The sequence below is a fragment of the Zingiber officinale genome, chromosome 6A (genome assembly GCF_018446385.1).
Source record: "Zingiber officinale cultivar Zhangliang chromosome 6A, Zo_v1.1, whole genome shotgun sequence".
In the NCBI taxonomy this organism is placed as follows: Eukaryota; Viridiplantae; Streptophyta; class Magnoliopsida; order Zingiberales; family Zingiberaceae; genus Zingiber; species Zingiber officinale.
Window position 1 is genome coordinate 122,681,975 of NC_055997.1, and position 71,566 is coordinate 122,753,540.

At 41.1% G+C, this 71,566-nt stretch overlaps 5 protein-coding genes across 11 annotated transcripts; 3 read left to right on the plus strand and 2 right to left on the minus strand.

Moving 5' to 3' along the window:
- The first annotated feature begins 4,437 nt into the window (after positions 1-4,437).
- Positions 4,438-24,120, plus strand: LOC121997845 (peroxisomal acyl-coenzyme A oxidase 1-like). Its single transcript, XM_042552490.1, has 14 exons — positions 4,438-4,669; positions 7,393-7,501; positions 9,277-9,338; positions 9,681-9,890; positions 10,103-10,190; positions 10,265-10,427; positions 11,372-11,570; positions 17,043-17,240; positions 20,059-20,190; positions 21,488-21,608; positions 21,951-22,061; positions 23,174-23,243; positions 23,479-23,662; positions 23,757-24,120. The coding sequence occupies exons 1-14, from the start codon at positions 4,526-4,528 to the stop codon at positions 23,964-23,966; spliced, it is 2,001 nt and encodes a 666-aa protein (XP_042408424.1). The 5' UTR covers positions 4,438-4,525; the 3' UTR covers positions 23,967-24,120.
- Positions 24,121-24,561: 441 nt separating this feature from the next.
- On the minus strand, positions 24,562-28,992 carry LOC121997846. 2 transcript variants are annotated; one of them, XM_042552492.1, is made up of 4 exons: positions 28,828-28,992; positions 27,359-27,460; positions 25,812-25,923; positions 24,562-24,943 (listed from the first exon to the last, which is right to left on the minus strand). In XM_042552492.1, exons 1-4 carry the CDS (start codon positions 28,954-28,956, stop codon positions 24,660-24,662), a joined length of 627 nt encoding a protein of 208 aa, XP_042408426.1. In that variant the 5' UTR covers positions 28,957-28,992; the 3' UTR covers positions 24,562-24,659. The 2 variants fall into 2 exon arrangements, with proteins under 2 accessions (XP_042408426.1, XP_042408425.1); XM_042552491.1 differs by having other exon boundaries at positions 27,359-27,443; positions 28,805-28,992.
- Positions 28,993-30,961: 1,969 nt separating this feature from the next.
- Positions 30,962-58,795, plus strand: LOC121997848 (ribosome-recycling factor, chloroplastic-like). 5 transcript variants are annotated; one of them, XM_042552499.1, is made up of 12 exons: positions 30,963-31,169; positions 32,022-32,154; positions 32,230-32,299; positions 32,381-32,476; positions 32,925-33,022; positions 35,166-35,277; positions 36,879-36,920; positions 57,059-57,115; positions 57,208-57,258; positions 57,411-57,467; positions 58,328-58,395; positions 58,505-58,795. In XM_042552499.1, the coding sequence occupies exons 1-11, from the start codon at positions 31,073-31,075 to the stop codon at positions 58,343-58,345; spliced, it is 831 nt and encodes a 276-aa protein (XP_042408433.1). In that variant the 5' UTR covers positions 30,963-31,072; the 3' UTR covers positions 58,346-58,395; positions 58,505-58,795. The 5 variants fall into 5 exon arrangements, with proteins under 5 accessions (XP_042408434.1, XP_042408435.1, XP_042408433.1 ...); XM_042552497.1 differs by having other exon boundaries at positions 30,964-31,169; positions 58,487-58,795; XM_042552498.1 differs by having other exon boundaries at positions 30,964-31,169; positions 58,496-58,795.
- Positions 58,796-61,411: 2,616 nt separating this feature from the next.
- LOC121997847 lies at positions 61,412-62,902 on the plus strand. 2 transcript variants are annotated; one of them, XM_042552493.1, is made up of 2 exons: positions 61,412-61,660; positions 62,016-62,902. In XM_042552493.1, the coding sequence occupies exons 1-2, from the start codon at positions 61,644-61,646 to the stop codon at positions 62,842-62,844; spliced, it is 846 nt and encodes a 281-aa protein (XP_042408427.1). In that variant the 5' UTR covers positions 61,412-61,643; the 3' UTR covers positions 62,845-62,902. The 2 variants fall into 2 exon arrangements, with proteins under 2 accessions (XP_042408427.1, XP_042408430.1); XM_042552496.1 differs by having other exon boundaries at positions 61,413-61,660; positions 61,741-62,902.
- A 132-nt stretch (positions 62,903-63,034) lies between these two features.
- Positions 63,035-63,574, minus strand: LOC121995254 (probable leucine-rich repeat receptor-like protein kinase At1g68400). Its single transcript, XM_042549038.1, has one exon. The coding sequence runs from the start codon at positions 63,572-63,574 to the stop codon at positions 63,035-63,037; it is 540 nt and encodes a 179-aa protein (XP_042404972.1).
- Between the last annotated feature and the right edge of the window lie 7,992 nt (positions 63,575-71,566).

Consider the following 71,566-nt stretch of genomic DNA (forward strand, 5'->3'; position numbering starts at 1 on the left):
AGCGAGTGGCGGGCCGACCGAGCACTGGCCGACCGGACATCCGGCCAAGGGTCTCCCGGACCGGACAAAAGACAGCCCGACCAGGGGTCAGGTTTCCAATGTTCAAGGAGAAAGAGTCTATGGGTCGGGCGGAGGACAAGCCGCTCAGCCGAGCCACAGGACAATAAGGCGCAATTTCATTCGAGCACATGAGCAGGGCTTCCCCACCTGGGCCGAGGTATGCGCATTCCCGGAGGCCATGAGCCCGAGTGGCTGGTCCGCTCGGCCCGGGAACAGGTAAGAGCGCAAAGAGACAAAAAGGACAGCTGGTAACTTCATCCTCGAGACACTTGCCGTCGACAAACAGCATGGTCGGCAACCGGAGCGGACAGAGTATCATACGGTGGAAGCTTCCACCGTCACATCCGGGATATGCTCGGACGATTGCGGAATGGCGTCAGACATGCTTTTCTGACACAACCTACTGAGGTATGTTTGGGGAAGCGTGCACGCATCAAGAAGCGTGCCCGCGCCTCCCCGGGGTCCTATATAAGGACCCCCAGACTTCGACGGAGAGAGGTGAATCTTGATCACTATAGCCACAGTAGCGTTACTTTGCTTTTCTTCTTCTCCGCCTGACTTGAGCGTCGGAGGGTCATCGCCGGGAAGCCCCTCCCGGCTCGGCTTCTTTGTAGGTTCGCCGGAGATCCATATCACCACTCGGAGACAGCGGAGAGCGCCACGCCCCCAGTGTCCATCGACTCAGCGCTCGGACAGGATCAACAATATTATATAGGTCATTGTTATTCCCATTATGATAGACACTAGTACAATATTAATCAACACAAATTTTATCTTTCTATTCTCAACTGTAGCAGTGATCTCAAGTAGGATGGCATCAAAATTTACTTTAGAATTCTCATTTGAATCCTCTTATGAATCCTCCTCAATCTCACTAGGATTCTCTCGAGGAGGTGATGCATCATCCTCTGCTTGGTCTATATAATGAATTAGCTCATTGACCAACTCCACATATGTGATGCATCCTTCATAGCATTCTCATATGTGGTGTGCTACTTCATCGAAGTGTATTGGTAGTGATCGCACCAATGCCCAGCTCCGACAATTGTCTAGTATGAGAAAATTCTATTGCTCGAAACTCCAAAATAACCTATCTAACCTTTTAATATGTCCTCTGACTCCATTAGCACGATAATAAACTATCTCCTAGAAGCCTCCCTCAAATAATTTTGTAACTCATTACATCGAGTAATAATATGTATAAGCCATGCCATCTGAAATTGAAATAAATAAAGTCAGTATAAAATTGTCAAACCAATAACAAAATCGATTTAATTCAATTCAAGACCTGCATAGAATCAACACACTAAAGAACTAAAGAACATAAGCAAGCAATAGGTATATAAAAAAATTGAGACTCCAATAATAATGTTTCCTTATTTAAACTTTAATTTTCTCAAAGAAAATTAATAAGAAAAATATTCTAAAAACATTAAACAATAAAAAAATTTAATCTGAATTAATCCATGACCTTTACACGCTCACATGCACTGTCACACCCTCATATACGCGATGCATATGCCGGTTGAACCTTATCTATGCCCATGTTTTCCATGTCTATGTCATGCACACTTGGGGTGATTATTAGGGATATCATGGGCTTCTTTTATATCAATCTGATAATATTCTACCAATAAAGAGGTTAAATAATCACTGCCTTGAGAAATTAGCTTGGTCCAATGTCCTTAAGAACTAATCTAATTAGACCTTTGCCCAAACCTAATTTTCCAACCCAATTGGACCTATGGCCAAGCCCAATTAATTGAAGCCCTCAGTGAAGCATGAGAAAAAACATGATTTCATCATGCATTAATAAAAAAAATATTCATCTTCTCCGTGCGCCGCCATCAGCCCCGTGCGTCCCCCTTTGGGCTCACTAGCCAGAATCAAAGGAAATTTCTATGGCAGTGACCTCTGTCTTCGGGGCCGATGATGGCTGCAGATCGTGATACAATCACGATTTCGCCCGACAACAATAGAAAGTAACAGAGCAAATTTCGTTGGCGATCCCTCCGACCTTAAACAGGTGTCTTGAGGCATCTGATTCTAATTTCAACATTGTTTAATAGCATGCAAAAGAATTTCATCGCAAAGGGATGTTCATGCATTTAAAGCTATAGCTTATGCCATTATTAAATCATATGCATGAAAAACAAAAAAACTGCAAATACTTACAGTGATTTTTTTTTGCCGATCTTGTTCTTTGTTCTTGTTGTCTAAAGAGCAATAAAAAAAATCAAACAACCTTTTCAATCCATGAACCAAATCTTCTTTGGAGTAAAAAAAAACAGAAAAAACTATTATTTTCTTTGGACGGACGTAATATATCATAGAGTAAATGTGGGGTAAGTGAGTAGTTTTAGTAACTGCCCACATCTCCCACTACCAACACTATGAGCTCACGATTGGAGTCATCTTTCTTGTCTTTGTTAGTGACAATACTATTGGGAGAAATTCAAGTGAGACATTGAATTATCCATATCAGTTTCCCTATCCGAAATATATAATTTAGGGTAAAAAAATTAATTTATTAAATTTAGATATTCACTTTTTAATACATCATATATTAGTTTCCATATTTCTTCTCTCTCCACTATAATGTTTAGGGAATGAAATTCATTTCCTAAATTTAGAAAAGTACTGTTCATAAATACATAATTTAGAAAATCGATAGAATAGCTAATGTAAAGAAGTTTTAGTTACCCTATCCAAAATTTAAAATAAAATTTTTGAATAGGGTATCTGATGTGGATGCTCTTAGTTTGACGATGAAAATAAGAAAAACTTATTAGCTAAAAATCAAAAGGGCTTTGTAAATTTATCAAATCTTTATATGAGCATCTTAAAAAAAATAATTAAAAGAGTATTATACTTTTTGAGAATGTTTTTACTTTCATCGTTGTTATGAGTAACTGTTACACGTTATAATAGTTAGTCATGTCTATATCCAAAATATAAAAAATTGATTATTTTAATCAAAATTATTATACATAAATTATTATTATATCAAAATACTTTTTTTTATCAATTTGGCTTAAATTGTTTAAACTTTATCAATTAAATTAGTTAAAATCACTTTAAAACCATGGTAGAAGTTCCTAGCTTGCTATACAATTATAACTAAATCTTAAACTCTAAATACTATTATATCAAAATGTTTTTATCTATAAAATTATTAAAACCTTATCAAAATTATTTTAAATTAATCAAAATTACTATAAGTCATAAAACTATAATGTAGATGCTATACAATTATAGATAAATCTTAAATCATAAATCAAAATTCCTAAAATATTGAATATTAAATTTAAAATCTTAAATACTATTATATTAAAATAATCTATAACAACTTGATTAAAATTATTTTAAATCGATCGAAATAACTTTAAAATAATTATAAAAACAACTAAATAACTACCCGGAGTTACTAAATAATTATTAGTAGTGTTGATTTTTTTCAAAGACGTTCATTTGATAATTTGATAAATTTGAGACATTCGATTTATTTTTTATCCAAGTTTATTCTATTAAATTAAAAAAAAATAAAAAATATTTTAAAAATAATCCATAAATATTTTTTTATTTAATCTATTCATAATTTTATAATAAATAAATATATAAAAAAACAGAATCACGGAGCTCTCCGCCACAGATCTCTTGAGCATTAGAAGTGCTGCTGTGGGTTCTTTCATTTCTCGCCTCTTTATCTTCCCTAAGGATTAATTCATTTTCCCTTCTTTTCCTGCAAATATATTTTTCCATAATTAATTTCTTTCCCTCACTCATCGGTCCATCCAAATAAACTGAGCATTAAATAACAAGACATAATATGAATTTTATTTTATCTCGTTAAGTAAGGTGTGTTCTCAGTTCTCACGACACTGAACTGGACAATTCACAATTTAATAGAGAAGCAATGAGATTGCCTTTTTTACAATAATATTATCATATGCATTTGAATTAATTAATGGTTTTCATATTATTATTAGATCCAAGTTATTTCATGAGAGTAAATTAAAAATATTTAAGAAAAAATAAGGGGAACAATTTTACTCTTTTGAATAAGATTGACAATTTTTAAAATGTTGACATCCCAACGATATTAAGCGCATACCATGTTAATCACGTGCTTTGCGTTCTCAGATTTTTTTTTGGAATCCAATAATATTTTTTAATATCGTTCTTTCTTTTATCGATTTGTCCAAAAAAGAAATAAAATAACACATCAACGTCAATAAAATTGGAATTTCGACATCACTTCGGACTGCGTTACCCCTAATATACCTGGTTGTAATTGGCGATATTGCGGAGCGCACGTGGGCTCCAGTATGTTTCGCGTGTATTAAGTGTTTGCAGGTCGGCGGGGCGTGGAAATAAATGCCTATCTACATTTCCACCCAAGGAGAGGGGGATTGCTGAGAGTTCTTTGCTACCTTGTTTGGCGAGTGGCGGAGTGAGGAAGAGAATGGAGGCACCGGCGGTGGATCATCTAGCAGCCGAGCGGAAGAAAGCCCAATTCGATGTCGAGGCGATGAAGATCGTATGGGCCGGCTCCAAGCACGCGTTTGACGTCTCCGACCGCATGGCACGCATCGTGGCAAGCGATCCGGTCTTTCTCTCTCCTTTCTCTTTTTTTTTTTCGCCTCTTCTTTTTTGTTCCAGATTCGCTCCCGATTTGTCCGTTATTGGTTTTTTTTCCCGTTTTTCTTTGAAAGTTTTTTTTTTTTAAAAAAAGGCATTCTTATATTTAGAGTTTCTTAGTAGATTTATTGCGAACTTTAAGGAATCGCAAGAATGTGAGACTGGTCCCTTCTAGCTTCGCACAAATTGCTTTAACTCCAGTATGTTGAAGGATGCAAGCGTAATTGATCTATACTTCGATTGCGAAGTTCCAAGTTTTGTCGTAAGAGTGCTTACTATGAAATTCATAAGATGGTCGTAATAAGCACAATTTCATATCCCAGCTCCTTGTTTATTCTGGTTGACCGTGGCTAATAGAAGCTGATCCCATCCGGAAGCAATGAGCTGTGGACTGCCAGTGAGCTGGTTGGGAGTTTAACGGGAAGAAGACTTTGACAGGGAGCGTTGGCGAACACTTGCAGACACCAACAGAAGGAGGAAGAAAACTGTTAGTAAGCAGACACAGCTATTCCGACAATTAAGTCAGGATCAAGGAAGAAAGAAGAACAGTGGCGTAACGAATATGGACTTGCATTTCTGCGCAAGCGGAGAAGGACCCCTTTTATAATACCTCATGTGATCTCCGCACTTAATGAGACATCATATCACTGTGTGATAACCTGTTTAATCACCGTGTTTCCACTGTATCTTGCAGTCACATCGTAGGTATGAGGGAGTATTACATATGTAAGGATATAATCTTTTGACTTTCGGACAAACCCACGTGCTACATTAATGGGGAGATGAGCTCATGGGCTGGGAGGCCTATTGGGCTGCTAATCAGATGATGGGCTAGGTACAGGGAGCCCAATTTCCCGTGGGGTGTGAATGAGCTATGATAATATCCAAAGGGGGAGTTGAGCCTTATAGGCAACTGACAAATTGAAGTGTTGGGTGCTTGAGAGCTTACTTGATTGGGAGATGATGGGGAGGGAGGCCCTGTAAGTGTCTGATAGAGTCGGGGAGTTGGGCGTCGAGAGCCTATCTGATCGGCCTTAGCCGATCGAGAGATGATGGGGAGCAGGGCCCCGTAGGCATCCAACAAAGCCGGAGAGCTGGCCCCTGAGGGCCTATCCGATTGGCTTTAGCCGATTGGGAGATGATGGGGAGCTAGGCCCGTAAGCATCCGATCGGCAGAGTCGGGCCTGTAGGCATCCTGCAGAGCCGGGGAGCTGGGCCCTTGAGGACCTGTCCGATTGGCCTTAGCCGATCGGAAGATGATAGAGAGCAGAGCCCTATAGGCATCCAACATAACTGGGGAGTTGGAGGCCTGTTTGATCGGTTAGCCGATCGAGAGATGATTGGAGCAGGGCCCGTAGGTGTCCAACAGAGCTGGGGAGTTGGTCCCCTAAAGGTCTGTCCGATTGGACTTAGCCGATTGAGAGATGATGATGAGTAGGGCCTCGTAGGCGTCTGACAAAGTTGGGGAGCTGGGCCTTTGAGGGTCTGTCCGATCAACCTTAGCCGATCGGGAGATGATGGAGAGCAGGGCCCTGTAGGCGTCCGACAGAATCGGGGAGTTGACCCTGAGGGTCTGTCCGATCAGCCTTAGCCAATCAGGAGAAGGAGATCCCGTCATGCCAGCCACTCGACTTTTGACCTACCTTGGACTTTTGACTGCCCCTCACACCGGCTCGTTGACCCGTGGACCCCGCTTAGGGGCTTCCCTATTCATTGCATTATAAGCCAAGGTTCTTGTTGGATCATTATTTGGCACTGTGATTACGGAAGTAAAAAAATGTTAGTAAATGCCACATTTTAGCTACGTGATAATGAACATTATATGTGAATCAAAGGTATATTTATTCCATTACTCGCCTATACCATAGATTTTTCCTTTTCCAGAAATGATTTAGGCGTCAGTCACTTGGATTGGAAACCCATCATAAGTTTTGACATTGATGAACTCAATCTCTTACATGTCAGTTTCTAAATGAGAATATGAGAAACTGTACATTTGCAGCTGGTTTGGAAGCAATTTCTGTTGGAGAATAATTCCAATTTGATACTAGAAGAGAGTTTATAAGAATTCTAATTTCAATTTATGAGAAAAAAATAGAATTGGAATTCCATTTCTCTTTTTGGAAATAATTTACTATCATAATGTAAAGCTCTTTGGTTTCATAAATTATCAGGAATTCTCAAACACAAATCTGAAGAATTTTAAGTTAATTTTTCAAAATCCCAAATTTTCGGGACAATAGATTCTATTCTTATCTTTTTTGTTTACCAAATGACTTGAGTGAAGCACTAATTATGCTATTTGCATCTTTAGGAGTACCATTGTAACAATAGTCATTTCTATGATTTTTGCAATGGTTCATAATGGATTGAAGTAGAACTATGACCATGTTTATAAAACTAAAGGATAAAACATGTTGACTAGTATGGCTTAACTTGTGTGCAGCTATTAAGTGGATCATGATTTTCAAATAAAGGTTATAAGTTCATGTGTATGTGTGTGCATTGTTGTTGCTTTTCCAAATAATTGTTCCGTCGAGTATCCAGTTTACTTGAACTACACTTACATTACAATATGTATAGCTCCTCACTATTTACCAAGGTAGTTTTGGGTTTCTGATCCCATTTATTTATATCTAACCTACTTTTATGTTTGAAATATTTACCTCGTTTCACTTGAGTTTTGTCTAGGTCTTTCGCAAAGATAATAGAACGACGCTTGGCCGTAAGGAATTGTTTAACAACACACTCAAAAAATCAGCTCATGCTTGGAAGCGAATATATGAGCTACACCTTACAGGTATATTTTCTTTTATTCTAAACTTTATCTGTGATGATTTCTTACACATTACTTTGGGCATGATACAAACATGCATAACCATTCCCTCGCTCTTTTCATGAAAGTTCTAGCAAGTCTTAACAATGATAACGTCACAGTCAGATACATCAGTCGGTACATGGACCAGGCTGTAATGATTCGACACAGTAAAATGAATTTGTATTATTTGTATTTTTTCCCTTGATTTTTTTTCTCTCTCTCTCCCTCTTTTTTTTCATCTTTATTGTCATCTCTTCTCTTCCTTGTCTTTTCTCAACTGCATTCCTATTTTGTATTCTATCTTTTTCATGGTAATCACTCCTCCAACTTTGATTGATACCAATCCCTACCATGTACTTTATGTTTGTCTGCATGGATATTGGTATATGGCTTGGATTTCTTGATGGACAATACACTCAAACTTTCAATTGGGACATTTAATGGAACCTATATCCATGATCAAGCTGGATGTATATGCTTTAACTGTGTCAAGTATAACTTCTTATAATTCTAATGATCTTTTGTTATTTGGCATTTGGTGGCAAGTGAGCTTGACAATATTTTTCCAAGGTTGTAGTTGACACACTCTCTCTCTATACTTTTTATTAGTTTTGACTGGCAAAAGAAAAAACTTGGCCCAATATTGATTGACAAGCTAATAAGTAGCATTTGGGTACTGTATTATTTGATCCATGTTGTGTGTAATGACATCCCTGATCATTTTAGTCTTCCTCACCAGACACATCATAACTAAGGTGAATTAGTTGGCTACTTGACTTTGGTTAGTTCAGCAATCATTGACCCTTCTTCTAGGGTCATCATTGGAACTTGGATGAACAACTAAATTTTTGATATTGACCCTAAAAAGGAAATTGTAGGTACTTACAATCCGTGAACAGCCAACAATGGGATTGTGAAAATGGGATAGGTGGTTCTATGATCATTAGGGTACCTCCTTTGAGTTGTCCCATGGAATCCCTTGTTGATTATTTGTGATGGAATCCGTTGTTGTCTCTCTTTGAAATACTCATTGGTCAAGGATTTCCAAATGTCATAAGCTAAAATATGTTCTTACTGTAACTGACCAAATTGTTTTTTTAATCAATGAATAGTCAATAATTGGAAGTGAATGAAAAAGGTGAAGTAAGATGAAAGATTATGAGAAACTATTTTATGAAGTTTTATAAAAGAGCTGTGAAGTACGTAAGCCTTGAAATTTGCAATTTAAATTTAATCAGTAATCTCTGTGAGATGTTCATCAGCAAGTATTCTCTCAAATGGCAGTAGATTGGATGTTATTCTGATCAATCATCACACAAGAAGTCATAATATACATGTTGCTTATTGTGCACGTCAATAAGTTATTAGCATCATAGGTTACTTTAATCCTCTGATGTTTATACCAAACAACTATCTTATCCTTTGAATACCCTGAAACAAAATCAGCCTACTGACGGGCCAAGCCACACCCTCTATTTCTTTTGATTTTCATTGGAGTGTCTTGATCAGGTAGACACACCCATTGACAAAACTAATCACCCTGCCTATCTGATCTGCCCATTTTAATGTGGTATTATTTTAGGCATATCTAGCTATTGAAAAAACCATTTCTTACTAGAACATAAAAAAATTAAGTAACACAAACATGCTTTCTTAAAGTAAGACCTTTGGCATGCGTACAGTTTAAAGGATCCTGTCATATTTTCTCTGCCTTCCTTTCAGTTTGCTGATAATCATCCAATTTTCTGATGTTGCAGAAGAAGAAGCTTCTCTGTTCCGGATCTTCATAGATGAACCTGGATATGGGGATCTCCACTGGGTGAGGACCTCTTCTACTATTTCTCATATGTTGGATGGTAGGGATTTTACTCAAATTATCTGGAAGAGATGAATCTGGCATATATTGTTTCATATTTTTGCTAATATCAGTTTTTCCCACTTAACAAACTTTAATGCAGATGATACTATCTACCATTTGGCCACTTTTATTTGTTAATCTACAGTATGCACTATTAAGTAGCATTTGAATAGCATGTTGGTGATGATTTCATGTTTCAAATTGCCAAAAATGTTTCTCTATACCTTTCCTGAAAGGTATAGTTTTCACCTTTCCTGTTATTTGTTTGTTTGCTTCCTCTGCTTAAAGTACTTTGCTTAATAGGGAATGTTTATTCCTGCTATAAAAGGACAAGGAACTGAGGAACAACAGAAGAAGTGGTTACCATTGGCTTATAAGATGCTGATAATTGGATGCTATGCTCAAACAGAACTTGGTCATGGTTCAAATGTTCAGGGTCTTGAAACAACAGCGACATTTGATCCCAAAACCGATGAATTTGTTATTCACAGCCCTACACTTACCTCAAGCAAAGTAAGTGACAGTATCAATCTCTATGTTCTGAGGTCAACCTAGATTCACTGATAGATTTGTTAAAACTATAGTAACTTTTTATAATCATCTAGTTTCACATATTGTTCAACAATAATTTTCTCCTCATTGCCAATTTATTTAGAAAAAAAAATTGAAAAGGAAAATGTCCCTAAATCTTTCAGTGATTATATGTCCATTTCTTTCATGTGCAGTGGTGGCCTGGTGGTCTTGGCAAAGTATCCACTCATGCAGTTGTTTATGCCCGTCTGATAATTGATGGAAAAGACCATGGAATTAATGGTAAACACTTATGTGTTTGGAGGATTATTTTAGGGGTTTTCTATAGCTGTTCTCTGAAGTATATTGCTTTCCAGGTTTCATTGTCCAGTTACGAAGTTTGGATGATCACTCACCTCTTCCTGGAATTGTTGTTGGTGATATCGGGATGAAATTCGGCAATGGTGCTTACAACACAATGGATAATGGTGTTTTGCGGTTTGATCATGTGCGCATTCCACGAGATCAAATGTTGATGCGGTTAGTTAATACCTTTATTTGCATTTAATATGTACAACATAGCCTTAGTTGCTCAAGCTTGATATTTTTGTTTTCATTCCCACAATCATAACTGACTCAGTAGTGTGGTTGTTTTGAAACCTAATACTATCATACCTTACTCAAGGTTGGTCTGCTAAACAATAGAATCCCCTTGGTATGTGTTTGATCTAGAACCATGCCAGTGTAAAAAATCTATACCTTGATCATGAAGCAGCATCTAGCGCAATCAATTCGAAAGGTAACCTGAAAATAATGGAGGCAACATAGGGAAAGTGAGCAAAATGAATATAGGGATAACATAAGGCTAATCAATAACAAAGTCTACGGTAGTGCATCATAAGCATGATAAATTGAAACTAAGTAAAAATGCAAAATTCAATCATCACGAATACCACACACTGACTACCATACAAACCACTTAACAAGCATACAATCCAAAAATAATAAACAATGTAGTGATTCACTCAAAGAACTCTTTTATCTGCTTACTGCAATCCGCCAATCAGTGAGTGTGTAGTTAACCCCCAAAACTAAATTAAAACAACTAAATCAGCTTTTTAACTATTCGTTTTAGATGTAAAAATTATAATCTAAACCCACCAAATTCTAATTTACCATTAATTATATTTATTTAAAACAACATAATTTTGGTACATGGCAAATCCATGTAGTTTCATTTTTCTCCATGCAGTCCTATACTCATATTGACTCTAGAATGGAGTAGCGTAATAGTTCAAATTCTCATAGCTAGTACTTTGCTTACTTTAGCTTTGACTGTGCAGAGGGAAGTTACTTCGTATTCTATCAAGTGTTTACCATTACTGAAGTGATTGTATAAGTAGTGGTTTTGACAGATATTGTAGATGTGATTTCTGCATTACTTAGCAATTATATTGACGATTTTTATTTTGAAAATCATCCAGGGTTTCACAAGTTACAAGGGAAGGGAAGTATGTGCAATCTGATGTTCCAAAGCAACTTTTATATGGGACAATGGTTTTTGTTCGTCAAACAATTGTCTCTGATGCTTCCAAGGCTTTATCTCGAGCTGTCTGTATTGCTGCAAGATATAGTTCTGTACGTAGACAATTTGGATCACAAGATGGTTCTCCTGAGACTCAGGTACAGCATTGGTACTCTATGCTACGCTGAGAAAATATCCTATGACAGACATAAATCTATTACAACTGTGTTTCCCAACTTTTTGGAATTGTCTTATCCTGCCATTGAGCTCTGCTATCTTTTATTGCTACTTAGGGCTGTAAATGAACCAAACGTTCGTGAACAAACTTGGTGTTCGGCTTGGTAAAAGCTTGTTTATGTTCGTTCAATATGCACAAGATTAACTAAACAAACAAGCTTGAACAGCTCGTTAAGCTAAACAAACAAGTTTGAACACATATGTGTTAAGCTCGTTTACGTTCGTGAACAACGTTCGTGAACAACGTTCGTGAACAATGTTCGTGAACAACGTTCATGAACCATATTCAGTAATAAAATTCTTTTCAATATACTAAATAAATAATAAAATAAAATAAATAAATTTAAATTATCAAGCTCAATAACCAATCAAACAACTGAAAGTTTTAAACAATCAAACAAGCTTAAATTGAGAGCTCGATAACATCTAAACAAACCAAGCTCGAACCAAGCTCGAACCAAGCTCAAGTCAAGCTTGAATTAAGAGCTCGATAACATTTAAACGAACCAAGCTCAAGCCAAGTTTCAAACAAACTCAAGCTCATCAAAAATAAACCAAGCCAAGCTTGAACACTCATTTCAAAAGCTTGATTCATTTTAAGCTCGGCTCGGCTCGGCTCGGTTACCTTATCAAACAAGCTTGAACACCTCAAAGTTCGGCTCGGCTCGGCTCGTTTACAGCCCTATTGCTACTGTATCTCGCCTGACAACAATTATGGTGATGGATACATATGGTCAAGTGTCCATAGTCAAGACTCAAAATCAATGATATGAAGTTTTAATAATTATGTTGGTTAGTAAGGTCTACAACATTCTGCCTTTTCTTCCTTGTGCTTGGTCTAGCATTGTCAGTGTTACGTATATAATTGTTATACTAAGAATTCATTGTTAGATTTAATATGTACGTGCTATTTTTATTATTATTATTGTTATTATTATTATTATTATTATTATTATTATTATTATATAAAATATATATCCCATATCATAACTCCACCCATAACGACCGGTCATGACCGGTCCCAAGCCCATATAAAGGAGGAGGGTTGCGTTAGGTTGCCAACCAACGTCAAAACTATGACAAATATTTAATGAATGGATCCATTAAACTATTGTGCTAATGCTAGGTTGTTCCTCGGAAAAAACGCGTTGCAGGGTCCGACTGTAACGTCTCGGTAAGGACCGCTACATCTCTAGAACTCAGATGTAGTGCTAAATATGCAAGAGTTCGCGTTACAGGGTCTGACTATAATGTCTCAGCAAGGACCGCTACATTTCCATGAGAACTTGAGTGTAGTGTTAAATAGGCAAGAGTTTTCACACCATAGGTTGGATAAGAACAAATATGATAGGAAAACTAATAATCTAAGATTTGGAACATGGAACATAGGAACTCTCACTGGTAAATCAATGGAGGTAGTAGATATGATGATTAGGAGAAGAATTAGTATTTTGTGTGTACAAGAGACAAAATAGACAGGCGAGAAGGCAAAGATGATAGAGAACTCGGGTTTTAAGTTATGGTACACTGGAAAGAGTAAAGCAAGAAATGGAGTGGGTGTTATTGTAGATAGTTTGTTATAAAGGATGAAGTTGTAGGAGTAGTTAGAAAAGGGGATAGAATTATAGCCCTTAAGATAATAGTGACGAAAGCAACTATGAATATAATTAGCGTATATGCACCACAGGTAGGATTAGATGAAGCTATCAAATCAAGGTTTTGGGAGGACTTAGATGAAATATTACAAAATATTCCACCAAATGAAATGATTTTAATAAGAGGTGATCTAAATGGGCATGTCGGAGTGAAAAATGAGGAATATGAGAGAGTACATGGGAGTTATGAGTTTGGAACGAGGAATGAGGAAGGGAAAACTATATTAGATTTTGCGATAGCATATGACCTTATATTAGCTAATCCGTTTTTTAAGAAAAGAGAAGAACACTTAGTCACATTCAAAAGTGGGAATAATAAATCGTAAATTGACTTTCTTATAACTAGGAAGAAGGATAGAAAAATTTGTAAAGATTGCAAAGTCATCCCTGAAAAAAGCTTAACTACCCAACATAGGTTAGTAGTGTTGGATATACGCCTCAAACATAGTATCAATAGAAAGAAAATATATACAATTCCTAGAATTAAGTGGTGGAAGTTAAAGGATGCGAAGCAAAATATATTTAAGGAGAAGGTAGAAGTACAAGCATTAGGTGAAATATACGATGACTCTAATACAACATGGGATAAGATGGTATCAAAGTTGAAAATAGTAGCTAAGAGTGTACTCGGTGAGTCAAAGGGACATGCACCACTAAGTAAAGAATCTTGGTGGTGGAATGAGAAAGTACAAGAGAAAGTGAAGGAAAAACGAATAGCTTACAAGGAATTATATATTTGTAAGAATGAGGAAAACTTAAAAAAATATATAATAGCCAATAAAGAAACTAAGAAAGTAGTGAGTGAAGCAAAAAATGAAACTTTTGAACGATTATATCAAAAATTGGATACAAAAGAAGGGGAAAGAAATATTTATAGAATAACTAAAGTGAGAGAAAGGAAAACAAGAGATCTTAGCCAAATAAAATGTATTAAAGATGAATGTAATAGGGTATTAGTAAATGATGGAGAAATAAAAGAGCGGTGGAAGAGGTATTTTTATCAACTTTTTAATGAAGGGTTGGTGGCCAACTTAACTTAGGTAATTTAAGTAGGTCAAATGAGCATAGAAATTTTAATTTTTATCGTAGAATCTAAATTTTAGAAGTAAAACAAACTTTAAATGAGATGCACAATGGAAAAGTCGTTGGACCAGATGATATTCCGATAGATGTATGGAAGTGTTTAGGGAAACAAAGTATTGAATGACTTACAAAATTATTTAACATGATATTGAAAATGAAAAAAATGTCTGATCAATGGAGGATAAGTACTCTAGTTCCCTTATATAAGAACAAGGGAGACGTACAAAATTATACAAACTATAGGGGTATTAAACTAATGAGTCATACTATGAAACTTTGAGAAAAAGTAATAAAAAAAAGATTAAGGAAGGAGACCACAATGACAGAAAATCAATTTGGGTTACATGGTATTCAAAAATAAGATCTACACATGGTATTCATTGACTTAGAAAAAGTTTATGATAGAGTCCCAAAGAAATTATATGGAGAATTTTAGAAAAGAGAGATGTTAGCGTAACATATATTGAACTAATTAAGGATATATATGAGGATGTAACGACCAAAGTAAAGACTTCATGCGGAGTAACTGAAGCATTTCTAATAAAGGTAGGGTTACATCAATGATAAACTCTAAGTCCCTATCGTTTTACACTAATTATGGACGAACTCACTACGCACATTCAAGACAGTATTGTGGTGCATGTTGTTTGCAGATGATATTATCTTGGTAGATGAAACACGTGTAGGAGTAAATACTAAACTAGAATCTTGGAGGGAAACACTAGAAGGGAAAGGTTTTAAGCTTAGTAGATTAAAGACAGAATATATGGAATTTAAGTTTAGCAATATTAGAAGTAATGAAACAATTGTTAAGATATGAGAGAACGAGTTGCCCGGAATCAAGAGATTTAAATATTTAGGATCATTTTTGCAAAATGATAGTGGGATTGAGAGAGATGTCTTACATATAATACAAGCAGGATGGGTGAAATAGAGGGGAGCGTCGAGTGTTTTATGTGACCATAAAGTACCTCTTAAACTTAAAGGTAAGTTCTATAAAACTGCAGCTAGACCTGCTATGTTATATGAAGCTGAATGTTGGGCTATGACTCGAGCACATGAGCAAAAGATGAGAGTTGCAGAGATGAGGATGTTAAGGTGGATGTGTGGACATACGAGGATAGATAAAATAAGAAATGAGAGCATTAGAGAGAAAGTCCGAGTTGCATCTATTGAGGAAAAACTCCGAGAGACACGTTTAAGATGGTACGGACATGTACTTAGACGGCCAATAAATGCTCCAGTTAGGCGATGTGAAACCATGATAAACATGCATATCAAACGAGGAAAAGGAAGACCAAAAAAGACTTGATTAGCAATAATAAAACAAGATAAAATTTATTTAAATATAGATGATATAATAGGAGATAGAGCTCAATGGCGTAAAAAGATTCATACAGCCGACCCCACATAGTGGGAAAGGTTGGGTTGTTGTTATTGTTGTTGTATATATCCTATATCATGGCTTCCTAGATGGTTGTACTTGTTACCACAAACATAAGCTAAAGAAGGCCTTTGGCTACCATATGTAGACCCTAAATACTGTTGAAAAGTGGACTTGATGGTTATTTCCTCTGCTTGAAGCATAGAATGTCTCAGTTGCATCCTAGATGTGATGTTAAGATCTTCCTAGAGAGGCCTTCAGCATTGTGCACTGTTCTTTTTGCTAGACTATCTTAATTCACATATCCCGTGTTTTCACACTTGTTCCATATCTTTAAAGAGAAGAGTAGAAACGGCATTGAAAAAAAAAAAATTGAAATGAAGGTTGCTCATTGATCCCATCTTTTATGATATTTCAAGTGCTTTCCACAAGAAAGGAATTTGTAATTTACTCATGGTTGCTTTTCCTCTATATCCTTTACATTCTTTTTTTTTAAGTATGTAGGTATTCTTTTGATGCAAGTACCTTGGACTGAGAAAATTTGGGTACCTAGTTAAAGTTCTAAGATGAAAAATTTATAGCCCCCGAGCAATGGTGCAACGGCAAGGCGCCTTTTCAGTTTCCCATGCATCTAAAGATTGAGTCCAGCTGGGCTGATAGGCCGTCCGCTTTGAGCGCCACCCGATTTATCCTAGTGGCATGTGAGAAACTTTCGTGGGGCCGAATCGTTCACCCGGGGTGCCAACTAAAAAAAAAATTATATAGTAAAGATCTTTTTCTTATCATTTTATTCAATGTTTAGATTTGTTGTTTGATGTCCATCCTTGTTTTTTCTACATTGCTGAATACTGAGAAATGACTGTCATTTATATGCATGAATTTGCAATAATAACGTAAATCACAGTTGCTGGTGTTAGTCACGGCTGAGCCCGGTTATATTTTACTCCTATGAATATACACTGCATTAGTTTTAAATTATCAATATTGTACATTACTACCAAACCATACATATATATATTACACGTACTGTTTTCCACTTTCCGTGGGTCCCAATAGGTATTGTTGACTAATGAAATATCTAGTTAGCTACTGAAATATTGATACCACACAGTTACACAATCACATCTTGGTTCAAATTTCTATTTGATACTTCTGTGCTCCCTTCTTCTCTCTTATTTATCCACTCAAGTAAGCAAACTATAAATGGAGTTTTTTATTCCCCTGGAATGGTGTTCGAGCAATTGTAAATTGTTATACTATCTGTTTCATAGGTCATTGATTACAAAACTCAGCAAAGCAGGCTCTTTCCATTGATGGCCTCAGCATATGCTTTTAGGTTTGTCGGTGAATGGCTGAAGTGGCTATATAATGACGTGACAGATAGACTACGAGCCAATGATTTTTCAACATTGCCTGAGGCACATGCATGCACTGCTGGTTTGAAATCTTTGACAACCTCTGTGACAGCAGTACGTAATCTAACGTAGTTTTCCTGCTTTACATTCTTTTTCAATTCATTCTATTCTCAAACTCTTTAATTCTGAACCAGAGTGTCATGAAGGTTGCTTTCTGTCTGTTGATTAGTGTTTTGCTTTCTTTGTTTCTTGAAATTTTCATTAGTATCCAATTTCTCTGGTTTATAATAATTGACCGAGGATAAATAGTCATTACATGCATTTCCACCCAAATTAGTGACAGCTAGTTGCCACATCTTTTTCTATTTGTTTGTATTGAATCTAAGATACTTCATACCAATTAGTCCTACATTGACAAGTGTGATAATCCATGATCTCCATCCCAATTCAATATAGAATCAGGGCTAGGCTTCTCTACCTCAGTGTCATGATAGACATATGCGCACTGAAGTTGGACAAGTGCAATGGTTCATTATATGTATATATTATCCCTTCTCAAATGACTAGTCATTTGTGATACAATGGGATCCACCCTAATTCATTAGTTGTTTGCTATTAGCTTCTATGAGATTAGAAATGGGTCTGATATTGTATATTTGGATGGATGGCACTTCAATTCTTGTTTGATGTTAAACAAACGTTGATCTTGAAGCATATTTATTGAGGTTTTACATGTTGTGCAATGACGACTAGTCATTGTATACTTTGTAACATTCCTCTATATCTTAGTAATAACTCATATACGTATGTCCATATTTAATTATTTCACATTTGTTTTACGCAAGTAAATTATTAAAGCTAGCTCCTCAAAGTATAACTAGTATTATCTGACATGTGGGCTGAAGCACCAGTGATAGGTAGCAATTAGCGTAACACGTAAATTTTGGCTGCACATGACAGATGCTATAACATAGTTCATCTGAGGCCAACAATTTCAATTTTGTGTCCAGACTCAAACTTTTCACTTTGTAGCATTTATTTCTCTCCTTATAATAGCCACTTATTTGCTTTAAGATTACACACCATATATTATACAACTTCTAAGATTATGCAATTATAAAGCAATTCACATATTCAATGAGTGGTTAATTTTAAGGGACTAATTTATGTCACAGTTTATTATGCATTACACTAATTTAGTAATGATTTTTTGGATGACTTTCATATAGGGTTATAGCACATTAGAAGTATACAATATCAACATAAAAATCAGTATAATGGTTTTAAAATTAAAAACATTAGCTCAGTAAATTTGATCCCACAAGATGCCTCATGACATAAGAAAGGGAAATTTAGCATTTTATAAGTACCCATGTTCTGTCCCATTCGTCAGTTTATTTACAACCCGTTTTAATATTTATACAGCACATTTCAAAGAACATGAATAACAATAATTATTCACAAATTAAATGTTATTTTCACATGAGCAAAGGGAAAGGAAGGCTTAATAAGAAACCAAAGAGAGGACTTACAACCAAATAGAGGACTTACCCACCTAACGTACAGGGTGGAAGAACCAAAAGTGGTCTGTCTGTGTTCCTCCTGGATGAGCCTCTATACAAACAAATAAATACACAACTTATAAAGGGTTCAAGATAATGCTAAACACAATAATACTGCTAAATGTAAGGATCAACCAACACTCAAGATCAATTAATCTAATCTTGATTCATCTACCACGCTGCAACTCTACTTAATTAGCAAAACACCCTACACGAATACATGACCCTAAATCCTTAAATTATCCAGCCGCCAACAGCATTAGCACCAATCTAATCCTTAAATAGAGGCAATAAAAAAAAGGAAGTAATAGAAGGGGGTTTCAATAATGGGGAAAATTTTGAATCAATCTGATCTGGAAATATAACATGTATTGGGTCTGAAATAGATAGCCAATCAACAACGCAAGCAAGAAAAATATCCAAGGGAACTTTATCCGAGGTTGAATAATTGCAGATCAAGAAACCTATTCAAGTGGCTAGGAATTAGAGTAGGGAGGAAACCCTACCACTAGTGTTGTCACAAGGTGGACGATTGTTGTGTTTGAAGGAGGAGGCAGTGGTTGTAGGGTCACAGTGAAAGAGGGACCAAAGATGGGCTCGGGAGAAAGAGCAGCTCGGGCCAAAAATGGAGGAGATTAGGAGAGGGAAGAGCGGCTGCTGAAGGAAGGGAAGACCACCGCTCGTAGGAGGCTCTGCATCCTGCTACAAGTGGGCAACATGGCTCACATGGCTCTGAGAGCTAGTGCAAGAGAGAGATTAGGAGAGGAGAAAGTGACCAATGAGGACTTTGATGGGCGCTCCATATGTGAGGGTCGAGATGGTGTCATGAACGGGAAGCATGGAGAAGTGTGTGGTTACATGCGAAGAGAAATAGGGGTTTTAATAATCTTAAAACCCAACAAAATATGAGCATAAAATTTATTTAGCCTTATCAAAATAAGTTCAAATTGAGCCCTCTTTGAACCCAGTCGATCCTAATTACCACACATGTTTGCTAAACTCAACCAAATCCTAATCCTACCTCAATTGGGTTCTTGAAAGGCAATAAATTAGTTTGGCTCAACTGAATTGGTAATTAAAGTTCAAATTACGACTAGAAAATTTAATTGGATGAAAAAATTGATATATAACAGAAGTTATGTTAACTGAATTACAATAATGTTTGTGTCACAGGAGTTGTGAATTTTTACTGATTTTTGAATTTATCATTCTTATAAATCATGAATTTATCTAGCAAGCATGTTTGCCTTTTTCTTATGTCCGTGCATCCTTCATATGAACAAATGTTATTTTTCTAAAAACATACCTTCAGATGTTTTTATCCTTGCCCATCATACCCTTTAATTGATATCAGTTTTTCTAATTATTAGGATGGAATTGAAGAATGTCGGAAACTGTGCGGTGGCCATGGTTATCTATGCAGCAGTGGGCTCCCTGAGTTATTTGCTGCATTTGTTCCTACCTGTACGTATGAAGGAGATAACATTGTTCTGCTTTTGCAGGTTAGTTCCTTTATAGTTTCTCTTTATGAATTTGAAGGTTTCATGAGGTTCAAGAATATGGTTTTGCCTGTGCTTGATAGTTGCCTTGCCTTTAGATATGGATTTTTCTACTTCTATTGAATAATAACTCACTGTTTAGACAATTTGAATAATAAAAAATGATGTATTTCTAGTTAACATTTTTATAGAGAAAGGAGTGAACTCTGTTAGGGAAATGGTTATCTTATGGTGGATGAATGTTGAATTATCACTTGCTTCAGTTTCATAGAATTTTATGTTGTTTTCCTTTTGCATCAATTATTCTTGGTAGGAATTTAGTTAGGACATAGGAGTAGTGTCCTGAGTGCATAATCTTGAGTTAGGCATATCACTATTCTGCCTTAGTATTGTGGGCTAATCAAGTAGGTTTCTTAGGCTTTACATGAGTTTATTGTTATTCACTTAGTTAATATTAAGTAGTATGGTCTAATGGGTGATGCCTATTATGATAATGGGCTATAGTTGTCTCATTCAAGCTAGCCATAACAAATGGTATTGAGGCAGACTCAGCTGATGGTTTGTCGGATGATCAACTTAAACAGGGAAATCGAATTGAAAGTGATGCTTGTGTTGATGGTCATCCTTAGCTTAGCATGCTGTTAGCTAGGGATAATTTAGGCTAATTTACACTTTCTGCTTTAAGATCTTTAACCCTTAAGTGGTTTCTCATACTTCAGTTTAGTTACTGGATTAAAGGTGGGAAAAAACCCTAAAATTTGATATATCATACCGTATCAAAATATACCGAACCATACCTATTTAATGATATATCGAAAATTGCAATATAGTATTCTACCATATCAAATTTTTCGATATCGATATGAGATTTATATAAAAAAAAATTTAGTATACCGTATCGATACTGAAATTTTACTATAGAACCAGTATAGAATTCATTTCATACTGAAAATTCTGAAATTTATGTACGGTATCAGTATAAGAAAAAATTTTATACCAAACTTTTCAATACGGTATGCGGTCTAAGGTTTGGTATATCATACCGAACCACCCCTATATTGGAAGGTGTTAACTGATTAAGGAGGTCCATTAGGCATAAAGCGTATTAAGTTTACCATTAATTACTTAAAGCATTTTTGCTCATGATTTGTGCCTATCTAGTTAATGGGCATTTATCTCAAAGGTCTAGTCACTTCCACCAGCATATCAATATCTTTTTGTGGCTCTTTTTACATATGATCTCACATTCCAGGACATGCAAAACCTAATAACCTTACAAGAAGTACTTGTCTATTGTCAGGTAGCAAGGTTCCTTATGAAGACTATTTCTCGACTAGGTTCAGGAAAACAACCTGTTGGTATAACGGCCTATATGGGAAAAATACAACATTTGATGCAGAGCAAATGTGACGTTCTCACAGGTAAACATCCAACATTTTTTTTTAGAAGTAGAGTTTAGCATATGAAACAACATAATGCAACCTCGGATGCTATATAGTTCAATGGCTTTTGGTAAACTATTTAAAAAATGTGTTGGATTTGGTGTGTTTTGCTTAGTAATTGAGTTGATGTGTTAGAAGAAGTGAAAGATGAGTAGTTGTAGCTACATACTCAAAATAAAAATGGCTCAGCCATGATTTACAAATGTCTCATCACACTGACTTTTAGGAAAATACATTGATTGATTGTAGTTTAGGATATTTCACCGGCTTTTAATTTTTCTTTTGATCAGTTGTAACTTACACCCATACTTTCATTTGCAGCTGAAGACTGGTTGAAACCTTCAGTTATACTGGAAGCATTTGAAGCTAGAGCTATTAGAATGGTTGTCAACTGTGCCAAAAACATTAGTCAGTTCCCAAGCCAAGAAGAAGGTTATTTAATTTTTTTTGCATTTGATCTTCTTTATTTATAGTGTTTTAACTCTCATACAAATACAAACCTGAAGATGTTAAATGCCTCTACATATATGGCTCTGTTCTTGAAACATCGTATGCACTATAATGAAGGGGTGAATTTTATTGTATGCAGTTACTTATCTTTCCTTGGTAGAAATCTTTTAAATTCTTGCTTTTGTTTAAGTTAGATTGGATGTATCTTTCCTTGGGGAAAATCTTTTATATTCTTGCTTTTGTTTCAGTTAGATTAGATGTTAACCTTTTTATAGGAATTCACCGTACAGAAAGAAGATAACTCATGAACTAATGATCTTAGGCCAGTTAGAGAAAACTTAAAAGAAGTTGTAAATTATAAGGTTAGCATATTCATTCCAATTTGGTTAGGCCAATTATAGAGGTTGTCTTGTAAAATAGAATATTCCTAAAGGTCTCATAGAGCTAATCAAGCTAATTCTCAATAACCAAGTCGTCTACTTATCAACATAGACTAAGTCAAGGTCTCTAACTTACACAAGGTATTAGCATAAAGTCTACTGAATTTAAAAACCTAACTTTACATTAATGAAAGAGTTAGCTGTAATTAGAGGTGGAAAAAAATATTGAAAATTTGATATATTGTACATACCGTATCAAAATATACCGAATTATACCAATTTAACGATATACTGACGGTATTATATCACATTGAATTTTTCGGTATTGGTATGAGATTTATATAGAAATTTTTGATATGTGATACCGATACTGAAATTTTACTGTAACTGGTATGAAATTTATACCATACCCCGAATTTTCAATATACCAAAATTTTGGTATGGTATCGGTTTAAATTTTTTTATACCGAATTTTTGGATATAGTATACATGTGATTTAAGGTTCAATATACCGTACTAAACCACCCATAGCTGGAATTACTTGCAAGCTACTAGGAGATGTGATCATTTCCCTTTTGTTTCTTAAAAATATTGCTTCAAATGTATCAAATATATATTGTCGGGAATGTAGAAAAAAACTGCTAACTAGATTTTGCTCCAAATTTAGTGTTGGTTCTTCTTCTTTTTGACAGTTCACTCTGATCTCTCCTTCAGGTTTTCTTGAACTTTCTGCTGATTTATTGGATGCGGCAATTGCTCATTGTCAACTAATCATTGTATCCAAGTAATAATCCTACCTACTTTTCCAGTACAACTTAATAAATTCTGTTTCTTTGAACGTTTATATCATGGCTCTGGCATATTAAAATCCAAAGAAAAAATGTCACTGTGACATAAAATTTCAGCCACATTTGCACCATCAAAGATATACCAAAACTGAGTACTGATCTTTTAATGGTTCTCTCAAATCGCATTAAGCAATATAACCAAGTGACTCCATTCCATATTATCATGTTCAGATTCATTGACAAGGTGCAAGAAGACATGCAAGGACGTGGAGTTAAAGAAATACTCCAGATTCTCTGCAGTGTCTATGCTCTCTCTTTGGTTCATAAGCACCTTGGTGATTTCATCGCGACAGGGTACATTACACCCAAGCAAGGCGCACTAGCCAATGAGAAACTTCGATCTCTATATTCCCAGGTGTGTAAAATAATCTCTCCCATTCCATCGTATTCTTTTCTCCTATTTGAAGTTACTTTCCAGCTTCATTGAAATGGACTAATGATCTTTGCAGCTTCGTCCAAATGCGGTTGCACTGGTTGATGCTTTTAACTATACTGATCACTACTTGGGTTCAATCCTTGGTCGCTATGATGGAAATGTGTACCCCAAACTTTATGAGGCGGCATGGAATGATCCACTAAATGATTCGGTTGTGCCCGATGGATACCACGAGTACATCAAGCCCTTGCTCCAGCAGAAGGTTGCAGCGGCAAGGCTCTAAACTACAATTCAAATAAACTTTTAGAATTCATTTTTTCTTCCTATATTTTGGTTTGATGTCAATATACTTGACATAACCTAGCTATCTATGCTTAAAAACCGAGTCCGACGGTAATTTAATACTAATAAGAGTCCTTGTCTGACGAATTTGCCCACTTCTAAAATAAGCTCACATCAGTAGATAATTCAAGCTCAATCTACACTAAGTTCAGAGAAAAGAATCATTGCTCAATAATAAAATGAAATTTCCATCAATACGGGATCTCAGAGAAGATTGTACATAGAAATTATTTCCTAAACTCAAACCCATGACTTCTAATCATATGATAGCAAATTTAATGTTGCGCCAAGGCTCACATCACCATTGCTCATTTTTAAATTGTGCTATAAGATTTCAAAATGATCAAAATCCCTATTAGTGCTTTTAACTGTTTTCATCACTTCACTCTCCAACCATTTCATTACTTTAGTTGATATGAAATAATATAGCTTATCTGTGACATTCACCATGTCATCAATTTAAAAGAAACCCATGGTAAACATCAGCCTTAACCAATAAATCCAAACATTTTCAACAACCACTTCTTCAACAGTCATTTCATCAAACGATTCAGGGCCTTAAATTATTATAGTGCCCAATTGGCAAACAATGGTGGCATGATTAAGTTCGAACAATCCACAAACTATGACCAGCTCAACGAGCCGGACCATATTTCTGCTGGATACGAATAATGATAACAATACTAATTACCATGAGCGACAACATAAACATAGATCTCAGTATGCCGTCCAAGCCACCCATGCTTGTTCCTGGTTCTACAACATGAAAGAGCTCATCGACAAGCTGGGAAATCAGAAGCAAAAGTGCATGAACTTTTGTTTTGAGATTTTCCAAGATCCATCTGAGAATTATTATGGCAATGTCACGACCTGCATTCCAGAATTCAGACAGGATGCTTCCAGTTTCTCCTTGACAACCTGAAAGACAACTTGAGTTGAACATTGCTAAGATAAATTTTGAAAATTACTATGTGGCTGGTGTTATGTCAAACAAAGTTGACATGACCTGCTTTCCAATGTTTACGCACAAGCTGTCACTATCAGTCTTAGATAATCATTAAAGACACAATTGCATAATGTTGTACTGGCTAATTATCCATCAGTATAACCAACTCTTTTCAGATACACAAACAATCAACTGAACTCATCAATTTGCATTAACGTGACAAAATCACAAGGTAAACATGTCGATTAACACATAACAAGATTGGTTTAAAAATGTGGATTAGCATGTAGTCAAGTGTGTTAATCCCAATTGCATAATGTTGTACTGGCTAATTATCCATCAGTATAACCAACTCTTTTCACATACACGAACAATCAACTGAACTCATCAATTTGCATTAACGTGACAAAATCACAAGGTAAACATGTCGATTAACACATAACAAGATTGGTTTAAAAATGTGGATTAGCATGTAGTCAAGTGTGTTAATCCCATAATGCTTAAGTCAAATAGTTGCTCCTTGTCTAAACTTGAAATTTCTCTTCATTAGCTCAACTTTCCATGTGAGCCTCACACCTAGGATGTCACGTGAGCCTTTGACAATTTCAATTGGTTTTGTTTGGCTTTAATAGAGTTTAATTCAGATCGGTTGGTAATGCTTTAATAAAACTTCTCAATTTAATTTGGTTGAAACCAAATGAATACCCTATCTCACGTTGCAAGCTACAATAGATTAAGCTTCAAATTTGCAAACAATGCAGGCACCACTATTGTTCAAAAACATCATATGATTGTTCTACACCACTCAGGTTAGAGAAGATCAGACAGTTGCCATCAAACCTGAAGGTAGCATAAGACCAGTTATACAAGATTCTCTGAGTTCTTGAACTGCTTCATTTTTCAAAATCGCATCCCAGATGGCTTTATCAGATGCCAATGATACAACCATTCGCTGCATAAGCACAATGAGAATTTTCAGGAACTTTATCAGTTGAAGCTGCTTGATCAACAACTAGGGAAAGCGACAACCTTAGGTTTCAATTACAAGTTACAATCATCATAATATGTAACATTATTTATAAATTGATGTGCCCATAAAAACATATGATTTTAAATAAATGAAAATGGAAGAAGAAGCTAATGCATCATAAAACATCAAATGCTCTTTAAGTTTTAGAGGTTTTATCAGAAATTTGTCCATTCTTTACCCTTAACTGCATGTTTGTCATGATTACTGACTAGATTAGTGCTAAATTTATGTATGCAAATCATAGTTGGAAAAATCTGACAATCTTTCAATCGAGATAGATGGAATTCAATCAGGATTGGCCAAAGTTGATCCAAGATTTGCTGAGATATCAATCAAAGAAGCACAAAATCAAGAAATCTTGCAGAAACAACTAAGGAGACATTTTAAATTGACAACAATCATCAAATATCAGTGGAAAATTAGATATATGCCATTGGAATCATAGAACCCAAAAAATTGGCCAAGATCTCAACTTACATATTCATGGCCAGAGAATCAATGAGGTGGAAAAGCAACAAACAAGTCCAAAAGAAGTGCACATTCAAATGGAAAATTGACAAAGCGTAGATGAAGACTGCAAGGAAAATGTGGAGTAATATGGATGACCTAGTAAGAAGTTGAAGTGCAAGTTTTGTGCCGATGAGAAAGGCTTTTTGCCATAGACCAAGGTATTAAGGAGTGTTTGGTAGGGTGGACTAGAATAGAATGGAAATGGTTCATTCCTCTATGATTCCACTCCAATTTTTGGATTGAAGCTGAATGTTCCAAAGAGAGAGAGATACTCATTTCATTCCATAATTTTCATACTTTTACATAGCAAATTGTTAATTTACAATGATTGTCAAGAAATTGAAGTAACAATTAACTAGTAAATAAACAAAGTGTTTGAGGAGCAATTAGTTAATAAGCATTTAGATATAAAAGAAAAAACAATTGTTTTCCTATTAATAGATTCATTACTTATACATTATCTAGTTTCTGTAGCCAAAGGATATTCTAGTCTAGGGATCTTAACTAAGGACTCAATTGATGGAAACCTACCTTGTGGTAATGACCTGTTCATTTGATTGAGTTTCATGATTAGATTTTTTTTTCAAGTGAATAGTTCTCCAAATCCTAATTCACACATCACAACAACCCCTTAGGATTGTAAAGCTCAAATAACCTCAGTAACTTATTTGTGATGCTCTCTTTTTCTATGTCTGTATCACATTATCTCTGATATATAACTGCAATGCATCTACGGTGCATCAGTTAAAATGAATACATAAAGGACAAACATGTGGTAACAAATAGACTGGCAACCAGAAGCAAATTGTAAATTGCAGATATAAATGAAAGGGATTTTGCTTGTTACCTTAAGAGAAGGATTTAAGCATAATAAATTGAACAGATAGAGAATCTTTGGTGGTCCTTGAACGTGTGTTTCTGAAAAACATATCCTGCGAAAAACATGTAACTGAAACTAAGTCAAAACTTATTCATACAGAACACCTTTGTGCCTTCTGCTCAAACATAACAGTAACATACAGGGTTCATTACAATTCTCCATAGCCAACTGAAGATCAATGAGGCAAAACTATGACAGCTTTCTGTTAGTCATAGATGAAACTGTTGCAATTTCAGTTAAGTCCTGCTGCTACTTTCGCTAATTTGGCGTTTTGTTCATTCACCAAGACAACTGCAAAACATTCCCTAGATTCTAGGCCTTTGCTTGACAATACAACCTTAGAGTTAAAATAAAAAAAGAAATACCTGACACATGCCCATTGATTTATGTTACTTAGAATAAGCTATGGTTATCCAACATAGGTGTGAACGTAAGTGTTTCATCTCATTTCTAAAATTTTTACATGATCAATAGGGATGCCAGTGTCTCACTCATATTCTTTGGGTATCCAACATGGGTATGAGGAATTAGATGAAAAGTTAGCACCCTTAGAATCCCTGCTAAATCCCCTTTTTCATTTCATCGGATAAAGTTAGTTATCAAAAAGTTAGTTTTTGATTTCATTAGAATCCAAGGGGCTTGGCTAATTCCTTGATATAATTTGTTTGAAATTTAGTAGAGCAAGTAACTCCAACTAGATGATGGTTACTAGGTGTTTTCCTTGTAGTAAGATAGATGGATAGAACTATGCACAAAATAGTAACGTTATGGGAAAACAAATAAATAAAAAGACTAGTACTTGTTTTTTTTTTCTTTCTTTGATTAAGAAAATCCACAAGTGGTCTTTAACTTGGTTTTACTTTTATTATCAGAAAAATTGAACAACTAGTGTTTGAGTACTACTTAATGCAACTAAGAGTGATTTCAAAAATCTGAGTGTCACCATAGCCTTACAAAATGGACAGAAAAGATCTGCCCACTACTCTAGTTGGACCTCATGGTTTGGTAGTGGTTGCTTCTATTACCTTGTCAAAAAAACTATGAAGCTTACTGCAGTTACTAACCATACAACAACTGCAAGATTAACAAAAGTCTAATTTGTAAAAACCGTAAGTTCCTAATAGACTTGATTGTACGCCTCATCAATCATCATCATACTGGTAGACCCAACTATTTCGTTGTGCAACTAAGACAACAAATCAGTTAGGCTTCAATTTTTGTGTGGAAGAGCAAAAGAATGCCCAAGAAACGCAAGGGAACAAAAACATGCACACCAAATTCGGAAAAAAAAAAACTCGCTTTTAGTCTGCCGCGTTTTTTTTTTTTTTTTGCCTACATATGAATTCTTACTAAGAAAGGGCACAATCAACAAAACGCAAGTCAGACTAAGAAAGCGAAATAAGCCATGCTCACTGCTTCAATACGGAGATGCCCACCTCAGCCTCCTCCTCGGAAGGGGGCAGCTGGAAAGCAGATTGCATAGAGGAGCGGGTGAGCGGTTGCGCAGATTTTCCGACGGAGCGGCTCATGGTTGTCCTCGGATTGGGCGGTGCCTGCGAAGGCATCCGATTCCTTCACCTTTCTTTCTAGTTCTACGAGTAAATTGCACGTTCATCTCTAAAATTTTCAAATTTATAGACCGATGAGATATTTAGTTTATCTTGCAGCTAGGGGCTCGAATTTTGTCAAAATTCAATTTAGCCGCTCATTTTTATGAGTGCCCTGTGCCCGTCATCTCCGGACGAGAAAATTGTCTTAAAGGAATAAATAATTCAAAATTCTTTTCCAGGTATCAATTAATCCGGATAAATTTTTTATCAGCCACTAAATAAATTACAAAAAGAAGCATATCCCTTTACTATCGCATCGTAGTCCTAGGCTGAAAATTTATTTTTCTATTTTTCAATAAATAAATATATATTAAATTCAATTGAATTAGGTAAGCTTAATTATCAACTGTATGGGAAGTCATCGTACATTCATCCTGATCCGACGGTAAGAACAAGGAACTCCATCTTGAAGAGTCAACGGCACATAAAAATCAAAGGGCCGATCGGAGAATGGTGGATCGATCGCCCGGCCGGCCGACCGGTGTCCAACTGATGGCAAAAGGCGTCCCGGAGGGAGTCGGGGCTCCGGCGCTCTTTGAATAGGATCGTAAGGCTGAGCGGATGGTACGCTCGGTCGAAGACATAAGGTAACATACTGCTAACAGTTTCCATAAAGCACATTACCGAATATCTCCCAAGTAGATCACTATATATGGCCGGCTGGACGTAAGGCAAGTGCTGGTCGACCGGACGTCCGACAGGGAGTAAGGAGAAAAGGACAAAGGACATATTCTGACAGCGGGCATGCTTTATAATCCGGCCATATTCCAAATCTGACGACAAGGGGTTCCGTTGTCCCATCGAAGACATGTTTGGACTGTAGCAGTATGGTGTCAGGTAAGTTTGCTGACAGGTCCTTACTGGGGTATGGGCTGAGGACACGTGTTTGCCTAGGTATGTGTGCTTGAGCTCCTCCCCAGCTCTATATAAGGAGCTTTGCACTTCACCAGAAGTACGCATTCTACGATTTTTGGAGCCACTGCTTTGTTGCCTGCTTACCTGACTTGAGCGTCGGAGGGTCATCGCCGGGAACCCCTTCCCGGCCCGACTTCTTTGCAGGTTCGCCGAAGCACCGTACGATCGGCCAGAGATCCACGTCATCAACAAGGAGAGAGCCACGTGCCTAGCGTCCATTGATTCAACGATTCGGACAGAATCACATCCCATCCAAATTATTAATTTCTACGAAGTATATATGTGTAACGCAAAGTCAAATTGATTATACTCAGAAGATTAATATATATGAGTTTACACACTCCTAACCATCTTCTTAACGTCACTCTCCAAAAAAATCTATTACATTTTACTCGCCAAATACAATGAATCACGGAAGTTAGATCACAAAGCCTTTGTTAACATCCTCCAAAGTTTACAGCTCGGATCCTCGTGATTACTTTTTATAATCTAGAGATGATCTCTTGATGTAGATTGATAGGGATGAATGATCGCCATCTATTTTATAAATGAGAATCATTTATTTCATCAATTCATACTAAGAGATCATCTCCTGACCGTAAAAAATGATGCAAAAGATTTACTCTCCAAAATTTGACAAGAGAAAAAAAAAATGATTAATCAGATAAGATTGATTTCACGGAAACTAAAGCTTGACAAGAGAGAGTACTTAAGAAGATGCTTTTGACTTTAACAGCTATCTACCGAGTCTCCTATGCGCTTATTAATTTGTCTCTAAATTAATATATAAATGACTATTAATCATTAAGTACATATAGCGAAGACATAATTTTTTTTTTCTTGTAATGGAAGCATGTTGCTGTAATTGTATAGCTAGATTGAATATTTCCATAATTTTCGGATCATGGTGAGGACTAGGGTGTTATATTTTTCTAATATTTACGTAACGTTTGTTATATTTAAGGAGGTAAACTAAATTAATTAATTAACCTAAAAAAATAATTTCAGAAAACAGATCCTGAAACACAAATCCAGAAGGCTGAAAACCGACCCGATCCGATAGAGTGACGGCCGCGTGGCCGCTCTGCCCCCTTATCCCCTGCCTTGTCGTATCTCCAGACTCCATAGTTCGCTCCCTCCTCGCCATTAGCCTCCGATGGCTCTTCGATCCCTGTCTTCCTCCCGGTTCGTCTATCCAAGCCTCAGAGCTCCTGGTCTCTCGCCATCGCGAACCCTTTGCGTCAGAATACCAGGTTCTTCCGCTTTCCTCACTGTCGCTTTCTAATTTCGTAGCACTACCTATAGTTTTTCGGTGAAACGGATGCATAAAGAATCGAAAAAGATATTATTTAAGTCAAGAAAACTTGACACAAAAAAGCGAATTGGCAGAGATAGCGGTCTATGGGTAGTACATAACATTAGTGTAGCTTCTCAGTTCAGCGACGAAGCAGAAGAATGAGTTATAATTAGAAACACGAGTGAAAAAAATGGAATTTTGTATTTGCATTTATTATGGACACATCTGATGACTTATCAAATCCTTCTGTCCTTGTTCTTCTACTAAGATAACCTCAAAACCAGAGAACCATACAACAACAACAACAACAACCAAGCCTTATCCCACTAGGTGGGGTCGGCTATATGAATTTTTTTTCGCCATTGAGCCGTAGAGAACCATGACCTTTAAAATAAAAAATCCCCGTACATTTGGAATTATTACATCATTATATAGTGGAACTTTTGCATTTCTTCACTTTGATTAGATTGATATTGTTTCTTTCTGTAGCTCTTGTATATGTTTTTATTACGTATCAGCGAAACTTCTTAAGGGAATTGCTTGCATAAGTAGTGAGTTGCTATGTGAAAATGAGTAATATATTTTGTTGTAAGAGGTACAACCATAAGTAGGGAGTTCTTCACAATGCGACTACTAAATTGTATGATGTCCTAATACAAGTGTATTGGGGGGAAAGGAATTTGCATGAGTGAATTCTTGCATCCATAAGCTTGAGTTTAGATTTTTCATCCCCATAGCACTTCTTTGTTTTTCAGGTTCAATTTTAGTGTAACAGAATCAGTTCATTCTATGTTTCTTCCTTGTGCAGAAAATGCCCATAATGGAAATATGTACACGCATTTGTCCTCGTGGAGCTCATCTTTTACCTATTCAATTTTAAAGGAGGGAACAACTGCATTCTTTTGCAAGAAATTGGGCAATAATAAACACTTAAAGAGAAGGTTAGTCTCTTTCATATGCAGCATTAAAGTTGCTGGAAGTTATCATTTCCATTGACTTATTTTGCATATTCTCAGAAAAGGAATCATCAAGTGCGCAACCATTGAAGAAATCGAGGCTGAGAAATCGGTGATTGAGAAGGATGCTGTAAGTTGTTGTGATTATTTGGATGTAAGGCTGATATTGAAATGATTATATCAAATCTCCATAAGTTCAATGATCTTTCAGAGAGATAGGATGGAGAGGACTATTGAAACTGTCCGGACAAGTTTTAATGCAGTGAGAACAGGAAGAGCAAATCCTTCCATGCTTGATCGTGTTGAGGTTTCTACTTATCTTGCTCAAGGCTATTTCTGACACAATATACTTGTTTTTGTTGATGTTTTGGTGGTAGTAGTAGTAGATAACAGAGATGATAGTTCTTGAGATAGTGTATGTTTCTTATGTCCTAAATAAAATGAACAGCAGTTTCTATGTCTTCATTTTGAATTTTCCATTTTACAACCAATCCTATTTCACTTTCTAAGAAAAATACCTCTACAAGATGTAACTGAGGACTTTTCATTTCTTCTCTTCCACCAAGCAATCTTAAAAGATATTTCAGCAGTTCTACTTCATGCCTTTTGTACTTCTGGGTAGTATTGAATTCTTTTTCCCAATAACACCGACCCTTTTTGATGAGAGAAGACCAAAATTGCTCTTGATTCTGTTTTCAGTCTATTTTCTGACTTGTTGATATATTTTGTTATCATGAGAATTCATTTTCTTCCAGGTTGAGTACTATGGAACTCCTGTCAGCTTGAAGAGCATTGCACAAATCAGTACACCAGATGGAAGCACTCTTCTTGTGCAGCCGTATGACAAATCTAGGTATATTAGTCAGTTAATAAGGATATCCTCTTTTTTTTTTTCTTTTTTTTTTGATGATGGTTGGGTTTAGAAAAAAAAAAATTCTATTAGTCTATAGTTCAATGTTATCTAGAAGATATAATTTACTGCATAGAATGCTGTTTGATAAGTGTCATGTTATGGTCCTATATACTGGTGTCATGTTATGGTCCTATATACTGGTGTCATGTTCTCTTTCTAATAGAATGATATGGTTCAGTTTCTTTTAACTTTCTATCAACAGTTTCCTGATAAAGTTAGAGTTTCATTTTTTTCCCCTCTTCCTCTGCTCTTGGGCACAACCTTCCTTTTCCACTCTCATTATAGAAGCCTTTCTCCTTAAAGATGTTACTTTTCCCCACATGACTTTCAATAATGCCAATGCATACCACCTTCACATAGCCATTGTTGCACAATGGGACTTTTGTGGTTTCGTGTGCAAGTCTTTGCAGCACATAATCTTCTAGTCACCCATGCCTCCATCAGCTACCACCTGCTCTTTAATGGAGTGTGCTCTCTCACAATACTACCTGCCTATGTGATGCCAACAAATCCAAGCTACCTTACAGATTCTCAAGAACATCATATGTGCAATCCCTCCATGGTAATTATTCTCAGTGTGATCTTCTCACCATCTCTGGTGAGACACCCTGTGAGTCTCCTTTGCCACCCTACCCAGACTATCATTGCTCCATGTCCTCCTGATCTGGTGCACTTTCTAGCATGGCCCAGGCAACTATAAGAGATTGCTAGCACCTCTAGGTTGCATCTTTCATAACTTATGTATCCCAGGTACATGCAAGTATCCAAGCTTTCTCATAAGATAATAAGAATCAGCATTAACTGACCCAAGCCCAGAGCTAGTCTAGCAGGCCTTGAACTAAATACTTTGGGAAGAAGAAAGGTGTAACATAAAGGCTTAATCCTATTTTGGGAAGAAGAAAAGTGTAAAAAAGGCTTCATCATTAGTGTGATTGGGAAGAAGAAAGGTGTAATAAATATACTGACATGTAAAAGAATGTAAGAGTAGTTCATTATAAAATCACTGATCCTTAAGTCTTCATCATCATCTTTAAGTCGTGTCTCTCATAACTATTTGGGTTTAGTACATGATCTCATTCCTCTTTTGAAGTGTATGCAGGGTTGCATCACTAGTTGTCTTCTTATCAATTCATTTTTTTTTAAATAAAATACTAAACTTAAAGTAAAAGAAAACATATTTTTGCAAACCAAGAGTGATTCTTCCCTCTATTTCAAAGTTGATGTACCATTAAATTCATAATTTATTCATCTTTTTCCCCCTTCTGCAGCCATCTTTTATCTATTAATTATAAAATGGGATTAATCATTTTCTTTCTCTTCTATCATCTCTCTTTGCTCGAGGTCAATTTTAAACTTTTACAGTTTTACTTTCTTTGCATTGGTATCTTCCATCTCCTTTTAGAATAAAATAATCTAAAGTTTGTCTATTGACAGTTATTCTTTCTCAGAATAGATGCTGGAATCCTATACATTTTTTCTGCAGCACTCCCATACATTTTCTCCCTTGATTGCAACCTTAAAAGAGAATAGTTATTTCTCTCTTCTAACATCGTCTTCTCTTAAGTAGATGCAAGAACTTTTGTCATTCTTTTTTGTAAGCATCTTCCACTGCCCTTCCATAATATTAGACTTCTTTCTTCTAATATTTCCTCATCTGTTTAATTCTTTTATAAGTATATATTGGAATTCTAATCTCTGTTCTTCCTGAACTTTTGGATTTGGCAAACTGTGTACTCCTTTGGTACTTTAGTTTGAGGGGAAATTAAAGAAAAAGCCCTTTGAAGCACAATCCAAGTCATTGACTTCAATATCACATCTCTAAATCTCTCAACCATTGCATCAATATAAAGTCTTCTCCATGATATCTCTGTCGGATTTTTTTTCCGCAATCTGTGGGTTTTTAGTATTTTGTGTAACAGACTAGACAGTTATCAGCATTCAGACTCCAAGTTAAGTGGATATATTAAAGTGGAATGAATAGTTTAGTCTCTAATACAGTGGTTATGATATATAAATTGTGTGGATGTATTTTCTAATTTTCTTTTCTTTTTTTAAACTATCATTTTTTTTTTTAAACTTTCAGCTTAAAAACTATTGAGAAGGCAATAGTAAGTTCTGACATCGGTTTAACACCAAACAATGATGGAGAGGTGATACGACTAAGCATCCCTCAATTGACATCTGAGCGAAGAAAGGTTTGATAGTTTTCTTTATTTTTTACGGAGCAATGACTGAATGTTTCACATAATTTATATTTAGAATGACTCATGAGAAGATTACTTGGGAACAAATATTCTTCAGAGATGCTTCATTGTAATGTTTGCACCTATGTTTCTACATCCCCTCTTCTACCTGGTTATAGAGTTATCAAATGTTTATCATGTTTCTCTTTGCACAATATTTTCATGAATTTATTTTCACATTACTAGATTTGTTGGAAAACAATTCCTCTTGTGGTCAGTGGTTAAATTTTACCATAGTGTTTTGATTGTTCGACAATATGTCTCAAGTTAGGTGTCTATTTGATACTGGTGCATCTCGTGTGCAACACTTGTTATGCCAAACTGTAGATTGAGGTAATTGAGCTTAGCGGCAGGTAATCTGGATGGATTGAACCTGAGGACAAATAACTTGAATTGGAAGAATTGGGCTCAAGGGAAAATATATTGTATCATAATCAGTCACTACACCAAGTGTGACTCTATATAGCTCTATGAAATATGACATGTTATAAATGAGGAAATTCTGATATTCTTTGTGTCAAAATCATCCAACTACATATCAGCATGACTCTGTATAGCTCTGGTTGTTGCTTGAGTGACTCGATCAATATTAACCTGTATGTTTGTTCACTCAGTTGAGAGAAAATTGTCATAGTATCAGGACTCAATCAATATATTTGTTTGATTTTTGATGTCCAATGGCTATAATTATAGCCATTTGGAAGGCATATATTGCTTAGTATGGGCAGTATATCAGGCATAAGAAAACCTGTACCACCTTCACCATGATATGCATCATCGGTACCAGGTGGTACCGTGGTACACATTATTCACAATAGAACCATGAATTGTGTGCTCCTTAGCCTGCCCAGATCAGTGAATTCCACAAGTACATCTTGGTACGGCATGAATTTTAAGAACATTGTGGCAAAAGGCGAATACGCTCGCCTCCAGCGCCCCCGCCAACCCGTTATGCTCATTAGGAACCTGGAACCCTGTAAGCATTTTTTTCTTCCAAAGATTTTCACAACCCTTTTCCTCGAATTTGATTGATAAGATGTAAAAAATCCTAATTACTTGTTGACTCAACATTCAAAATTTTACAGTAGACTATCAGCCTCATGGTTGCCAAGATCCTGAAGTTCTGTTCAGATCATTAATTTCCTCAAGGAACCATTAATTGGATTGAGTGCACAGTCACAATAAATAATATTTGTTGGCTATCTTTCAATTTATGGTTCACTTTTGCTGTTCAATATCAAACATGTTTTTCTAATTCATTTCTCGACCTCATCATCATCGTTAAGCTATGTTTTATCACAACTATTTTAGGTCGGCCATATGAATATTATCTATTTCTCCATTGAAATTGAGTATGTAGCTAGTAAATTCATTTTGCAACCTAAATCTATTTATATGATCACGTATATATAGTTTTCGTTTTGTTAATGTGAGATGCATATCATACATCAGAAAATCAAAATACCTTTGTGCTTCATTCTTGCTCTGCTTTTAAGTTCTTCTTTTGAATTATGCTGATCTGATTTATATCTGCTGCTTTGATGTTGCTGCAGGAGTTATCCAAAGTTGTTGCAAAACTCGCCGAGGAAGGAAAGGTAAACTAGAGTTTCTTTTCCTGTCATATCTCACTGATAGAGGTGTACCAAGTGTTTTATTTTTCAATGACAACTTCTTGTAAATTTAATTTCCCAATATCTCTATTTGGTAAATTTAGGTAATCTCGTTGGATTTATCTGTTTACTTCACTGATCCGGTAGTAAGAGCGGGCCCCCCCCCCTCTTGCAAAGTCAACGCCAAGTGAAAGTCACCGGAGCAGCCGCCCCTCCGAGGAGAGTGTGGTCCGACCGGACAGACGACCGTAGACGGCCGGCCCGACCGGACTGCTGGCCGGCCGATGGAATCGAATACCCGGATGGGTCCGGCCGGCTCGCACTTATGGTTGGAAGACACCCTGTCAAATTGGGGTTCCGACGCTCAGTTAAAAAGGTCACGGACCGAGCTGACCTTTTGATCGGCCACAGTCATAAAGCGCCCCTGTTTATTAGTCTCCACAAAGCACAGGTAAACCACTGCGTATGTCCGGTCGGATGTTGAGGGAGCTCTCCGCTCGGACGACAAGTTTGGAGCAAGGAAAAAGACCCGAGGATTTCTCCTCTGACAACCCATCAAGTGTGTCACGCCCAAATCTGTGATGGATTCTGCCGTCCCATCGAGGGCATGCTTTGATCGTAGCGATACGGGTCGTAAGTTTTCGACAGCCACATACCTAGGAAAGGATGACAGCCGCATACCTAGGAAAGGACAGAGGACACGACGCACTAGGTACGCACGCCTGCACCCTTCATACTATATAAAGAACCCCGTGCTCACGTGAGGTACGATTCGAGATTTAAGCCACTTGCTCATCGTAGCCACCCGACTCAAGGCCGGAGGGCCGCCGCCGACACCCTCCCTACTTGGCTACCGCAGTTCACCGAGCACTCGAGGATCCAAGAGGGAGCGCCGCATCCCCGCTCGCGACTCTTGGTTCGAACAGATCAATTGCTACCGTGGGAACGCCCCGCATTCGAACAAGAACAACGGACGAGGTCGACGACAACACACGTGGCGCTTTCAGTAAGAACTCGACGCCTGGTCGAGACGAGGGCCGCCAAACTCAGGAGCAAAACAGAAGCCGCGCCGAGCTACCGAGCAACAGCAACATCTGCTGTGGTCGAGCTGAAGCACCTCGTGCCACCGCCGATTCCACTGGCCTTATTTCGCACTCAAGCCATACCACCCAAGAGATAGAGGATCTTCTTCGTATGAAATGCCAAGGCGGACGATGAAGGAGGAGCCCGAGCGGACTCCTCCCCGAGCGGATCAATCGCCAATTTTCTGAGGCTATTCTACAAGACCTCTACCCAAGCACTACGTGGCTCCGACGATCGGCGAAAACAATGGAACAACTGACCCATGATCATCCGGTAAGTTCGATAACACACCTACGCTCCATCAGATACGTACGGAGTAAAGTGCCGAGTCTTTCTTACGACCTCTCTGGATCGGCTCAACGGTGGTTGGAGGTCCGGACGGATCCATCACTAGCTTCAAGGACTCCGAACGGCCTTCCTCCACCACTTCGCCAGCAATTCGTAGACAAGTGTCACTGTTTGCCATCAAGCAAGAACCGAGAGAATCGCTCGAGCTTACATCCAACGATTCAACCAAGTGGCGATGGATATCCCAACGGCCACATCGGAGACGATGACGAATGCCTTCACACAAGGCCTCGTCGCCGGTCGCTCATCCGAAAGCCGCCCGAGATTACGATCACACGGGCCAACGAATACATAAACGCGAAGAAGCGCAAGCCGCCGGAAATGGAAACTCCAACCGAGCGCAGACTGCTCACGCCGAGCGGAAACAAGACGCTGCTCGCCAGCCCACCCAAAGGACCGAGAGCCGAAGCACCGATCCCAGGTCGCACGTGCAAGAAGTAGCTGCCGCCGCCCAAGCCAAAGAAGAGGTGGACCCATGCTCTGCACCTTCCACCGCATGGACACGCACAACACGAGGGATCGTCAAGTCTTCCTTCGTGGTTAACCCTGCTCCTGTGAAAGTCGAACGACGGCCTCCCATCGATGGAGACAAAGGACTAAGCCGACCTGACCCGCACCGAAGGAGACATCAATGACACCCGACGGCATGATCTCCGAGACAGAGAATCGCCGGGCCCTGAGAACTGGCCGATCCACTCCTGAAGAGGAAAACAGAGCAATACTTCCCGGCGAGATTAACGTTATCATGGAGGGCCGACCGGAGGAGACTCCAACCGAGCCGTAGGCGCCTCAGCACCGCAGATCCACGCATGGTCAGAGCCAAGAGCGCAAGTGGACCGAAATCACTTTCGGTCCCGAGACTGGAAGGAGTGGTGTTCCACGACGACGCTCGCTTCATTAAAGCGGTAATAGCAAATTATACTATTCACCGATATTTGTTGACAGGGAGCTCTACCAACATCATATTCAAGAAGGCGCTCGATCACCAGAATCGATCGCGCCGAGTCACGCCTACGACGACCCCGCCTACGGATTTACGGCAACGAAGTTCACCGTCCGACAGATTCTACGGCTACCCCACCGAGAGGAGCCGCCAGAGGACCAGACAATAAACTTCGTGGTGGTCGACTCTCCTCGCCCCACAACGCCATTTTGGGAGGCGGCGAATTCCGAGCGGTTGTCTCAACCTTCCACCGTAAGATAAAGTTCCCCGGAGGACAAAGTAGAGAAGTACGGGAGATCGCCTAGCAGCTATATAGAGACGGTCCGAGCAGAGGCTTGTTCCGCTCTAAGGCGCCTCAATCGAGGTACACGCCATAACCGAGAAACCTCCCGCTTAATTTACGATTAAAAGGAGGAAGTTCAGATCCATCCGACCCGATCGGAGGCCACGACTTTTATCGCTCGATCCGGAGGAGGAGCGTATGAGGAGTCGATCCAACGCCCAACGAAATCACGATGTTTTCGCCCTGGTCGATACACGAGTCACCGAATTTCGCCGAGCCTAGCGAAGATGAGTCAGACGTCCGACCGGACGCCGCCAACAAGCGTAGAAAAAGGATTTCACGAGCGTAATGCCATCATCCGGCGGAAGTAGAGAAACTCGAGGCCACCACATACGAGAAGTGCGCTCCCGATGGGTCTAACGAGTATTAGTCTCTGCCGGCAAGTGCGTATACGCCCAAGGACTTCTATCCTCCGCCACAGATCAACTGATGGACTTACAAATTTGAATCGATTCAGACGCCGACGATACCAAGGCTATCATCGTAATGCCGCCGCCAAGATCAAGAAAGGTTAGTTAGCGATCGCCGACGACGATCGCTACAATGCGACGCCGCTCGGATTAAAGAACGGGCCACCTATCAACGCCACGAACAAAGTGTTCAGAGCAAATGCGGAATCTGGAAGTCTACGCGACATTCTTATTAAATCCGCCCGAGCTACCGATCTTTTCAAGGATACGGAAGAAACCTTCCGAACGCGCAAATACGGAATCAAGCTAAATCCCTGAAGTGCCTGCTCGCAAAGGGCGGCTTGGGGTACATAGTGACCGAGCGGGAATCAAGCAAATCCCAGAAGGTAGCTCTGCAAGACACGCCGCCCCCAAGAAATACAAGAGAAGTGCAAAGGTCGATCGGTCTGATAACCGCTTCGTTCAGATTCATCTCCGCCGACCGGAGCTTTCCATTCTTCAAGGTTCTCAAGGCTACTAAGTTCCAGGGATTAAGACTGTTGGTCGCTACTCTGAAAACCTATAGGTTCCACTGTACAGACAAAGGTCCGAACCTTTTCCTAGCTACCACGTGTTCTTTTAAATTAAATTTGATCTCCTTAACACGTTCGATCCAAAACTTAATCTATTTGTTTTTAGGTTTCGACTTGGATCTCCTCGCGAACTTAACACGACCCAAGTCTCCTTGTTATTAATTCCATTAAATATTAATTTCACAAAGGTTCCAAGATCGACGTCGCGAGGCACAGGCCTTCTTGGATACGGGAGCAACCACCACCGACTGACAAAACCTTTTATGTAAAGCTAATATTTAATTTCCTAAAATAACTTTAGGTTAACCAAAGAGAACAATCAAATCACAAGGAAAAGAAAGAAACAAAAGAACACAACTTCAAAAACATATTCAAATACTAGAACGTAGCCTCTCAGATTTGGTATTATTTCCATAAATAACTAGATGACGCTGAAATAAATTACTAGTTATACTCAGAGAAAAACCCTCGATCTTCTACCGTATTCTCTTCTAACCCTGACGTCAGGCAACGATCTTCCAAGACGAGAAACCACCAACCACCTTCTTCTCCTCCAAGCAAGGTTCGCCACAAAAGAAAAGCTTTACCAAGGAGAAAACCAAAATACTAACCAAGCTCCAAGAGACGCTAGCTTTCTCCTTCTTCTTCTTCTTCTCCGAGTAGTATCCCGCCACCACAAGAACTCCAAGGGAGAGGAGAGGTTCGCCACCACAAGAGGAAGAGAAGGAGACGATGGCCGCCACACCAAGGAACAAAAGAGGGAGAGGAATAATAGATGTCAGGTCTCAAGGGCACCCCTCCTCTTTTATATTCCTTCGCCTAGGTAAATTAGGAAATTTAATTACAATAAATTTTCCTTAATTTCGCTCGTTTAATCGAGAAAATAAAATAATATTTCCCAATTAAACAACGATGGCCTGCCAAATCAATAGAAGCAAATCGACAAGTTTCAATCAACAATTAAAACTTTCCTTATTTGTTTCCTAAATTTTAAAAATAAAATTTCTTTAAAATCTCTTCATGGTTAATAAAGGGAATATCTATAATTTTAATTTTATTAACACGTGAATAATTTTAAAGAGAAAATAAAACATCTCTCCAATCTATAAATAAGGAAAGAGATCTAATCTCTTTCTTTAATCTTTGTAAATCTTTACAAGAGAGATATTTTAATTTTAATTTCTTTAAATTAAATCTTCCACATAATAATAAACATTAAAATTAAATTTTCTTTAATTAATTACGACGCCCTACTAGCTGGGTCTGCTGGCCTACCACCTTAAACCAGCTAGCCTACCTAGCTGTTCCCAAGCTAGCTCGGGCCCCTTTAGGTGGGTATAGATGTGGGTAGGTATAAGACTTTATAAATAAGAGGCTACGATAGTGACCGAGGAGGAATTGGTTTTGGTCTCCCGATAAAATTACATCCCATGTTCGCCCTTAACACACAACTTAATTTTATCAACGATAATTCATTCCACTGTAGAACTATCATCAACTACCGCACCAATCCCAAATTACATTTTGGCTCCTTCTTATTACGAGTGTGTTAGTCTCCCCTGTTTAAGATATCGAATGTCCACCAATTAAGGAGTTATCGACAACTCATTTAATTAATATCTAAGTCCAAGAGTAGACCACTCAACCTTATTATCACGTCTGACTAAGTCCACCTGCAAGGTTTAACACGACAATCTTTATGAGCTCCTCTCGAGGACATTATCAACCTAGTATCACTAGACACCTTTCTTCTATAATCAACACACACACTATGAGTGATACCATTTCCCAATTTATCAAGTTTATCGATTCATCGAACCAAATCTCACCCATCGATAAATTAAAGAAATAAATATCAAACATACGTGCTTTATTATATTAGGATTAAGAGCACACACTTCCATAATAATCGAGGTCTTGCTCCTTTATAAAGTCAAGATAAAAGGAACGACCTCAAACGGTCCTACTCAATACACTGTGCATTAGTGTAATTATATAGTCAAGATAAACTAATACCCAATTACACTACGACCTTCTAATGGTTCGTTCCTTTCCATTCTGGTCGTGACTGCTTATAATTTATAAAGCATCGATAACATCATCTTCTGTGTGACACCACACCACATGTTATCTACAATATAAATTAAACGAACAACTACAAACAAACGTAGATAATTAGACATGTGATTCTTTATTCATAACGAATGTTTACAAAGCTTAGACTTTCAAGATACACCCTACAATCTCCCACTTATACTAACGACTAAGCTGCCATATCTTCTACCATACATCCGATTCCCATTCCTCCACATGCCGATCGGCTTAAGGGCCTTAGTGAAAGGATCTCGCCAGTTATCCACGATGCAATTTTAGCGATGACAACTTCTCCTCGCTCACGATATCTCGTATCGTGGTACTTACGCTTATATGTTTACTCGCCTTACGAGCTCGTGGTTCCTTCGAGTTTAGAATCGCATCGCTATTATCACAATAAATCTGATGATGATCTTGGGCAAACCAGAATCACATCTAAGTCCATTAGAAAGTTCCCGAATATATCGCTTCTTTAAGCCTCAGAGGTCGCTACATACTCACTTCCACGGTTGAGTCCAAACGCATTTCGCTAACACCTCCATAAATGGCTCCACCTCCCAAAGTAAACACATAAACGATGTAGACTTACTATCGTCCCTATCCGATCGAAAATCAATCCGTAACCCATGTGAGCAAATCATCCGGTAAACTAGCATATAATCCCTAGTCCTTCTCGTGTACTTTAATATACGCCATCAAGCACCAATGTCTCGTCAGGTTACTCCGATATCTCACAATTACGCCACCAGAAATGTATATCGTGTCTCGTATAAGATCGTGATACATTAGCTTCCTACACCAAGCATAAGGAACTACTTTCATGTCCTCTATCTCTTTCGATGTCTTCGAGACATCTCTTTAGACAGAGCTACTCCATGCCTAAAAGGTAAGAAACCTTTCGAGTCTGCACGCTAAAACGAGCAAGGATCAGATCATATACGGTCGATGATACAACATTCTTTTCGCGATCCCTTATAACTCGATCCCAAGAATGCGCACATTCTCCTAAGTCCTTCATATCAAATTGTTTGGACAACCATACCCTTACGCCATATTCGACATGTTACAATTAACAAAATATCATCTACGATAGTACAAGAAATACCACCACGCTTCCGTTACACTCTTTATATACACAAGACTCATCCTGACTTTCAATAAATCCATACGACTCGATTACTTCATTAAACCGGATGTTCCAAGACTGGTTGCTTTCCCATAAACGACCGATCGAGTCAGATACTAGACGCTTTTTTTTCAATAAATCCTTCTCGTTGCTCATACGGATGTTCTCTTCAAGACTTCCATTAAAGAAAGTTGTCTTGACATCCATTCGCAAATCTCATAATCCATATGAGCAAAGAATGGATAAGAGTATCCTGACAGACTTAAGCACGGCTACCGTGAAAAGTTTCATAATCGATTCCCCTTTCTCGAGTGTACCTTTCGCAACAAGCCTAGCCAAGGTTTCTACCTTCCCGCCCATCCCTCTTTTCCTTTTAGATCCACTTGCATCCAACCGCTTTTACACCATCAGTGGTTCTACAAGCTCCCGCACCTTATTAGAGTACATAGACTTATTTCGTAATTCATCGATTTGCCAAGACGCCGATCTATATCTCGAGTGCTCATTATACGATCGGATCGTGTTCATGTTTTCCGGATCAAGTCCCAAGACTCTCCCAAAACACGAATCTTTCAGTTGCTTCACAACCCTCCCACTACGACGAGGCACTATCTCGTGGTCGGTATCACGCACGACACGCATGCCTCACGGTACTTTATCTGATTGGTATCAAGTATATTCCTCTCTAAGTTCTTCTAAAACGACTTTACTACGGGTCATCCATTATATAGTCTTCTTCTAAAACCGGCATTGGTGCTAACGATCTTCTGGTCTTTAGACTATAAAATAAACCACCTTTGTTCCTTGGGATATCCTACAAACACGCGAACTTCAGACGAGATTCTAACTTATCAAGATCTCGTTTCAAAGACACGTGCTGGACTACCCCAACCGAATATGTCTTAGACTGGGTTTCGCCCATTCCACAATTCTACGGGAGTAAGAAACTGATGAAGGTACTAAGTTCGAACGTACACTGCGTTTCCAGAGCATATCCCCAAAACGAATTCAGTCTCAATAACTCATCATCGATCTAACCATCTCCATAAGAGTCCTATTCCTCGCTCTGCCACACCATTTTGCTGGGGTGTTCCAGGTGCGATTCAATCCAACCTCCGATAAGTAATTCCTAAACTCTCCTAAGAGGTATTCGCCACCACGATCCGATCATAGTGTCTTGATACTTTTACCTAATCGCTTCTCCACATCACCTTAGATTCTTCGAACTTATCAAAGCACTCTGACTCTGGCGCATTAGGTAAATGTATCCATATCTCAATAATCGCCTATGAAAGAGACAAAATATTCAAACCTCTCGCCTCGATGCACATAGACCACACAAATCGAGTGAACCAACTCTAACACTTCTTCGGCTCTATACCCGCCTTGAAACCTCTGGTCATTTTACCTTCCAAGCAAGATTCACAAGTTGAAAAATTTTCCAACTCTAACGAACTCAAAGTCCATCGCTATAAGCCTCGAATCCTACTTTGTTAATATGACCAAGCCTTAGATGCCAAAGATATGCTTGGTTTTTCAAGGTTCTTTCTCTTATTAGAATTAAGATGAGTTATAAATTTCCATGTTTTGCTGGAAGAAATTGATTTAAAGTATACAAATCGCCAACTAATGCACCAGAATGTATAATCACTTTATTTCTTTTAATAACTACATCACATCGAAAGAAACCGAATATCCATCTAAAAATAGTTTAGAAACCAAATTAAATTCTTTCTAAAACTGGGTACATAAAGACAATTTCTTAAAACCAAATTTTATTTCTACTAAAAGATAAGTAGACGCTCCCATCGCAATACCGCCACCTTAGAACATCGCCATGTACGTAGACTGTAATCTCCCTTCGATAGTCGCTTGTTTCTCGAACCCCGCAGGAATCAGACATGATCATGGCTCCCGTGATTCACACACCAGTGCCGTAGATAACACCGCTAAACATGTTTCAACAACTGTAGTAATAGATATAACCTTGTTTGTTCTTACGAGGACACCGCCTTCCAATGTCCCCGCCGTCATAGATGAAGCACTTGCCTTCCTGCTTTCATTCCAACTTTAAACTCAGACTGAGATTTATTCACTTTCACGAACCATTGCTTCTTCTTCTTCTTTCTGCTTGTAAGGTAACCATTTTCAAGATAAGTGAATTCGAGCATCAGCGACGAATAATCCTTCACGTCAAGTTCACAAGAGTTCCGCCAATGAATAAACCCTCTTATTCATATTATAGTTCAGCGAAACCGCTCAAAACTTTAGGGCGTTTGGAGGATCATATCGATCCGGGTTTCCATCAATTTCTCCTCCAAGGATCTGTATCTCGCTCTGATAAGCCATCATCTTTAGATACGATCCTCATGTGAGTACCCTCAGACGGTGGTCGCCATTATCTTTTCACGGCTTTCGCTTGAAGCCCCATCTCACGACCAAAGAGTTCTCGAGATTGTTTCATAATATCATAGTCATTGGTAAATCTCGACCGATGTTGCAATACATTCGACATCAAGCAAAATGTAACACCGCCGCCATCTCATCCGCTTACCCATTTCCCGATATTCAATCTCCTCTCGGTAGATTCACCAAGAGTGCATGCAGCATCGCCAACAAGACATATTTATAAGCTTTCAAAGAAGAAGAACAATGTCCGTGTTTCTTTTCCAATCTATGTAGTTCGTCCAAGAAGTCTATTCTGTCAAGTACGACGGATGACAAATGGTTGAAAGACATCCTAAGAATCACAAATAACTTTCGGTGAACTCTAAATTTAGAATAATATCGATTCCTCAAACAATACTATTTTAAATTAACCAACACCTCATCACACCGTGAATTTCAGATGCCACGTTAGTGGACGATACAAATTCAACATTTGGAAAAGGAGGGTTTTAACCCATTAATTTTATTATCTCGTCAACCTAACTTTTCGACAAATAAAATTAAATATTATTCGTCACACAAATAATAATAGTGACTCCGTTGGGAGGATACTATTAGATGTGTTCAAAGTATACCATTACTGACACTAAGTCCATTAATAAGATTACGCCCCGGGGAAGATCACACGCCTAATTAATTTCCTATATCATCCAAAATGGAAGTCTGCTCTAGTGATCCACAAACAAGCTCATCCGCTATGGAGGAAGGCACTCAGCCAACGCGCAAGCGTTGCATCACTTACAAACCAAGAATGGAGACCATGGGATTTATTTAAAAATCCTCTCCCACTTAGTTATTTATAAACGAGGAATTTTAACTGCTAGCCTACTAAAACTGAGAACTAACATGCACACACAAGATAATATAAAAGCAATAAATAGAAAATCTAATTTTCAACTATTATGGCTTTTATCTTTAATCGTTCTCCTCTGTTGTCATCCAAGCCGCCATATTCGCCACCGCCATCGGTCTAACTGTCGATCCATCTTGCTCCGAGTTCCACTGCGCCCCTAGAAGGTTCCACGCTTGCAAGATTCGATCCATGACATAAATAATTTTACATTTTGATCCTATATTCCATAAAAGGAACGTACATGATCTAGATCAAAATAAAATCCTAATAAACTAAATACAGCCTCGTCAGATTTTAATACAATCACGCACACATATATAAATGCCCTTGATACGTCCAAGGGTCCAATCACACACATAATTAACTAAAAGCCATAATAGTTGGATCCTGATCCACAAAGTTAGCACATCCTACTATTATCCTGCCTAAATTATGTATTACACGTGCATAATTAAACTAAATACCAAATACACAGAGGCAAAACCCTAGCTCGATACCAATTGTTGGTCACAGGAAACCTATAGGTTCCATCGATAAAAATTTTGTATAAAGGTCCGAACCTTTTCCTAGCTACCACGTGTTCTTTTAAATTAAATTGGATCGTCCTGAACTTAACACGCTTGATTCAAAACTTAATCTATTTGTTCTTTTAGGTTTCGACTTGGATTTCGCGAACTTAACACGCTCGACCCAAGTCTCCTTAAGTTATTAATTCCATTAAATATTAATTTCATAAAAGGTTCCCAAGATCGACGTGGCGAGGCACATGGCCTTCTGGATATGGGAGCAACCACCACCGACTAGACAAAACCTTTAATAAAAGCTAATATTTAATTTCCTAAAATAACTTTAGGTTAACCAAAGAGAACAATCAAATCACAAGGAAAAGAAAGAAACAAAAGAACACAACTTCAAAAACATATTTCAAATACTACGTAAGCCTCTTGTATTGGTATTATTTCCATAAATAACTAGCATGACGCGGAAATAAATTACTAGTTATACTCGTAGAAAAACCCTCGATCTTCAGTATTCCTCTTCTAACCCCTGACGTCATGGGCAACGATCTTCCAAGACGAGAAACCACCAACCACCTTCTTCTCCTCCAAGCAAGGTTCGGCCACAAAAGAAAAGCTTTACCAAGGAGAAAAAACAAAATACTAACCAAGCTCCAAGAGATGCTAGCTTTCTCCTTCTTCTTCTTCTTCTCCGAGTAGTATCCCGCCACCACAAGAACTCCAAGGGAGAGGGAGAGGTTCGCCACCACAAGAGGAAGAGAAGGAGACGATGGCTGCCACACCAAGGAACAAAAGAGGAGAGGAATAATAGATGTGTTGTCTCATAAGGCACCCTCACCCCTTCTTTTATATTCTCGCCTAGGTAAATTAGGAAATTTAATTACAATAAATTTTCCTTAATTTCGCTCATGATTTAAGAGAAAAATAAAATAATATTTCCCAATTAAACAACGATGGCCGCTAAATCATGAAGAACAAATTCGACAAGTTTCAATCAACAATTAAAACTTTCCTTATTTGTTTCCGGAAATTTTAAAATAAAATTTCTCTTTAAAATCTCTTCATGGTTAATAAAAGGAAATATCTATAATTTTAATTTTATTAACATGTGAATAATTTTAAAGAGAAAATAAAACATCTCTCCAATCTATAAATAAGGAAAGAGATCTAATCTCTTTCTTTAATCTTTTGTAAATCTTTTACAAGAGAGATATTTTAATTTTAATTCTCTTTAAATTAAATCTTCCACATAATAATAAGCATTAAAATTAAATTTTCTTTTTAATTAATTATGGCCCTACTAGCTGGGTTGCTAGGCCTACCACCTTAAACTCAGCTTAGCCTAGCTCGTTCCCAAGCTGTCACGGCCCCTTTAGGTGGGTATAGGTGGGTATAGTACGTAATAATTTATAAATAAGAGGCTACGATAGGGACCCAGAGGAGGAATTGGTTTTGGTCTCCGATAAAATTAAGCATCCCATTTGCCCTTAACACACAACTTAATTTTATCAACGATAATTCATTCCACTAGAGAACTATCATCAACTACCACACCAATCCCAAATTACATTTTGGGCTCCTTCTTATTAAGTGTGTTAGTCTCCCGTGTTTAAGATATCGAATGTCCACTAATTAAGTGAGTTAACGACAACTCATTTAATTAATATCTAAGTCCAAGAGTAGTACCACTCAACCTTATTATCACGTCGGACTAAGTCCACCGCAGGGTTTAATACGACAATCTTTACGAGCTCCTCTCGAGGACATTATCAACCTAGTATCACTAGGACACGCTTCCTTCTATAATCAACAACACACACTACATAAGTGATACCATTCCCAATTTATCGGGTTTATTGATTCATCGAACTAAATCTCACCCATTGATAAATTAAAGAAATAAATATCAAACATATGTGTTATTATATTAGGATTAAGAGCACACACTTCCATAATAATCGAGGTCTTTGCTCCTTTATAAAGTCAAGATAAAAGGAACGACCTCAAACGGTCCTACTCAATACACTCGAGTGTACTAGTGTAATTATATAGTCAAGATAAACTAATACCCAATTACACCACGACCTTCTAATGGTTTGTCCTTTCCATTCCGGTCGTGAGCTCCGCTTATAATTTATAAAGCATCGATAACATCATCTTCTTCAGATGCGACACCACATACTATGTTATCTACAATATAAATTAAATGAACAACTACAAACAAACGTAGATAATTGACTAAATGTGATTCTTTATTCATAATGAATGTTTACAAAGCTTAGGCCAGATACATTTCCCACTGTTGGTTGAGAGTCAGAGACATATCTTAATTCTCTGCCAGTGATAGCCAAGCCGTCTGGGGTGAGTCACTTTATACGATTCCGTCATTAATCGAGCACGTAGGCTCAAGACTCATGAGGGCGGAGCTGAAGAGCTTGTATTTTCTAAGCCACATTTTAAAGACGTCGAATCTCTACACCGCCCGAGAAGTGGCCTTTCGCTTTGGTTCCCCGCTGGCGCCTTCGACCGTATTTCTTGGCTCACACCATCATCGTCCTGACGAACCCACCTCGGAAGAGTATCTTGTTAAATCCGTCGTCCGGACGGCTCATCAGTGGGACGATTAAGTGAATTTGACATCCAATAGATCAGCCCCGCTCGGCGATCAAAGCCCAATCCTTGGTTGTGATCAAGTGCAAAGGCCGAGCCTAAGCTATGTGGAGAATATATGTGGACGGGTCCTCCACTCGGCTCGGGATCGAATATTGCGCCTCACCTCAAGAAGAGAAGACGCATCCGTCCTACCGGATTACAAAGCTACCAACAACGAAGCGAATACGAGGCCCTCATAGCCGGATTGCAGGCAGCCATGTTGGTGCCGGTCGGTGACTCTACTCGGATTCACATGGCCGCTCGAACTTCTCGTACCTTTCAAATTAATACTCGGCTTAAGCTCTTTGAAGCCTTTCAAAACTCAAAGCCACTTTCCGAGAGGTCCTTATTCAAAAATTCTAACGGAGAACCAGCAAAGGATGACTCGCTAGCAAGTTCTATATGCTTGGTCACCATTCAAGAACCTATTGAAAAGCATCTGCGCGACGTCGACCTGGATGGAAAGCCTTACGCTTCCCAAATGATCGGAGAACCCCATCATGTAGTTCCTTCACGGAGTCACACCTACCGATCGGATGGCCCACCGCCAGAGGAGGGCCTTCGGTTCACACTTATCGCGATCAGCTCTACAAGAAGGCTTTCTCGCCCATTGTTGAAATGCGTGAGCTCGAAGATTCGGCTTACATCCTCCGTGAGGTACATCAAGGATCGTGTGGAGGACATCCGGGCGGACGATCACTAGCCAAGAAGATTTTGCTATCGGATACTTTGGCCGACCTTACAAAGACGCCGCTCGGACAGTTCCACGTGCCTTTCATGCCGTAGTATCACAACTTCTCTCACCGACCAGAGGAGATGAAAGCATCAACCGCTTCACGTCCGCTCGATCAACGGGAATGGATATCAGTAGGTCCATTTCAATGGCGACCGGGCAGAGGAAATTACCGGTAGTCGATTATTTCTCCAAATGGGTAGGCCGAGCCACCAGCCTGATCACCGAGCGATGGTCAAAAATTCATACGGCAACACATCATCTGTAGGTTCAGATGTCGATTGGTTACCGACAATGGGCGGCGATTCACAGGGAAGGTGCTGGAAGATTCGTGCAAAAGCTACGGACGATCGAGCAACACTTCACGTCCGTGGCTTATCCCAAAGCAACGAGCCGTCAAGTAGCCAATCGGAAATTCTCCAGATTCGCGCTACCGCTCGACCACGTGGGAGGAAGTTGGCCGGATGAAGTGCGGGTGTTTTATGGGCCATCCGGACGACTCTAAGGAAGGAAGGCGTTACACCTTTCATCCGGTGTACGGCGTGAAACGGTCATTCCAAATAAGTCAGAGTCCGTCCGTCCAATGATGAAGTCAATGCCGAGCGGAGGAATATGGAGTCGATATGGTTGACGAAGAGCGTGCAAAAGCATCCGTTCGGCTCCGGCAACTGATGAAGCAAAACTACAACCGGCGTCGTTCCCGATCATTCCAGGTCGGTGACCTTGTCTGGAAGAAAGGCGGCGACGTCGGCAAGCTTGAGCTCCGTGGGCGGGTCCTTCAAAATCATCGAAAAGCTCACGCGATTATTTGGAAGACGAGGACTACGGCGACTAGATAGACGCGTGGAGCTTAAACCACCTCCAAATTTACCCAAGGGTGAAAGGTGTGCTATGAATCATCCTCTCAGACGTCTTTCGATCAATACTGGAATCAGAAATGAAAAGTCAAAAGAACGAATATAAGGCATCGCCATCGAGTAAGGCCCTCACGCTCTACCGGAGGTAAAGGGTCGAACCAGCGCGAGTATCAAGGCCCTGCAGTCGGACGGAGGGAAATTATCCGAGCCAAAGTGCTCGACGGCAGATCCCGAGCTGCTTCGGCTAAGCGACGTTCTCAAGTCGCGAAGGTCGCTAAATACAAATTTATATACTTTTGGTCGCCTATGTACGATGCAGAAGTAGAAAGAGGAAAGCACATCGAGTATTCTCGGAAGGAAGGCCAAGGTCGCCGACCGCAAAGAGTTAGCCTTAAAGCCGTCTAGCCCAGACGTTAGACCGCGCCGACCGCTATTAAGATCCGCGCCGACGAGCTCCGTCGTTAAAGATCAAGAGACGAGCCGACGCCTATAAACCCTCCGAGCGAAGACCGCCGATCTGTTAAAGATCAAGAGACGAGCCGGCCTATAAACCCTCCGAACGGAAGACCGACGAGCTCCGTCGTTAAAGATCGAGAGGCCGACCGGCTATAAATATCCGCGCCGACGAGCTCCGTCGTTAAAGATCGAGAGCCGTGCCGACCGGCTATAAATATCCGCGCCGACGAGCTCCGTCGTTAAAGATCAAGAGACGAGCCGGCGTCTATAAACCCTCCGAGCGGAAGACCGACGAGCTCCGTCGTTAAAGATCGAGAGCCGCGCCGACCGGCTATAAATATCCGCGCCGACGAGCTCCGTCGTTAAAGATCAAGAGCCGCGCCGACCGGCTATAAATATCCGCGCCGACGAGCTCCGTCGTTAAAGATCGAGAGCCGCGCCGACCGGCTATAAATATCCGCGCCGACGAGCTCCGTCATTAAAGATCAAGAGACGAGTCGGCGTCTATGAACCCTCCGAGCGGAAGACCGACGAGCTCCGTCGTTAAAGATCAAGAGACGCGTCGGCGTCTAAAAATAATCCGAGAGGAGTATCGTCGACACGGCAATTACCCGCAGCCGATATTGTTAGACCGACGCTAAGTTCCGCTCAGACTCGAGGTATAAAAGGTTCTGGTCGGCCTATAACGAGCGAGTCTTGCCAGCAACACAGAATGATATTCGGCCGCACGGAAGGGCTGGGGAAAACACTTGCAAGAATGCACCTCGAATGCCAAAGGGGTGATAGCGGACAAACGGACAGCACAGGTATTAGCAAGTGGACAGTGCAATAAGATAGAGTACACGAAAGGAAAACATTTCATTAAAATTAAAAACCTTAGCCCGAGTGGCCTAAGTACAAAAAGATTCATGTTCAGCCGAGCGGCGAAATTACAAGAATTACTCGATGTAGTCGTAGAGGTCCCTCGGAATGTTGCTCAAGAGCTCCACTTGATCGCCGGCCGGAATATTGGTAGACTCCGGAAGAAGGCCCTTCGACTTCAGATAGGTCATAGTAGCCGTAATGGCCAAGTCGAAAGCCGAGTACATCCGCTCGCAAATTTTCTCCAAGAACTCGGGCGATCGGATGTGGCTTTGTCGGAGAGCGGCGACTCGGCTCGGCTCAGCATCCTGGTATTCTTTGAAGGTCGCCTGGGAGCTTGTGAGGGCCTCATTCAGACTTTCAATCTTCTCCGCATCGGCCGAGCGGCCTGCCTTCTCCCGGTCGAGCTGCTCCGTCAGCTCCTTAACCCCCGGCTCCACGTTTCTTCTCCGGATCGGAGATGGCCGTGTTCTTCCGAGTGGTGGCCGAGTTATCTTCGTGTCAAGCGACTTGACTTGTCGCTCGGACTCGGCCAAGGCGTGGGCCTGATTCTGTTTTCTTCTGCTCAGCAGAGTTGAGTTTCTCTTTTTGCAGTTCGAGTAGGAAGGGCCTTGGGAGCCGCTCGGACCGCCCGCCCTCAGTTGCCTTATCTCCTCGTCCGCCATAGCCAGGCAAACCGCTATCTCTTCCACCCATCTCTCAAGCAAGGCGATTTGTTAAAAGTCATGGAAATATCCGATAAAACTTAAAAGCAACAAACTTACCCCGTAGCCAGATACGATTGGCTAAGTTCGGAGAGGATCATTCACTCGCCGAGCCGCCCACATCTCGGCGAGGGCCCTTTCAGTAATGGTGTGCTCGGGCGCGGTGGGCCGGTCGGCTGGCAACTCTTCATTGGAAGATGAAGAGTAACTCGTATTGTGCGGCCATGACCCGGGATCGAAGCTGGCGCAGAAAATCGCGAATGGATGGTCGAGCGTTGGACCGAACTGAGCAGGGGGAGAGTGTCGACCGGAGTGGCCTCAACCGGAGTAGGCAGCTCGTCCCAGTCAGAAGGCGTCCGATCGGACGAGATGGTCTCGAACACTGGCGCCTTGCCTTTAGCAGTCGCGGCGGCCCGGTCGGAGGGTTGGACCGCGGAGGTAGCCGAGCGCAGCGGAGTCTCCACCCGGCGCCTCTTTTGCACTGGTTGTTCCTCCTCCCGAACGGATCCTTCCTCGGGGGCCGTTGGTTCTCTGGAGGGGGCAGCTCCGCTGGCCGCCTGCTGTTGAGAGGTCGGAGCGGCCGATTCAGCCTGGGTGCCGCTCTCTCCTTCGTGTCAGCGCAGCTGCCTTTCTCTTTAGAACGCCAGCCATCACCGAGTCCATGACGATGTCAGCTGCATGAAGAGAAGAAGAAATCAGTTAGCAATTAAAGCAAGTGCCCAAGCAAAATTCTTACCGAAGCCGGTCGGAAGTGGGGTCCGTATAGGACTCAGCCCAAAAATGTACATCACTCCCTCGTGAAGAAGTTTGTTGATGTCGAGCCGCAGACCGGCTAGTACATTTGCGGCGTGAAGATAATCCGGTCGGGTCGGAAAGTTTGGCTGACTGGGCATGCGGATGTAGAAATAATAGTCCTTCCAATGTTTATTGGAAGTGGGTAGTTTATTGAAGAAGACCAGACCGGGCCGAGCTTGGAACATAAAGGTGCCCGGCTCGGCTTGCTTAGGATAATAGAAATAAAAGAAGACCTCCGGTCGGAGGGGAATGTTGTGAATCTTAAACAAAACGACAACGCCGCAGAGGAGACGGAAGGTATTTGGTACTAAACTTCCGAGCGGCACGCCAAAATAATTACAGACGTCTGCTATAAAGGGATGCACGGGAAACCGCAGACCGGCGGTAAATTGGTCGCGGAAGACACAGAAACCACCGCGCGGCGGTCTGTGTGGCCGAGCGGCGGGACCAGCTAGACGAACTTCGATATCCTCGGGTATTTCGAAATTGTCAGCCAAAATATCAAAATCCCGTTGTTCGAAACGGGACCGCATGGTAGTATACCATGGGCCTAGGGATTGTTCTTCGGGATGATAGGAACTGGCCATGATCCGGATAGGAGAAATCACAAAAGGAAGTTCCAAAGACGAAGAAATGGAATTTCAAAGACCGGAGCTAGGGGAAGAAAGGCGAATTCGATACCGAAAAGGAAGGAGGAAAGCTCTAAAACCTTACTGAAGGGAGATGGATCGAGGAGAGGCGCCGGAGAGCGTCAGAGGGCAGCAACAAGATCGCCGGAGCTCCAAAGCGCAGAGAGCAGCAGTAGAGGTAATGGAGGCGTGTGAAGGTGAAAAGGAAACGAAGAATTTATAGGGTGAGGGCCGGGCGGCCTCCACCGTCGGATCCAGGTCACGGGAATCAAAGCACACATCTAGCCGTTTATTTCGAATTGCTTCGATCACATCACAATATCATGCAACCGCCTCCGTACTCTGGTGGCCTTGCTCCACGTGGCAGTCAATCATTCGGAGCATTTAATGAAGGTATGATCGGCCTTGATGGTGAAGATTGGCGCAGAACGCGAGGAGATCCGTTGAAGGCCATCGTTGATTCATTCAAGGATATTTCTACGGCTGACCGAGCGTAGAGTATTAGCATTGAGGAGCCGTTCGGCTAGACTCACAATCCAGTCAGTCGGACTATTCGCCTCCTTCGACTAGACTTGAAGGGGAGGCAAGTGATCCGGTAGTAAGAGCGGGCCCCCCCCCCTTCTTGCAAAGTCAACGCCAAGTGAAAGTCACCGGAGCAGCCGCCCCTCCGAGGAGAGTGTGGTCCGACCGGACGGACGACCGTAGACGGCCGGCCCGACCGGACTGCTGGCCGGCCGATGAAATCGAATACCCGGATGGGTCCGGCCGGCTCGCACTTATGGTTGGAAGACACCCTGTCAAATCGGGGTTCCGACGCTCAGTTAAAAAGGTCACGGACCGAGCTGACCTTTTGACCGGCCACAGTCATAAAGCGCCCCTGTTTATTAGTCTCCACAAAGCACAGGTAAACCACTGCGTATGTCCGGTCGGATGTTGAGGGAGCTCTCCGCTCGGACGACAAGTTTGGAGCAAGGAAAAAGACCCGAGGATTTCTCCTCTGACAACCGGTAGGTTTCAAGTGTGTGTCATGCTCCAAATCTTGTGACAGGGGATTCTGTTGTCCCATCGAGGGCATGCTTTGACTGTAGCGATATGGGTCAGGTAAGTTTTCTGACAGCCACATACCTAGGAAAGGACAGGTAAGCTTTCTGACAGCCGCATACCTAGGAAAGGACAGAGGACACGTATGCACCTAGGTACGCATGCCCAGACCCTTCATAGCTCTATATAAAGAACCTCAGGTTTCGCCGGTGAGGTACGTATTCTGAGATTTTGGAAGCCATTTTGTTCATCGTAGCTTACCTGACTTGAGCGTCGGAGGGCCGTCGCCGGGACACCCCTCCCGGCTCGGTTTTGCTGCAGGTTCACCGGAGCACTCGAGGATCCAGTAGGGAGCGCCGCATCCCCAGCGTTCGTTGACTCTTGGTTCGAACAGGATCATTCACTTAGCAAGAGAACATGATTTTCAGTTGCACAATGGTAGCTTTGCTAACACAGTTTTGAATGCTTGTCGATTCAATTCACTGTCTGAGATGAGAGAAAGAAAATTACTTCATGAATGCAATGTGATGTTAGAATCTATTTAACACCATGTGGTTGTTGGCTTTTGTAGTGGAAGTATGACAGATAGTTAGCAATTTGCAGAACCACAGTTTTTATGCTTTATCGCTGCTTGATGCTATCATTGTGTTTTTGCAGGTTGCAATAAGAAATATACGAAGAGATGCAAATAAAGCCTATGAGAAACTTGAGAAAGTTTGTTCCATTGGACTCTCAGTAACAGATACTTTTACGTAAGCTTTTGTGTTTGTGGACATCTAATATAATTTTTCATGAATATTGTTTAGGAGAAGAAACTTTCAGAAGATAATGTTAAAGATCTGTCAAGTGATCTTCAAGTATGTTAAGTATAGCACTATGTCATCTGGAATATGTGGTTATATGTTAACTATTTCTCATATTTAGATAACGTAGATTATTTCCCCCTGGAAATGCGTCTCAAAATATATGTTCATGAAACATTGTTATGCTCTTTATAATCATTTTTCAGAAACTGACTGATGACTACATGAAGAAGGTTGACGCCATTCAAAAACAGAAGGAAAAGGTAAAATCCCAGGAAAATACATACTGTTCTTCATATATCCACTAGTATCACAACATTTTATATCTATTCACAAATACCATTGTTCTATCTACTTTGTTAGTTTGACCATTTAATCACCTACCAATGATTAAGGGATTGTACATTGGATTCATGTGTTTCTATCTCTTGGTAACATACCAGCCTGTGGTCTCTTTTGCTTCATATGCCCCCCACTTATAAGCTGTCTTTTTCACTAGACATTTGTTTGGTATCTCAGGTTCAAAAGAACCAAAATGCTGTTTCACAAAAATGATGCTTACTAAAATCATCTCCATCTTAGTTTCAAAGTTTTCGACTTTTACTTCGTCTCAAACTTTGGGGTTATATTAGTCTGTCTGAATAAAATTTCGGATGTGTGTTTCTCATAAGAGACAACGCTAGTGGAGCAAAGTTGCACTGAGTAGTAATACAAGTGGTCAGTTTACTAATTGTTCAATTTACGGAAACCTCACTTATCTAATCTATCAAATCTAATGTTGGTTATGAGACTTTAAGGAGAATATCAGATGATTTTCAAGTTTAGAACATGTGGAAGCATTAATAAATTTCTACATTTCAAAGTTTGTGCTTCCGGTTGATTTCCATGTCACACCAATGATTGCAACCTTGCTACCAGTTCTACCCTAGTTTTCTCTACTCAAGTAAAATTTTGTTCTTGTTAAGAATTAAGATGATATTAAGGTTGTAACTAAAGTTGAAACTTGGTGCATTCCAGACAACTCATTTTGTTGTAGTTTTATATTATCTGAGCCTACTATATATGGAATTTCTATCTGCCTTTTCTTCCGTGATGTCCTATAATATTGTCTATCATCTTACAGGAACTGTTAACAGTATAGCGCCGCGCCTTACAAACCATGTGCATCCATTAACTTCTTTTGCTGGCAATGTAAGCGATTTTGCCTCCCCACCTCTCTAAATTGATTGCGTCTTTAATTCATTTCCTGTATAAGAATTCTCTTCGAAACAATTGATCATAGTGATACTAGGACTTGAAGACCTACACTGCATTTGCTGAAGGTTTCTACGGCGTATGATAGTGAATTGTCTCTCTTGAGGTCTCACCTTGTTGATAAAGCGCATGGTCAGAATGCAAGCGTCAAAGAAGTCCGTAATTTTGTCTTCCTACCGGATTTTATTTTGCGTTTTTTGGTAGATATTTTTTTACTGTTGCTTGTTTCTATAAAAGATTCAATGTGATCCATTATGAACTCAGAAGGTCAGAGTGTAAGTCGATGAAATGGTCTTTTTAGAATGCAAGAGCAAATTCAACATTTTTAGAAGGATAATTATTGGCTTTTTTTTTTTTTTGATGAAATGAAAGATGAGGAACAAAATAATTCTTCTTTGACGTATCAGTGCAGCTTTATCCTGCTGGACACGTCGTTCAAACTTATTGCTTGGACAGATCTTTCTCACTACTCAGATTACATTAATGCGGTCATAAAAAGTCATTAATTAAGGCTTACAAGCATCAAAAATATTCTCATTAGCATATACTTTTTTAGGATTAGACTAAATTAATCAATTTAACACATGCTTGCCACAACCGCGTGATAATTTAATTGAGCTCACCAAACTAACAACTCAGAATAAACCAATGATCACGTCAATGTGTATAGTGAAGTTTGTGTATTTGAGTCAATTCACGCTCTTACTTTCTTTTTTTTTTTAGCACAATGGATGTTCTAGTTCTTAACCACCCTTAATGAAATTTATGAACTTTTCACATTTTGACATCTGAAGAATTTAAATATCCCTACTAACTCTCTACCTTAACTAATAAGTATCTAAAAAATTAAATTAAAAAAAAAAGACTTCAATCTTTTTAGTTCCTCATCTTAAATGCAAGCTTTATACATTCGGTCTCAATTCCACGGGATTATCTGAGATGATAAGTGATGTTTATATTTATAGCTAAGAACACGGGGTCGAATCATAGGGATGTCAGGCGTAAATCTTCGGACCCTGTGTATCTCACCTCATCCACCACTTGTTCTCTCGGTTACCGTGATTTATCTCCCTCCTGATAGCCTTGGGTTGGGTGCGACGGGGGTGCTAGGGGCGAGCGATTTCGCCTTTATACATTCGGCCCGAGCATAACGAATGTCGCGTGCCCCAACTCCCTAGAAGTTTATTTTTTTATTTTTTATTTTTATTTTTTTAGGGCATATTATATGTATTTAGCGTTTAAGATTTTAAAATTTAGGAGTTGAATTATAATGAGTTTGAACCAATAAGATTTTCTTTTAGAATTCAAGCTTTTCTCTTGAATTATAGTGTTCAAAATTATAAATTTTAGATACTCACGAGTTGTATTATATGTATTTAGGGTTTATAATTTCAGGATTTAGAGATTGGGTTATAATGAATTTAAATCAATAAGATTTTCTCTTTAGATTTAAGCTTAGATACTATGATATTTCGGTAAAGTAGAGAAAAATTCCTAATCATAACTTTAATTTTGCATGCAATCCCCAATTCTAAAAAACTTTGTTTTCACTCCCTGCATGCAAAGTTTTATTTGTTTCAACTTCCTCATGTAAATATTGTTATCTAATTACCCCTCGGGTCCAAAAATTAGTATAATTCCTCTTAACATTTTACACCAGAATCGAGTATATTTTCTATTAAATTAAGCATGATTTTTTCCTATTTTAATGTAATTCCTCCTAAATTTAACATAATGTAAAGAAAATCTAATATATTTTCTATCCAATTGAGTATCATTTAAAAAAAATCTAGTATATTTTCCATCCAATTGAGGTGGAAAAAGAATCGTACTCAATTGATAGAAAATATACTAAAATGAGTATAATTCCTCTTAAAGTCAGCACTTTATACTAGAATCGAGTATATTTTCTATTAAAATTGTCCCTCATAATTTTTTTAGGTATAAATAGTCTGAAAACGTGTATAATTCCTATTAAATTCAGTACTTTAAACCAGAATCGAGTATATTTTCTATTAAATTGAGCACGATTTTTTCCTACTTAATATAATTCCTCCTAAATTCAACATCATTTAAAGAAAATTTAGTATATTTTTCATCCAATTGAGTACCATTTAAAAAAAATCTAGCATATTTTCTATTTAATTGAGATAGAAAAAAAAATCGTGTTCAATTTAATAGAAATATACTAGATTTTAGTTTAATATACTGAATTTAAAAGAAATTATACTTATTTTTAGACTTTTAATATTTAAAATATTAAAGGTAATTAGATAAATATATTTAATTTGGAAGTGGAAATTAAGATTTTTTTTTTCATGAAGACTGTATGTAAAATTATGTTTGTCAATAATGATTGTATACAAATTTTACCATGATATTTCTTTTTCAAGAAATATTATTTTTCTTTTTAGGAACAAGCGCCTGATTTGCATTTTGTACCCATTGTAAATCTAATCTGATTCTCAGTCCAATTCCGACCCATGGTCCAAAGTGCCGCTCAACCTGATCCGTAAATTTTCTTCAGTTGACATCATATGCCGTTTATACCGATCAAATTTGAATGACCGATCTAATGCTATTAAAATTTCGTATAGACCAACAGAATAAAATGGTTCATCAGTCCAATTTTATTTCCACCTTTAGCAAGTTTAATTGAGAGGGGAGCTTGGGCATTTGTTGCCTCTACACGGTAATAACCCCGAACGGCAGGGAAGCACAAGCATGAGATTGAATGAGTTTCATGTAGTCCCTTTGGATGATCTAATAACTAACTTATGAGGTGGGATTCAAATTTTGATATAATCAAAATAAATATTTCTTTCATATGTTAATCATTATTTTAAAAATTAATAATCATCTGATTTTTTTATTGACCTGAAATAAATTGACGATGACAGATGTTAGGAACGACAGTGCCTTTTACCACTTGAATGAGGTGGATGTGGAAAGCATCTTGGCTGTGACGGACATCGTCTCACGAAGGCTGTGATAGACAGCGTCTCACGAGTGCCGCTTTGTCCGCTTTAACAGCATCTGGAGCAGCTCTCCCTTCCCTTTTTCTACTGCCCTTGCTGTTGCCTACATTCCCCAATCTCAATCTGTCTCTCTCTCTCTCTCTCTCCCCTTTTGCCTTCAGGTGAACGACTCCTAGAACAAACAGCAGTCGCTTGGCGGTGACCAGAATGGAACGAGTTTACGGGTAAGAGGCCTCTTTTTGAGGCTTCGTTTCTTCTTTTTTAGTGAGATTTTTGATCTGCTTTCCACTGCTTTTGGATCCAGGTTTTTATCCCCTCCTAGAAGGATCTGATCCTTGTGGAGAGTGGGAGTGGAATTAGGCTCTTAGTTTTCCTCCTTTTTCCCTTTCCGAATCTTGAATGCTTGATTGCCCCTTTTGTCTCTTGACTCGGTCGATTCTGGTTCTTTCTGGCTTCGTACTGACAATTTGTAAAAGCTTGATTTGATTGGTTAAAGGGATTTGCCTCGCCGAAGATAATTCTTCTGTCTATTGCTTCTCCAAGTTCGTTGTTGAATTTTTGGCATCGGTTACGAATTAGAATGAAGGATTTCCCTTCCTGCTTCGGAGAAAGTGGAGTTCAGGTCTCCGATTCCACGTCGGGGGCCAGCAAAGCTGCTCAAAATCTAGTGACTTGCCTTTACCAAGCTCAACTCTTTGGCCGGTCTTGTGTGATCATTGTTACATGGAGCAAGAATCTGATGGGGCAAGGCTTGAGCATCGAGATCGACGATTTAACCAAACGATGCCTCTGCAAGTTGGAAATTAAGCCATGGTTGTTCTCCAAGAGAAAGGGCTGCAGGACCATGGAGGTGAAGGATAGCAAGATAGTTCTTTTCTGGGATCTCTCTGCTGCCAAATTTGGATTTAGCCCGGAGCCTCTTGAAGATTTCTATGTCGCGGTCCTCTGCGATGATAAGATGATCCTCCATCTTGGAGATCTCTCAAAAGAAGCTTGCCGGAAGACTAGCACGACTCCTTCAAATGCAGTATTCATCGCGAAGAAGGCGCACATCTACGGAAAAAAGATACATTCAACAAAGGCACAATTCTGTGACAATGGCCAATTCCATGAAGTTGCCATAGAGTGTGACACTGTAGGGGTCAAGGATCCCTGCCTGGAGATCAGTATTGATCGGAAACGAGTAATGCAGGTCAAGAGACTTGCATGGAAATTCCGTGGCAATCAGACTATCCTTGTTGATGGGCTTCCCGTCGAAGTATTTTGGGATGTTCATAGTTGGCTTTTTGGTGCTCCTTCGACGAGCGCTGTCTTCATGTTTCAAACTCGCCTTCCATCTGAAAAAGTGTTGCCATGGTCTCGAGGGCTTGATTTTTCATTCACATTATATGCTTGGAAAAATGAATAGTTACCCTCTTTATTTTTTTGCGTGTTGACGTAATCTAGTGAGTAATTTGTTTCTTTTAGGCTTTGATATGCATATCATGAAGAGGATAGTAATTAAGAAATATAATTAATTCTAAAGAAAGTACCATTGATATCAGATAACGCAATGCGTGCACGCACGCACGCATGCGAAGGCTTTGTTCTTCAGCGTCTCACAAGAACTCGCCCATCATTCTCACAACTTGACTCATCTCGGGTCTTCTCTCTGTCCTCCCCGCCGTACACAACAGCGCAATTTTCACCATCCCGCTGATCTCCTCTTCCTGAATTTCTCCGTCCTCCATTTCCTTATCCGTCGCCACTTTCTGTATCATCATACAGAAGCTGTAGACGTCGGACTCCTGCGTAGCCTGCTCCTTCCCGCTCGCCAGCTCCGGCGCCAGGTACCTCTGACTCGCTGGGGTGACCGCCGTGAAGGTCCCTCTGTCAGAGGAGCAGCCTGAAGGGTCACCCGGCGAGCAGCGGATGTTGGCGGCGAAGCGCATGATCCCCCACTCGGACACGCACCCGTTGCCCTGCTCGTCGATCAGAATGTTTGACGGCTTCAGGTTGGCGCGCACTAGCGGGTACCTCGTCGGAAACTTGTGGATGAACGCAAGTCCGTCGCCGGCGGTCACCAGAATCCTCTTCCGGGTGGCCCAATCTAGCGTTCTTCCAGTACGTGAAGCATTGATCGGGTTCAAATCGTGCATTAAAATCGAATCTTTGAAAGGATTAGCGTCTTACTGTCTCTCTGCAACGGGGTTTGAAGGTTTCCCATGGGCATGTAGTTGTAGACGAGCAGCTTCTCCTCGTGAGCATGGCAAAATGCCTCCAGGCTCACCACATTGGGATGCCGCACCCTCCCTGATCTGATCCGGAAGCTGAGTCAGACGAACCGTCGGGTGAGGTGGAGAAAATGTTGACTGAATCACGACGTCCCGGAGGGGGGTGTACTCAGATGGCTCCCGTGTTGACCAAGTCTTCAAAAGTCTCTTGGTCAATGATATCTGTAGCCAGCGACCGGGTTGACTCGGCCCCCGGTACCCCGATGCTCGAGGCAGATCCAACGAATATATGAGTACAAGACTAAGTCATAAAATAATGAAATGCGTATAAAGAGTATGAACAGAGAACGTACCCTGGCCCAGGGGGGCGCCCTCGGATGGGACGCGGCTCGAGTTGTCGCGACCCGGAAGAGCAGATGACTCTGATCGGGCTGGAGAGCTGGATCTGACGATATGAAACCGAACGCGGCATGAAGTCGGAAGACGAGCTGCAGGTCGGGAGATAATAGCGGCACGCAGGCCGGGAACTAATATCGGCATACAGGCTGGGAAATGAGATCGGCACGTAGGTCGGGAAACGGGATCGGCACCCAGGCCGGGATACCAGACCGGCACGTAAGCCGTGGCACAAATATCGGCACGTAAACCGGGATACGACACCGACACGTAGGCCGGGACCCGAGATCGGCACGCAGGCCGGGAAACAACGGCAACCCCAAGGCTAAACACAACGCACATAGCCCAAGACATGATCGCAACTCGAAAGCCGGAACGTAATGACGGCATGAATCGGAGGGGCAAGAGCCTACGAGAATGGTCCCGAGGACACTGTCAGCCGCTGGCAACATTATCACCCGGCTGTGGATGGTGTCGAACAGCGGCGTTGGCCGGTCATAAGCAGCATCAGCTGATGGCGGAAAGAGGACGGCTGTGGGATGGTTTTGGGGTGACTCCGACGAGCTGAGGCGTCTCCGGCGAGAGGAGGGAGGACATCTTTGCGGCAGATCCGACAAGAAGAAGGGGAGAGAGAGAGGGACAGCTCTGAGCTAGCCCCGACTAGAAGCGCTCGGGGAGGAGAAGTTGACCGGAGGAAGAAGAGGAGAGCTGCCACCGGCTGGCGTCGTTGGCGAGGAACGCGAGGACGAAGAAGATGATCTTCCTCTTGGTCCTGTCGGTGACAGGGAGAAAGAGAAGGAGATGGAAGAGTGGTGGAGGCGAGCGGCGGGCCTCGGCGCCGATGAGGATGTTGCGAGAGGGAAGAAGAAACCTCCCTTCCTTCTGTTGGCCGCAGAGAGGAGAAGATGGAATAAGAAGAAAGGGTCGGCGGTTGAGCCAGTCTCTCCGACGACGGCGGCGAGTCGTTCCGGCAGTGGCGTCGTGAGGAGGAGGAACAAAATGGCAGCAAGTCTATGAGGGAGAGGTATCGCGAGGAGGAAGAAAGGAGCGGCGGTCGTCGCCGACATCGGCGTCCACGAGCCGCACGAGAGCTGTGGAGGGGAGGAAGGAGGTGGCCGCGGCGTCAAAACGAACGAAGGAGGAAGAAAGGTTGGCGGCGGGGCAAAGCACGAGCGAAGAGAGGAAGAAGAAGGCTAGGACCGGTGTCGCAAGGAGAAGAGGGAGAAAGAGATAGAGGAAAAAGTGGTGGCCGAAAACCAGCGCGGGTGAGGCACGCATCGGAAGGAGGTCGCAGGAGAAGTTGGCGGCGGCCAAAACCCATCCCCGAAGTCACCCTCCCCCCATGCGTGCTACAGTGTCTCCTTAAAGCCCTAGCCTGCCAAAAGACCAAAATGCCCTCCTATCTTCACATAATTACCCCTTTGCCACATATCCATATCACAAGGCTCCCCCTCAAGTCTAGTCGAAGGAGGCGCAAGTCAGACTGACTAGACCACTCCGAATGAAACACATAACCACTAACGAACGCGGAGTCATTGTGAGTCTGTCATGTGACGTAGAACGAGTAACTGTGGCGTGGCGATGCCGAGCTACACGAGGGCGGGAAAGCCGAGTAGGCGACCGAGCGAATGCTTAAGAAGCGCAAGTAAGTGATCGACTGAATGCCGTGGAGAACTGAGTGATGGACGAGCGATGTTGAATGCACGACCGAGAAAATGTCGTCCAAATAAATCGTGACCAGGATGAGTAAAAGCCGTAAATGCGACTGGGAATGTGTTGATTGAGTGAGGGTCGACCGAGCGAGCGCCAACCGAGCGAGTGCCGATCGAGCGAGTGCCGAGCTAGTGAGTGTCGGCCGAGCGAGTGCCGACTGAGCGAGTGTCGACTAAGCGAGTGTCAACTGAGCGAGTGTCAACTGAGCGAGTGTTGACTGAGCGAGTGCCGACCGAGCGGGTGTCGACTGAGCGAGTGTCGACTGAGCGAGTCTCGACCGAACTATAGCGGCGAGCGCAACACGAACGATGAGTGCCAAGCATAGCATCGAGCGAGTGTGACGAGTGTCGAGCGGAGCGGCAAGTGAGCGGTGGGTGGGATAAGTGATGGACAGAGCAGCGAGTGAGTGATGAGTGCCGGGCAGAGCGGCAAGTGAGCGGTGGGTGTGATAAGTGACGGACAGAGCATCGAGTGAGTGATGAGTGCTGACCGAGAGGTCGTTGGGCGTGAGAGCAGAGCTCACTTATAACTCGCACTGGGGCGAGAGTCTGGGACCCTGACCAGGAGGTGCTCTGGAGGCCTAACCAGTACTCGATCTGGAGACTTGTGACCCAGAAGCAATCCGCAGGCCTGACAAAGAAGCAACCTGGAGGTCTGACCCAGCCTTGATCTGACGGTCTAACCTAGAAACAATCTGAAGGCCTGACAAAGAAGTAATCTAGAGGTCTGACCCAGAAACAATCTGAAGGCCTGACAAAGAAGCAATTTGGAGGCCTGACCAGGAATTAATCTGAAGGTCTGACCAGGACTTGGTCTCTGGAAGACTGAATGGGCATTGGTCTGACCGCCTGACCGAGAGATCGTTAGTGATACTCTGATCCGAGACCGGGGGTAATACTCTGGTCCGAGACCGGTGGTAATAGCCCAACCCCGAACGGGGGAGGATAAGCCTTGAAGCCCATAGAAGCGAAACCTGTAGCAATATAAAGGGACAGAATCTTTATCATACCTGATCACAAAGTGATGCCAACCGACTGAGGATCCGTCTCGGTCCCTCAACTCCCGAATACCCGTGGAGCAAGGGGAGAAGAGAATAATTTGAGCCCTGACCGTCAGAAGTCCGGGACTACCGACCTGAAAGGTCGTTGGGCGTGAGAACAGAGCTCACTTTTAATTCTCGCATGGGAGCTGACCTGAAAGGTTGTTGGGCGTGAGGGCAGAGCTCACTTATAACTCGCACTGAGGCGAGAGTCTGGGACAACCGACCTAAAAGATCGTTGGGCGTGGGCACAGGGCTCACTTTTGATTCTCGCATGGGAGCCGACCTGAAAGGTCGTGGGGCGTGAGAGCAGAGCTCACTTATAACTCGCACTGAGGCGAGAGTCTGGGACAACCGACCTAAAAGGTCGTTGGGCGTGAGAACAGAGCTCACTTTTAATTCTCGCATGGGAGCCGACCTGAAAGGTCGTTGGGCGTGAGAGCAGAGCTCACTTATAACTCGCACTGAGGCGAGAGTCTGGGACATCCGACCTAAAAGGTCGTTGGGCGTGAGAACAGAGTTCACTTTTAATTCTCGCATGGGAGCCGACCTGAAAGATCGTTGGCGTGAGGACAGAGCTCACTTATAACTCACACTGAGGCGAGAGTCTGGGACAACCGACCTAAAAGGTCGTTGGGCGTGAGAACAGAGCTCACTTTTATTTCTCGCATAGGAGCCGACCTGAAAGGTCGTTGGGCGTGAGAGCAGAGCTCACTTATAACTCGCACTAAGGCGAGAGTCTGGGACATCCGACCTAAAAGGTCGTTGGGCGTGAGAACAGAGCTCACTTTTAATTCTCGCATGGGAGCCAACCTAAAAGGTCGTTGGGCGTGAGGGCAGAGCTCACTTATAACTTGCACTGAGGCGAGAGTCTGGGACAACCGACCTAAAAGGTCGTTGGGCGTGAGAACAGAGCTCACTTTTAATTCTCGCATGGGAGCCGACTTGAAAGGTCGTTGGGCGTGAGAGCAGAGCTCACTTATAACTCGCACTGAGGCGAGAGTCTGGGATACTCCGATCCGAGACCGGTGGCGATGGCGCTGGTCCGAGAAATGATACTCCGGTCCGAGACCGGTGGCGATGGCGCTGGTCCGAGACCAGTAATGATACTCCGGTCCGAGACTGGTGGCGATGGCGCTGGTCCGAGACCAGTAATAATACTCCGATCCGAGACCGGTGGTGATAACTCGACCCCGAACGGGGGAGATAAGAAATCCAATAAGCTGGTCTGACACCGGTGTGGTGCCAACCGACTGCGGATCTGTCTTGATCCCTCAACTCCCGAATACCCGTGGAGCGAGGGGAGAAGATAAAGAGCGTGAAGCCGATATAAAAGAGCAAAGCCCATAGCCGTGGAAGGGAGCAGAGCACCGTAGGTGAAGAGAGCAACACCTGTAGATGTAAGAGGCTGCACAACAAGTGAAGGATGCAGAGCATATAATAATAGTAGAGTGAAGTGCATATAGCAGTAAGAGAATGCTGAGCCCATGGTGAAAGATGCAGAGCTTGTAGCAATAAGAGGATGCAGAGCCTCATGGTGAAGGGTGCAGAGCCTGTAGCAGTAAGAGGATGCAGAGCCTCATGATGAAGGGTGCAGAGCCTGTAGCACACATGATGGAGGACCCACCCCTGGTCCCTGATCGGAGAGTAAGGTTCCTAGCCTGTAATCAAAGAGCGAGGCCCCTAGGTCCTGATCGGGAAGTGATACTGCAAGTCTATGATCGGGGAGCTGTGTCCCAAGTGTATGAGTGGGGAGCTGTGCCCCTAGAGTATGAGCGGGGAGCTGTGTCCCAAGTGTATGAGCGAGGAGTTGGGCCCCTAGTGTCCGATTAGAAATTAAAGGCTCTAGTCTTTGATCAAGGAACTAGGCTTTTTTTACTCTTTTGTCAGGGAAATATAACAGTTCCTATAATCGTAAAAAGAGAGCAGAGCTCGTAGCGTACCTGTTCGGGAAGTTGTGCCAACCAGCTAAGGGTATGTATCGATCCCTTAACTCCCAAATACCCGTGGAGTCAGGGAAAAAACATAACGGAAAAACTAACCTGTCAGCCAGCTGAAGATCCACACGATCCCTCGACTCCCGAATACCGATGGAGTGAGGATAGAATATAATATTTGCGTCGAGATCCTCCGAGATTGTGATAATGGCAGAGAACCTCCCGACGTCGTCCATCTTCACGTTCCGGAACAGGTTGTTGTGTTCCCACAGACGGCGCCAAATTTGATCCGGTCCGGAAGTTGAGTCAGACGGACCGTTGGGTGAGGTGGAGAGAATGTTGACTGAATCGCGACGTCCCGGAGGGGGGTGTACTGAGATGGCTCCCGTGTTGACCAAGTCTTCAAAAGTCTCTTGGTCAATGATATCTGCAGCCAGCGACCGGGTTGACCCGACCCCCGGTACCCCGATGCTCGAGGCAGATCTAACGAATATATAAGTACAAGACTAAGCCATAAAATAATGAAATGCGTATAAAGAGTATGAACGAAGAACGTACCCTGGCCCAGGGGGCGCCCTCGGATGGGACGCGGCTCGAGTTGTCGCGACCCGGAAGAGCAGATGACTCTGATCGGGCTGGAGAGCTGAATCTGACGATATGGAACCGAACGCGGCATGAAGTCGGAAGACGAGCTGCAGGTCGGGAGATAATAGCGGCACGCAGGCCGGGAACTAATATCGGCATACAGGCCGGGAAATGAGATCGGCACGTAGGCCGGGAAACGGGATCGGCACGCAGGCCGGGATACCAGACCGGCACGTAGACCGGGGCACAAATATCGGCACGCAAACCGGGATACGACACCGGCACGTAGGCCGGGACCCGAGATCGGCACGCAGGCCGGGAAACAACGGCAACCCCAAGACTAAACACAACGCACATAGCCCAAGACACGATCGCAACTCGAAAGCCAGAACGTAATGACGACATGAATCGGAGGGGCAAGAGCCTACGAGAATGGTCCCGAGGACACTGTCAGCCGCCGGCAACGTTATCGCCCGGCTGTGGATGGCGTCGACCAGCGGCGTTGGCCGGTCATAAGCAGCATCAGCCGGTGGCGGAAAGAGGACGGCTGTGGGATGGTTTTGGGGCGACTCCGACGAGCTGAGGCGTCTCCGGCGAGAGGAGGGAGGACATCTTTGCGGCAGATCCGACAAGAAGAAGGGGGGAGAGAGAGGGATAGCTCTGAGCTAGCCCCGACTAGAAGCGCTCGGGGAGGAGAAGTTGACCGGAGGAAGAAGAGGAGAGCTGCCACCGGCTGGCGTCATTGGCGAGGAACGCGAGGACGAAGAGGATGATCTTCCTCTTGGTCATGTCGGTGACAGGGAGAAAGAGAAGGAGATGGAAGAGTGGTGGAGGCGAGCGGCGGGCCTCGGCGTCGGTGAGGATGTTGCGAGAGGGAAGAAGAAACCTCCCTTCCTTCTGTTGGCCGCAGAGAGGAGAAGATGGAATAGGAAGAAAGGGTCGGCGGTTGAGCCAGTCTCTCCGACGACGACGGTGAGTCATTCCGGCAATGGCGTCGTGAGGAGGAGGAACGAAATGGCAGCAAGTCTATGAGGGAGAGGTATCGCGAGGAGGAAGAAAGGAGTGGCGGTCGTCGCCGACATCGGCGTCCGCGAGCCGCGCGAGAGTTGTGGAGGGGAGGAAGGAGGTGGCCGTGGCGTCAAAACGAACGAAGGAGGAAGAAAGGTTGGAGGCGGGGCAAAGCACGAGCGAAGAGAGGAAGAAGAAGGCTAGGACCGATGTCGCAAGGAGAAGAGGGAGAAAGAGATAGAGGAAAAGGTGGTGGCCGGAAACCAACGCCGGCGAGGCACGCATCGGAAGGAGGTCGCAGGAGAAGTTGGCGGTGACCAAAACCCATCCCCGAAGCCACCCTCCCCCCATGCGTGCTACAGTGTCTCCTTAAACCCCTAGCCTGCCAAAAAACCAAAATACCCTCCTATCTTCACATAATTACCCCTTTGCCACATATCCATATCACTCCCGATGATACTCATCTGGCGATCGAATACCTTACCTCCCTGCGCAGCCGAAAAATGCACCGTGCTCAGCCGCTTGACGGCGACAATAATGCCGTCCTCAAGGGCGGCTTTGTAAGCGCTTCAAGAAAACCCCTTTCCGAGCACCTCTGCCAACGCTTTCAGAAGGCAGTCCAGCCGCAGATCCTCCCCGCCTTCAAAGCAGATCAGCCCTTTCTCCTTCTCCTTCAACTCCGCGATCTCGATCTCGTCGGCAGTACCCAGGGATTTCAATAGTTTCTTCCTCAGCCACAGGTACATACCGACGATCACCACCATGCCGATCGCGATCACAAGCAAAGTCGGCGACTCCGATCGCTAAGAGAACGGTAAGCCCGGCCTTTGTTAGGGATCTCGGTCTGGATATGTGTTCAGAGGAGGAATTAGGGGAAGGGGACGAAACTGGAGACTTTTCAGCTAACAGCGAGATCCCGCCGAGCAGCGGCCAGGGTTTTGATCAAAAGCTGAGATCGGGAACTTTGACAGCGGGCCGGCAATCTCCCCCGTCAATCGGTTCCCCTTGAAATCTCTAATCCTCCCAAACCGAAGCCCCTCTAACCCGCCGGTAAATCGATTGCGCTCGACTCGGAAGGAAGCCAGGAAAGGAAGCCCCGCGTCGAGGGCGCCGCTGAGTTGTGTTGGGAGAGGTGGAGATGCTTCAACGGTTCAACCTAGCATTCCTATAGTGGGTCAGAGCGGGGAGGGTGCCGGAGAGGGCATTGTTTCTGAGGCTGAGGACGCGGAGGTGAGGAAG

Bases quoted from the DNA above. Each gene is read 5' to 3' on its own strand.
- LOC121997845 (XM_042552490.1), top strand. From the start codon at position 4,526: ATGGAGGCACCGGCGGTGGATCATCTAGCAGCCGAGCGGAAGAAAGCC. The intron at 17,241-20,058 runs GTACGTAATCTA...TCTAATTATTAG, and splicing joins TGACAACCTCTGTGACAGCA to GATGGAATTGAAGAATGTCG. The intron at 22,062-23,173 runs GTTATTTAATTT...TCTCTCCTTCAG, and splicing joins GTTCCCAAGCCAAGAAGAAG to GTTTTCTTGAACTTTCTGCT.
- LOC121997846 (XM_042552491.1), bottom strand. From the start codon at position 28,956: ATGCCTTCGCAGGCACCGCCCAATCCGAGGACAACCATGAGCCGCTCC. The intron at 25,924-27,358 runs GTAACAAGCAAA...GTGCTTATGCAG, and splicing joins GCTTAAATCCTTCTCTTAAG to CGAATGGTTGTATCATTGGC. The intron at 24,944-25,811 runs GTTTGATGGCAA...GTTGTCTTTCAG, and splicing joins TGGTCTTATGCTACCTTCAG to GTTGTCAAGGAGAAACTGGA.
- LOC121997848 (XM_042552499.1), top strand. From the start codon at position 31,073: ATGGCTCTTCGATCCCTGTCTTCCTCCCGGTTCGTCTATCCAAGCCTC. The intron at 32,300-32,380 runs GTAAGTTGTTGT...ATGATCTTTCAG, and splicing joins CGGTGATTGAGAAGGATGCT to AGAGATAGGATGGAGAGGAC. The intron at 33,023-35,165 runs GTATATTAGTCA...TTAAACTTTCAG, and splicing joins CAGCCGTATGACAAATCTAG to CTTAAAAACTATTGAGAAGG.
- LOC121995254 (XM_042549038.1), bottom strand. From the start codon at position 63,574: ATGCACGATTTGAACCCGATCAATGCTTCACGTACTGGAAGAACGCTA.